This window comes from Raphanus sativus, chromosome 3 (assembly GCF_000801105.2).
Source record: "Raphanus sativus cultivar WK10039 chromosome 3, ASM80110v3, whole genome shotgun sequence".
NCBI lineage: Eukaryota > Viridiplantae > Streptophyta > Magnoliopsida > Brassicales > Brassicaceae > Raphanus > Raphanus sativus.
Genome location: NC_079513.1, coordinates 11,371,043 through 11,437,836, shown reverse-complemented (window position 1 = coordinate 11,437,836; position 66,794 = coordinate 11,371,043). Strand labels below are relative to the sequence as shown.

Below are 66,794 nucleotides of genomic sequence, written 5' to 3'. Positions count from 1 at the left end.
AGAGAGAGAGAGAGAGAGAGAGAGAGAGAGAGAGAGAGAGAGAGAGAGAGAGAGAGAGAGAGAGAGAGAGAGAGAGAGAGAGAGAGAGAGAGAGAGAGAGAGAGAGAGAAGAGAGAGAGAGAGAGAGAGAGAGAGAGAGAGCTATTAGACATTTCATTAACTCAACTAATTTTATCGAATTTACCCCTCAAGTACACGTGTTTGGTAGGACTTCGACACATAATATATGATAACTGAGTGAAACACCTGCAAAATCTCTTTTGTAAATGTCTTATTTTTCTTTAAAGTTTGGAAATGTCTTGTTTGGAGTTGATGGATGAGATTGGGAAGAGTTCAAGGGTTTTTGGTGGTATCTTCCGACTGTTCACTCGCAACATGGAATTGGTGATGATGGATATGATGGTCGTGGACCCATATCTATCGTCATCATCCAGTCTCGACCGTACGATGAGTTTTGATCCGTGGTTGGTTTTTGCATCAGCATATCTTCAGGTCCACTTTTGTTGTAATAATATTCATTCACCACTTTGCTTTGAGCTTTTACTCCGATTCCCTATATTTTCCAGAATGGCAATCTAAAAATTAGCTTATAGCATAAAGTTAAAAACTAGGGCAAACGAAAGAACGTGTGTTATTAAATATACTAACAAGTTAACATTCCTCATTTCGACTTTCTATCTAAACGGTTTAATAGCAAAAAAATGTATGATATCATATTCTAAAGCTTTGAGTCAGTTTACAGTTAGCCGGTAATAAAAATTGTATATATATACGTTAGTTACAAACCAGAGTTGAGGCTAAGATTGTTTTTTTTTTGTGACAAAACTATATAAAAGCAACTAATTTGAAGCACCTCAGCATAAATAGTTAGCACCTATCAAATTTCCATGTCAGCTTAAGTTCCATGTCATATTTGTAATGCTTGAGGCTAAGATTGTTTGTTGTTTGTATCCATATTTGGATAAATGTTTATGACCAAAACCAGCCTTAATTATATGGATGTTGTTTGTATCCATATAATTAAGGCCGGTTTTGGTCATAAACATTTATCTAATATAACTTTATAAGAAAAATGTTTAACCTCAAAAAGTATACGATTGATATATATATTACATACCTGATGAGAAAGACAAACGGGAGAAGGCTGAGAGCAGCAAGCGAACGACATATGATCATACGGACGAGGGTGATTATGGTAGTAAGGATTGTTATGATCGATGATGTTATTAAGTGGTTGAGACATCATCGGTGGTTTGAGTTTGATTTGTTGGAGTTGTTGTTGGTGAAGTTGCTTATGGTTCTGAAACCAGTAAAACACGTTTTTGCCCTCAATACGTCCATAGAAGGCTAAGTGAGCTGTGATCTGTTGTATCTGCACCGCATTAGGAGTCCTTATACCGGTCCGGTACATTTCTTCCAGGATCATCAATTGCTCCGTTGTCGGACACCATCTTGTTGAAGCAACCGGACTCATGCTCCGTTTAACCAAATTTTGATATGTTTTTGAGTGTATTATGATATCTTCAAATATTGATGGTTTGTGCTTGGATGAGGTTATTTATACCCGAAAAGACTATATGGTTGGAGAGAAAATTAGAATTTTTTTTTTTTGTGAGTGCATTGGAAAGAGACGCAAGAGAGAAGAGTGCATTGGAAAGAGACTCAAGAGAGAAGAGTTAGACAGAAAATAAGCATAAAGAATGAACATTATTTTACTATATTGTTTTTATGTTATGGTGCACTTTTGTTTTTACTTAATTTTATTTTGTCGGGAGTTTTCACTTTCATATACAGTAGTATATTAATGATGTCAAAAAGAATGCGACAGAAGAAAACTAATACCGGCAAGATTTTACCTTATAATTGAATGGCACATAATTGCGAACTATCTATATAGAAGTCTTTTGTAAATTAAACATAGAAGAAACGTTAAATACAGAGAATTAGCAGACTCATTTACAAGATCAAAGTAATAAATGGAATCTCCTATAAAATTAGACATCTTTGGAAGTCAGGAGACAATGCGTTTATTGTCCCTGGTCCAAAGAGAATCTGAATTTCAGTCTATAACTTTTTAAATTCAAAAAGATAAAAAATAATACTATATATATAATTTAGAAGGAGGACTTGAAGCTTGATTTACATCTAGGTCAATAAAGTGAAGTATTCTTCTTCTTACCTATGTAAAACCCCTGTTCGGAATTGCGCTAGGCTCTGTACGTGCGGCCATATGCCGCCAGTGCCGAATCAATTATGCGGGAATTATATGGGGATTACTCGGAGCCTAGTTTTAGGGTGTTTATGTTAGTTATTGTATATATATTGCATATTATATATGAGTACATGAAATGTTTAGTTGGTGCAGTGGCTTAGACGCTTGATTTGCAGTGGCTTAGACGCTTGATTTGCGTCGTAGGTAACCCCCAGCAGTGGAAAATTAATGTTTTTCGGCATTAATCTTAATGAAGGGTAATATATACATTTTATGGTCATCATCTTCCCTAGAATACATACGATCTGCAACTTCAATGGCGGCCAAATTTTTTTTTCTCAAATTTTCATCTTTTTCTTTCGTTTTTCTTGGTACTCACACTCCATACTGATAGATCTACTAAATAAACTCGATTTCTGGAACTTTAATGAACAAAAAGTCAGCTTTTTCAAAATTTCCGATTTTTAAGCCGATTATATCAAAATCGTTGCAGCTTCCATTCGCCGAGCGCTTATCTGCCGCCGATACGGCCGCCGAGACCGAGTTTTAAAACAGGGTGTAAAACCATTAGATAAAAACTCAAGCATTAATTTTCTTATAAATCTACATTCATTCCAAAATTAAACGTTAAATAATCATTTTGTAAAACAATATTTTCGCTCTCTATCACAATTATGCATTTTTTTGTCAACTCACAATTATGCATCTAACTTGAATATCGTACGACATTCTTCATTCAATACTAATTATTTTGGAACTTAGAGAGAGAGAGAGAGAGAGAGAGAGAGAGAGAGAGAGAGAGAGAGAGAGAGAGAGAGAGAGAGAGAGAGAGAGAGAGAGAGAGAGAGAGAGAGAGAGAGAGGAGAGAGAGAGCACTGGAGCAATAATATAAGAAGATCAATAAAGGTGCATGGGTTGTCGAGGTAGATCGTTCAATATATATATATATATATATATATATATACTCCAATACTCTCGAACAATTAATTAAGACATTGACTTAACATTACAAATATATTAATTCATTTTCTTATTTTTGTACCTAAACATTAGCACTGTGCAAAAATTATACTCTCATGATATAAATAGTTTTAGTATAAAAGTTTTGTTTCATAAGTAGTTTTATCATTTAAAAAAAAACTTTTGTAGTTATTGAATATTGTGTGATCAACTAAATTATGTAATTTTTATAATTAGTTAAATATATATTATATGCTGCTTTTTAAATATAAGTAATAATTTTCTTAATATTAATATTTTTTTATAACTGTGGAATCCGACGATCGAGGTCAACCGACTAATATTAAGCTTTTAACTGAAACTATCTACAATTTGAATCAAAAGGGAACAGTTCTGATGAAGAAATTAAAAAACATATACTCCTTTTGTTCCAAAATACATGAAGTTTTAGGATTGTGCACAATTATTAAAAAACTTATTTTTTTTTATCTTCAAAATATCATTAAAGTATAAATTTAAAATTATTGAATCAATTACAAAACAAACTACAAAATATCATTGATTACACCGTTTTTGATAAAGTTAAAAATACATTAATATAGGAAAACATCAACTATTTTAAAACATCAAAAACTCTCTAAAACACCGTCTATTTAGAAAAGGAAGGAGTAGTTTATAATATTTCCCACACTAGAAAACAATACTCCTACCATAAAATGATCCACAGAATGAGATCAGTCATATCATACATATATATATATATGCATGTATATGTAGAGAGAAGATGGAAGGAGAAACTTAAATGATTATGTCATAATCACTTCTCTCAACAGAATGACGTTGACACATCACATTAAAAGAAAAAGTGGGTAAATTTTCTTCAATCCTTCAAAGAAAAAATTTCTTCAATCCTTACATGGACAGACGAGCAAGTAAATTTGCACAACCATGTGAAATGAAACATACACGTTCATTGTAGCCAGTTGCAAAAAAAGAAAAAATCATAACGAAACAAATTGTAAATTAGAAGCATGAGTCGAACTATTTAGTTTAAAACTTTAAATCAACACATTACATTATTGAAGTGTTGACATGTGTTAGTTCTGCAGTTTTTGTAAACTAGAAAAATGAAGGTGTTTCAAATATTAATTCACGCATAAAAAAATTAAAACTTTTATGAAACTCCAGAAGCTGAGCATTTTGACTTTATAACGTCTGCATGAGAAAACATCGCATGCATTAGCATTCGCACCTATTAGTTTTCTATAGGCTCTAAAGCCTTGTCGAGCTTTCTCTCTGCCCACTTCAACATTCTTGATCCTGGATATTCAGTTTCTTTTGGGACTAAACTATATTTATGGACCCATCTAGATATAATAATTTCTAAATTATACCTTATTACCTTTTCTATAAGAGCAAGTTGCTCAAATTTTTTTTCAATAAGAACTTTGGATGTTTTATGATTTAATTCATATAATTAAATTCCATTTATTGGAAAGCTGTGCTAACAAAAGCACAATATTTAGGGTTTATTCTAAAAAGTCATCAAGTTTTGAAAAAGAAAAAAAATCTATATCCTAAAATTAGTTTGAATTAACTGAAGTAACTCATAACGAATTAACTTTTAAACACACAACTGTCATGATCAGGCTGGTCATGATCAGAACACACCAAATTAACATATACATAATCTTAAACAAGGGGTTCAATAAAATTTTTAAAATATTGGAATAATAATGTATCAGTCATCATTGATTAAGGATTACGAGAACAAACAACGCAAAATCACAAATTTTTGATCTGATCATGCCTACTTATTTTAAGACGTCCACGTACGGGATACCAACATCAATACAATTAAGTTAACAATTATTAGATGCTATGTACACTATACTTTCGATATTTTTCTCTTTTCTCTTTGTAAAATATAAAGGAAATGTTCAGAAGAAAAGAGAAAACCACATTGTGATGGACTGGTAGTTTTTTGTTTTTTTTTTAAAAGGCATTCTTAAATTTAAAAAGCATAAGACCAAAGAAGTTTCTACTGGTAGTTTGTTTTCTACTAGATAAAAAATCGTTATATTGGTCCATCAGGAATCAATTTTTTCTAATGCGAAATTGCTAGCTTTATGTGTAGACAGATGCCATGGGTCTTTTAGAGCAATCGGGATTGTCTGTCGTTGGCGGACCGATCCACAAACCATGAACCGGATAAGTTGGGTTTTGACCTAGACATCTTTCCTGTTTAATCAAAAAGAAAAAGAGAAAACAAACTAATTAAGAGACAAGACTATAAATGCATGTATGCAGACAAATTGCAATTTGCCTCTGCATTTCTTTTTAACACAGTCTTCTTTTCAGTTATTATTTTCAGAAATAAAAATTAGAATTCGTATCCACAGACATAAATGCGTAGTGTTCTGTCAACATTCTTATTAAATCCTAAACTGTTGGTAAATACCAAATAGCTATTTTGCTGTTTTTTCATTTCCTTCTTTTGTCCCCATTTCTGTCTTTTCAAACTAAAATTCAATGAGAACACTAATGCATTGCACAATGCAAGTCTAAAAGTATAAACTAATTAAGATGTGTAAACCTTACAACAGCGACAAACCAATAGATGAAGTAACTGCAAAAATGGACCATATGATTTCTGTAGTCTCAAAAAGAATGTCAAAGTACAGTTTTGCTACCTCAATGGAAACTAGCGCCTACTGATTTGAATCATGTTTCTCGGCATTTTTTTCGGCAAGAAGGAATTTAGCCTCAATTTGCCTATAATCTCAATCTTCTTCTCCAACCTTCGGTAATCTATACTATTAAAGTACAAACACATTTGGACTTTTACTCTGTTTATTCCTATTAAAGAGGCTTTCTTTTGCATTCATTAATGACATTTTGGACATTTTGCATTGATTTCTTTTTTAATTGTTTTTGGTTTGTCATTAACCACCGGTTTCCTAATTCAATTTTGGTATGTGATTATTCCGTGTTTGATACTGCATCATTTTAATATTTTTCCAGCCGGACATGTTTGAAATTGCATCATTTTTTCTCAAACTATTTAATGGTTTGGTTTTAAACCGCTTTTTCCTAAATATAATCCCAACTATCTAACAAAAATTATTTATAAAAAATAAAAATTGTTTATTGGTTCAACCGGTAACTGGATTTCGATTTTAATAGTTTTTATTGGATTTTTAAATTTTGTTTTTTTTTCAAACCCGAACTGAATTTATCTTTGATCAACCGGTAATCCGTTCAACCGCAGGTCTCAATCGAATTTCAAAACACCGATCAAAACTGTAAAACTGTTATATTGATTTATATTTTAAATATCTAATTCAAAATTAAAAACCTAAAAATACATGTATAATATAGTTTTACCGAACATAAATCTGGATATAAAATACATATATGAGATGGATTATATAAATACATATACAAGACGGATTATATAAATGTGATTATATAAAATTTTCACCAAACATAAACCCGCGCTTTCATCTAGTACTTGTTAAAGTGTGATCCATCCCTTCCCAAATACTCGAACTTGAGAATATAATCAACTTGAGTTGTTGCCACTAGGAACATTTCCAATCCACCCCTATTTTTTCTATAATTGAGAAAATCTAAAAAAATGTAAAGTTTTGCTCCAATGTGTTCATGTATAATAGAAGAATGCTATATTGTGTATGAATAGATAAATTTTATTTTTCATTTTTAAATAGAGGCAAATAGAGCATTCATATAATTTAAAATAAAATATAAACAATTTCTATTATAAAAGAACACAGTGGAACAAAATCTGCACCTCTATAATAGAAAAGCTCTAAAATAAAAATGGATTAAAGATGGCCTTAGCCTTCTCAACAGTTATGCACTAAATTGTTGATTGACATAAAATTTTCAAAATCAATACCTGCTATAAAACTGATATATAGTAATTTACTGCTGGTCTGCCGATATTAGGTTAATTTGAAGTTTTTTTTTTGAACTTGGGTTAATTTGAAGTTAATAAAATAAAAACATTAATAACAACATAGTTTCATAGATATATCAAAAAATAAATAGGTAATTTGAATAGTTCATTAGGTTTTTTTTTTGAAAAGATAGTTCATTAGTTCTCTCAAGTGTTGGATTCGAGAATACTTCTAAATAGTTTTTTTCTTACAAGACTTTATCATCATTGTCTAAAGTCTAAACTCTAGATTAATTATCTTTTGCCGTTGGTAGAAAAATGAGAAGATTCAAAATAAAAAAAATTTCATCATATAAATATATCGAAGTTTAAACGAAAATTAAGCCATGACATATTTTCAGTGTATGCCATATTGCCATGATACGACAGTTGCCACGCTTTAATACACGATTCTGATCTTTTCCAGTTGTGGAATGCAAGGAAATAATTTGAGTTGAATGTCACAGGCAGCTTTTTCCAACGAACTATGCAGTACGAGCCGAGGTAACAAGACAAATTATAAGAAAATGATGTCGTTTAGATGTATGTTTCTAACTTTCTATATATAACAGGAAACAAAGTTTAATTATTTGATCGCATAAATAATAGGAAATGGGCATGTAAATTTAGAAGAATAGATATATATATATATATATATATAGTCATTACATAATTCATAATTGCCCCCACAAATAATACTATTTTCTAGCATATACAAACTTTAATGACACCCATATCAAAATAATATTTTAATAATATCATGAATGCAATATCGATTAGAATTTCTCATATTTCATGTAAAGAATGTTTAGCTAATGTTTTATCATTGTTTGAATGAACTTGAACGTTTTCTTGTTCGACCTATACCATCAATAATTTATGGGCTAATTGGTGTAATAGCTAAATTTGAAAGAAAAATTAAGAATATGGCACTGATGTAGACATAATTAGATCTCCTATCATTTTTCCATTTTTCTTCTGGTTATCTCCTTTTTATAAGACGGTTGACGGTAAGAGTTGTTGATAGTGACTGTAATGCTATTATATAAATAGAATAGAACATGATATAAATGATATAGTTCATATTAATGAAAGCATGAAATGATTTAAATATATTATACTATGTATATCCACAATTAACAAATAGCATAAACATAATTTTTATGAACAGATAATTTAACAATGTAGTACATAATTACTAATCCCTAAAAAAAATATAAACCGTAAATCTAAACACCAACATAACAAAAAGAATAGTAACAAACAAATAGCATAGTACATATTGTTCAAATTTTGATATTTGCAAGGAAAAATGTAATGATTACCCCAATGTAAACCCAAAACTTCTATACACTAAACTCAAAACACTAATCACTAAATCCGAAAAAAATATAAACCCTAATCCAAATATCATAAATGCACATAGTACATAACATGAAACATTATCAATATAGAATAGTAACAAACGAAATAGTATAGTACATATTATTCAAATTTTGAGATGTTTATGATTACATATTATTCAAATTCAACCCAAACATTTCATAAACTAAACCCAAAATACTAATCATTAAATCCTAAAAAGTAATATAAACCCTAACCCATATATCAAAATAAGAAAATAGTACATAATAATAGAGTATTATTAAAATAGAATAGTAACAAACTAAATAAAATAGTAACACACGAAATAACATATATTGTTTCAACTAACATACATCAATGGTAGTGGTAATTAATGGTGGTAAGTAAAGTGAAGAAAATTTTTGTGCACGTATTAACCGGGAAGGAGGGACAATATTGTATATATTATAGAAATAGTGGAGGATGTTTTTGTTTTAGCTAGATACTTAATTATGTCTTATTCCATGCCTATTCAGACCAATTTTCCATAATTTATCCAGAAAAGAGAAAGTAAAAAAGACTACCAGTCGCCGTTGGAAAATATTATGTACTAAGAAGGGATGGTGTGTCTTTTCCTGATCTCAGGGGTTCGCTGCTTCTGGTCCAGGTGATCATTCACTCGGGAGGGTGTCTCTTGTCGGTTCATCAAGCCTGGGTGTTTCTTCTCCTTAGCGTGATGTGTGCTGGTGGGTTTCTTTACCACGGCGGCAAGTTTGTGTGCTTGAGCACACAGGCAGTTTGGTACTCGAGCAGAGTGGCCGGCTCGCATAGGTCCTGTCAGCAGTTTAAAAGACGGTCGTTTATGCCGCTTCAGTGGTCGCTTGCATTGCCTCCTCACCTTCGGACTTCCTTTTCGTGGTTCTTGCTCCGTATAGGATTGTGCCCTGGTTCTAGTTCCCGTCTTTGCTGAGGAAAGTGATGGCTCTTCGCTCAGTTTGTCGGTTCTTGGCGATTACGGGCGTGTGGTGGTTCTTGAGTCTTTGACCGCCACATCTTAACGCTTGGTCTTCGCTCACATCCCAACATCACATAGGTTTGCTTGAGTTTCTTGTAGTGATGTGCGTGGCAATTATGTGCAGGTTGGGCTCTCGACAGGGAGTATGGAGGATGCAGCCTGTTTTTCTCGGAATGGCATCGTGTACAGTTCGTCTCCTGGTCTAATAAATGCTAGGTTTTGGTTGTGGGTGTGTTAAACTCTCCGTTTGTGTGGGTGGGTGCTATGAAGCCTTCAGCAAACTATTTTCAGGTGGGCTATTCTCGGGTTGGACCATGTGGGTTGGGGTTATTCTCGGATAACCAGGGAATCCAAAATTATTGGATTCCGGCTTTCGGTTGAACTTGACTCCTTCTTTTGCGGCAAGAAGTTGATGCTGATTTGGCCAAGCCTTGGCGATAATAGTTTTGGTTGTTGTCGGTCGGCCCTGTTATAGCTAAATTTGAATTTGAATTTAGGAATTTATTTTCGATTCTCTACTTCTTGTTAACTTCTGTAATTTTGTCAAAAACGAAAAAAAATTGGTAATACATTTTACCAAAAAATGTACTAAGAACTTGTAACTTGTAAAACAAGCCTTGAAACTTTGGAATCTCATATTAAAAGATGTTTAGAAAATTCGTTTGGATTTTTGTATTAGTTCGAAAAAAACAAAAGAGAAATAAACAAACAAATAAAAGGGATGATTTGACGAGTGACTGATCAAAAATATGGCAGATTGTCTGTACCTTTCAACTTGCCAATCTTGTGGAGTCAATGCAATAAATTATCCCATTCCTATCTCAAATCTCCATATCCAATACACTCTTCTTTGCGCATTTTTCGCGATTCTCAAATAGTATTGGCTAGTCTTCAAAGTTCATTCAAGTAGGAATGGTCGATGTGTTTGCTGTTTAGTGCCTCTAGGACATTTCAGATTGGATTGTTGTGTGAATTTGGAGTTTACATGTTAGGACTGTTCTTTTCGTATCACCAATCAAAATCTTTATTAGTGATAAGGAAAATTTTCTAGAAATACCTGAACTAATTTCCATTTACTATAATAATCCCTTATTATTAAAAAGGAAGCAATTTGAGAGAATAACCTTAAATGAGTTAACTATTTACGGTGTTGCCATTATGAAGACGTGTCATACTCTCCTTCGTCCTCAGTCACTTTTTATATCAACCCTTATAAGACTAGATTTGTTACGATTATTGCCATTGGTATGTATATATTATTTTGCATTGTCTATATTTTATATCATCTAAGGGAAGTTGAAGTGACTTAATTTAACCAACTGACACATGGTTAACTTTTATATTGTTCTGAGATTTCTGAAATTTCTTATTCTTCTCGAAGTTAACTTACCATCGCACATAACTAATTGTATATTAAAAAAAATGCATGTATTTGAAAATAAACTTTTTAGAGCCAGTACTTTTCTGTTAGAGCAAATAATAGCATGTGGGCTGTATCCACGTCAAGAATGGAGTTATAAATCTGTGTATTCCATCTGTTTCCTATATTTCCTCTTTCTGATTGATTTGTTTTAGATGAATTTCCAATACACACCAATATAGTGTTTCCTATAATTACTCGCATTTTACTATAAGACAATATAATAAGTTGTCATATATGGATCAATTACAATCAATTACGTGCACTTAAATAAGGCTACTATATATATTACTCAATTTCAGCAAAATTTTATGTCTTTTTCTGCTGGAAGTTAATTGTTAAACCTTTACTATAAGTTTTTTTTGGCTAAAGACCTTTATTATAAGTCTATCAATAATTCTATAGACAAAACAATAATTCTATAAACAAAATCCTCTTTTTTTCATATATTCACAACTAATTTTGTATAAACATGATGATAAAAGTTAACATCTCATGTTTTATTAACTAATGGACACGCCAATGGGCCGTCCAATATCCTCACCCCAAACTAATAATGAAACTATGTCTTCTTATCTTTAAGTAAAAAATATATTCCAAAATTTAGATAGATTTTTTTATATTTACGAACACAAACCCATACTATATTCTTATTTTATTCAAATATGTCGACCCTCAACATTTCAATATAAGACATAGTGTTGATTATTTGAATTCTCTAATGCATATTTTGGTGTTCTCTTTTTTACAATTTGTATCATATTTTAAGGCTGCATACTATATATAATAATTACGTGTGAATTTTAATAATTGTATATTAAAATTTCTCCATTTTTACGTTTATGTTTTATTATATATATATATATATATTTAAATATTATCTACATAAAACTATTTATTATTTCTTTCACGCCGCGCAAGGCGCGGGTCATATCCTAGTATATAAACTATTTTGACATCCTCTTTAATACACAACCTACTTTTTGATACCCAATTAGTACATAAATCTAATCTATTAAACAGAGTCCTGTTTTTATCTATTTATAATGTTGTCACTTAAATTTTGGACCTATTCATATACTAGATATATATATTAATAATATCTCTTTGAAGTTTCCTTAATCTACTTTTAATATTTCAAATTTTCCACTCCTATTTTTATGGCTAACAACATTAATTAGTTTCATCCTAATTACTATACATTCGTTAAAAAAACTTTCACTATTTATATTCATTTGAAACTATCAACATTTTATTGTATTTAATTATTTTTTATTTATTCTTGCATTTAAACTTTTCAAAGCCTAATATAGATGTTGTAGTTAGTTGTGGTGCGTCAGAAATATACAACAACATTTCTTCCCTTTTGACTATTAATATGAATTTATGATTGGTAAATTATATTTATATATGATTTTTAGAAATATACAACAACATTTCTTCCATTTTGACTATTAATATGAATTTATGATTGGTAAATTATATTTATACAGCTATATGATTTTTATAATATAAATAACTTTAGTCTTTTCATAGCTATAGTGCTATATAAATATATGAGTGCCATAATAAATGATTTTACTTAAACAAATTTTACCTCAGATGTGGACTAACAAATTAGATCATCATTTATAAAAACTTTAGCTATACTATAATATTTGTATATATATATTTACTGTATAGCTAAATTTATTTTAAAATGTATCGTATACAAAAACAATTAGTAACTAAGTAAAATATATAAGATAAATTATCGAATAAGAAATCTAAACAATAAAACTATAAAGTTACACAACATAAAATATTAAAATGTAAATAATATATTTAAAACGTTTAGGACAATATCAAAATTGTACATTTATAAAAGAAAAATATCCGCACGGACGTGCGGGTTCAAATTCTAGTTACTTTTTAAATTACAAGTTTTATACTGTCAAAATAACAACGTTAAACCGTTAAACGGATTCGTTAGCCATCATTAGTTTTAACTTGAAAAGGTTTCCAAAAATATATGATCTAGTTGTCATTTTCTATAAAAATACATAATCTATTTTGGCCACCCTTTAATACACAATCTACTTTCCAATACCCAATTAATATTTGAACATTTTTTTACAGCAATATTTGAACATTTTAAGATTGAAAGTCTTATACCACAAAAATAAATAAACTAATAGAAAGCGATGAAAATAAAAGTGCATTACATTGCACACACAAAAAAAATAGTGTACATTGAAACAAACAAAATGAGCTGAAAATAAAATGAGCATTGGATTTCCATTCAAATGGCTTCCTCTTTAACCATTTACTAGTTTTTGACCCGCGCGCCCGCGCGGGTGTATATATATTAATTAATATATGTTAAACATAATTTTTACATTTTCACATTTTTGACATTATCTTTATATGTATTTTATTTTGTTTGTTCAGTGTGTTATTATAAAATATTATCTTGTAAAGGTTATAATTTTTTAAGTATGAAATATTATTGTGTTATTTTATTCAAATATATTAAAACTTCATTAGTTAAAGTATACTTTAAACTTATAATTATATGATTTTAAAATAATAGATCCTAATGAACATGTACCAAAACTTTAGAAAATAGAGATTTGTATATTTTTAGGAAGCCCAACATTTAAAATTGGGCCAGTTTGTTAATGTTTTGACAATTATCAATTTTTTTTAGCCCACACAATTTATTTTTCCGGGAAAACAACAAACATATAGGCTAAAAAACGTTTACATCGAGGTAAACAACCTTTTTTTTATGTCGGTCTCTCTCTTTTCTCTCTCGATCTCTCCATCTTGTCTCTCGATCTCTCTGTCGATGATTTTAACAGGAGAACACAAATCGTTTCAAGAATCAAAATTTATGAAATCATTCACTTATCGATCAACCGGGTTAATCTATGTAGTTTTTCTCAGGTAATAGACCTTTTCTTTTTTAAATCAGATGAAACGATTTTATTTTATTTCTAACCAATCTCCAGTTTAATCTCTTCTTCTTATCTCGACAGATCAGTTATCTCCCTGAGTAGATCGACTTCAGGTTTCGTCTTAGGCATTAGAAAAGTCTAAAACACACGAATTTGAAAGAAGGGTTCAACCTAGATGAAGACAGCAAAATCAACATGGGTGCATGGTGGGTCTTTGATTGTGTCGGAGAAAGATCTTGTTTTCGAAAAGGTTGAGCTTCTGGTTCAGGTAAAGACCTCAACTTTGTTTGGTCTCTGTTCTGGAAATTGTATCTTATACTCCTACTTTATGTTATTTTTAAGGTTGAAACTTGATGTTAGCTTGGTCACTTCCGTGCGGCAATCACCACCACGGCCTTCACCACCGCCATCTCCCATCCGTCAGCCATCTCCACCATGTCTCCGTCAGACTCATCTCCTCCTCGTCATCACCTTTCCTCTCCACCTCGTATCCTCCTGCCGTAATATCTTTCTCTCTGCAAATCGCAAGTTAATCTTCAAGTGCTTCTTCGATTTCAGAGGTTTGAGATTTTTGATTTCGAACCATATCTTTGAGCATTGACTTTTATTCTATATTAGTTGTTCATCATATAATAATGTGTTACTGAAAACTGTAGTTGTCAGCTGTTGTACAGCGAAGAATTCTCAAAGATGTTGAAAGGAGAAGACGAACGGAGAACAAAAAAATGTGACATCTCCATATTCAGTATATACATATAAAGGTACCTTTATTTTATATTCTGTGTTCTGCTTTTATTTATAAAAATGGTGTAAGGGATTCATACATAGAGCTTTCTATCGGATAGGTTATGCATAATAACTCGGACAGAGTCATGTTGAAGAAAGGTGTCGGTGCATGGTCGATCAGAACATCAAGTTTCATAAATGATGCATGGTTGGTCTTACTACTTGCTATGGAAGATGTCGGTGGATATGCAGATGGAGCTAGAAAGATCTTCTTTTGGAAAAGGTTGAGCTTCTGGGTCAGGTAAAGACCGAAACTTTTTTCAATTTCCTTCTGGAAATTGTGTATTAGACGACAATTATCATATTTTATGTTATTTTTAAGGTTCAAACTTGATGTTAGCTTCTGAGGTTTGACATTGTTGATTTGGAACCATATCTTTGAGAATTGACTCTTTATTCTATCTTAGTTGTGTTATAGTCTTTGTTCTGATTTTATTTTTAAAATGGTGTAAGGGATTCATTCGAAGAGCTTTCTATAGGATATGTATAGCTTCGACAACTCGGACAGAGCCATGGTGAAGGAGTCAGAAGGACCGGGAGAAAGTCATAAATAGAACATCTCTGAGAGAGTCATGGTGAAGGAGACAGAGAGATGAGATATAACAAAGGGAAGGCACACTAATCAGTTAGTTAACATAAGTAGGAAAATTAGATATTCATTTAGCAGAATGAACATATGCTGATATTGTCGGTTTATTGTTTTTGTGGAATGATATTAGAGATGGAGAGAAGCAGGTACCAGTTATGAAGAAGCAAGAGAAGACTTCAATGCTTAGAGGACAACACAGTTATAATACGGTTAGTAATTACTGATCTAATGTAGCTATATGCGTAACTTGAAAAGAATTATACAGTAGAGAATAAGTTTTTAGACTAAGGTACCCTGGTTTTAGATTAGGGAAAATTGATTTAAGATGATAGTTATTTTTTTTTACTTTAGATCATCTGAAAAAAATGGCTAAGCGTTTTCAATTTTATATAACTGTGGCTTTAATTCGATGTTGTTTTGAATGACCACATAGAATCCACACACAATTCATGCGTATGTGTAAATGAAAATCCATCTCCCTCTTATTGAAATGAAATACTTGGTCTATAAAAAAGCACATTGTTTTTATACAAAAAAAATAAGTTTGGGAACCAGCAAGCATTCATCCAACATAGATAACCAACGTACGGCTGAAACCTGCATAGATCAAAAATCAAAAATCATTATAAGTATTATTCTGTAGTTCCTTACAATAGAAAATGCCGAAAAGTTTTTTTTTTTGAAAATGAACACGTCAAAACATAAACTGAAAAGACATAAAAACTTAGAAATAGACCTACTGTATTACCTCATCTGTTAAAGATTGTCGAAAACTTGTTTGAAAACTACATTCATAGTCTTCTTCTGTGGTTTGCCATCTTCGTCTAAAATCAGAATTTTTAATCCCTTTTTGGAAGTCACTCTAGATATAGCCACATACAACTGGCCATGTGAAAAAACAGGTCTTGGTAGATAAAGACCTACTTGAGATAGGGATTGGCCTTGACTTTTGTTGATTGTTATTGCAAAAGCAACAGCAAGAGGCAATTGTCTTCTCCTCATTTTGAAAGGCAATCTGGTGTCTGATGGGGTTATGAGCAATCTAGGAATATCAACTGTCTCCCCAACCCTCTCTCCTGTTAATATTTTAGCTTGAACCATAAAATCCATTAGCTGAGTGATCTGCAGTCTCGTCCCATTCATCAAGCCATCGTTAGGCGCTATATTTCTCAGAACCATAACAGGACAACCAACCTTTAGTCTAAGACTATGGTTTGGTAAACCAGAAACCTTAATTGTGTTTAGAAAATCAGCACTAAGAGCTTCATTGTTGGCAGAACTTGTATCAGACGGATCAATGCTATCGGCACTGCTATAGATTTTTTCCTGACCTGAAATTTTATAAAAATAATTAGAAGAATCAGAGTTAAAAATATGTTTTAGGCGAAATGAGAAGATGAATGTGTAGAAATTTACCCTGTAGTTTGTCCAACATATATTCATTAACTCTGTTAACGTCTTCATTAGTTGGACAGAGGATAGCTCGTTCTTGAAAAAACTTTGGCTCTTTCTTTTCATGCAATGAAGTTGCTGTGCCATAAATCTCTTCGCAAATTGCTTCTATAGGATCATTACAGTCTTTAATCAAAAATTCATCTGGAATTTCTATCTCTGCCTCACCATCATTAGGCTCTGATAGTTTACCCTCACCAACTTTTAATATCCATTCTGAAAATTCTTGAAGATCCTTGGCCTCTGCTACTGACAAACCTGCTGATAGCAATCTCATATTCTTGGTGAGCTTGAGTAATCTGCAGCGCTTCCACAGATATGATGAGTTAAGTGAGGCCATAGCTACTTCAGCTCTACCAGCACCATTTATAACAGGCAAAACCTGTCTAAAATCACCACCAAAAACAACAACCTTCCCACCGAATGGCTGTGTGTCGTGTTTGCCAACAATATCAGATAAACTTCTATCCAAAGCCTCAAAACAATATTTGCTCATCATAGGTGCTTCATCCCAGATGATAAGTGAAGATGCTTTCACTAAATTAGCTTGGTCACTTCCATGCGTCAAAGTACATGTAGAAGTTTCGTCCGGATTTAGAGGAATACTGAATCTGGAATGAGCCGTCCGACCACCTGGCAACAGCAGTGATGCGATGCCGCTGGAAGCCACGTTTAGAACAATATCTCCTCTTGATCTGATAGCTGCAGAAAGCAATTTCCAAAGGAAAGTTTTTCCTGTTCCACCAAAACCACTGACAAAAAACATTCCACCATCTCCTTTATTAACAGTAGAAAGAATCTCCTCATATATCTTTCTTTGCTCGCAAGTCATCTTCGGTAGATCATTTTGCAGAGTCTCTAACAAAGCAGAACGATCATAGTTGCGTTCATCTAACACCAAGACGTTTGAATCGTGGCTACTTGTCTTTGGCAGTTTAGGCATAGTAACAAATCTTGCTAGAGAAGTTCCATTTCGTTTCAAGCTTTTTTCGATCTCCAGTAAAGCATACTTCTTTTTGTCGTCATCACTCAGCAACAGACCTATAATGAGCATGAAAAAGCGAAGAAAGCCAAAAAAATATAAGTCTGGAAACGCTTTTCATGTATCTAAATTGAAGAATCTCTGCGAAAAATAAAAGCATACCTGGTCTATTAAAATTCCTTCTCATAGAGTGCTCAATATCTTCAGACAAAAACATCCAAGTGTTTTCCCAAACTGACTCCGGCTTAGATAAAGTGTTACTCATAAGCATCATCACAAACACTTTACGCAGCTCACTTGCTGTGCTATCAAAACTTCTTCTTACTATGTCATCAATGTACTCCTGATCATCATCTAATAACCCACGAGCCCCGCATGCTTCTTTGTAGCTCGGATAGAGAACATCTTCGTATGTTTTAATGTCCTCATAACTGGTTGGTCCTCTGACAATATTCAACAATACACGCAAGTAATACGCATCTTCCTGGGTCCTTGGAGCATAGTTAATCCTCCCCAAAGCAAAACCACGTTTCCTCCTGTTGAACTTCTTTGCCTTTTTGTCGTAAGTATAGAAGTTCGGGATCTGAGCATAGGTCAATGTTCTTGCAAAGGAGTCAATCTTGTTCAACTCAAACCAAGCTAGGAACATTGTATTTTCAATGAGTTTCCGGGTGACAACCTTTTTCAATTTGTCTTTCCCTCTGAATGTAATAACTTGCTTTCCAGGGAGATGGAAACTAAGCTTCTCAACAGCAGTTGCTCGATAGTGAATAGGGAATGCAAGGACTCTCCATGTTCCTTCACATGTCGAAACATATCTGAAAAAAAAAAAATAAACATCAAAATCTAAGTCTTATACCAAACGAACTACACCTGTTCATTAATTTTTTTTTTCATCAATTTGGGACAAATTAATGAAGTGTTAAATAATTTATGAACACATTGCTAATATTACCTGCAATCGAAGAATTCCTTGAGTTCATTCCTTTTCTTGTCAAGCTTCTCCTTAGTAAGCTCAACATCTCCTAACTCACTTGCAACCAAGTTGTCTGGGGGTTCAACCGCAACTGTGACACGGTCTTGTCCTTTGTTAATGTATTTGAATAAATACTTTATAGACCCAACTTGGTTGCACCACTCTACGTTGATATGAGCTCTGTAAAGAAGAGATAATTCCCGGTTATAAGGAATAACATGACGATTATCACATCTCACTCCACTCTTCATAACAAAGTTCTCTGACTGCTCACGCCTTCTGTACACAGGAAATCCTTCTTTATTGATAGTGGTCTTCTCAGCAAATGATTTAGGATAAGATTTTGAGCAGCGTCCATTCTCCATACATGGAGAATTTGTATTAGCTCTTCCACATGGACCATGAATCATCATATCCTTAATGACTTCATACAGCTCTGGTTCTTCCTTCTTGTTAGGAATCTCCGCAGAGATGATGTTGTCAATATCGTCTGTTGTAAGCTTCTTTGCCTTCTTCATGAATAAGAGAATGTGAGCATGTGGCAAACCACGTTTCTGGAACTCAATTGTGTACATAGCTGTTCCAAAAAAAAAGATTAGTCATAATTTTATCAAATTAAATCGTGAAAACCATTTAAATATACAGCTCAGACAGGTTTCACTTACATGAGTGAGTCTCTCCCAAAATTTTTTTCTTGGTCAGAGTATCCATCAACGAATCTAGCTTCATCTTGAAAATTCTACAGATAATGTCTGATCTGTCTTCAGCCTTTAGCTTCCTCGCCTTAACATATCTCGTGATCTCTGGCCATTTTGGATTACATGTGAAAGTGATGAAATAATCAGGGAATCCAAAATGCTTACATATTGCCATAGCATCCAAGTAACAATTCTTCATGTATCTAGGACTCCCAACAAATGAAGCTGGTAATGTAAACTCAGATCCTTGCTCACTCATATCCACTTTGCTTGCGTTCTCAGACTCCTTAATGGAGTCATAACTATCTGATCGCAAAGAAGGCTGGTTTAACTTCAAATATCGCAGCCGATTAGACTCAATAGTTGTGAAGGCATCCACCACAAACTGCTGAAATAGCCTTCTAGAATGTAGGAGAGCGTGAGACTCGTTGTTGCGCTCATGGAGACGAAAAGCAAACCATTGCCTCATACTGATATTAGGCTTCTTATGTTTTTTTGTCTTTGCTGTTGCTCCTTTCTTAATACCAAGTCTGAATCCATCTTCACCATATGTAAACAAAAGCGGATACTGAAGTGCAAGATATGAAGCATGAATCTCGTTAATTCTCAACAGTTTCCCAGAATTATGTTGTAGAACAATATCCCTTTTGTCCATATCAAGACAAAAATCACCAGGAATCAGCGCAGCAACCTCTGAAGCTGAGGGTGTGTCATATGTCCTTCCATCCTTTAACCTCTCACTAACAATCCTCATATGGAAAGAATTTTCAGGATCTGTGTTGAAGCGGTCCCTTGCTGATCTAAACTTTTTAACATATGGATTGACTTCATTCAACATCTTCATCAAAGTCTCAATAATATCTTTTCTGAGATGATCCTTTTTCTTCACCTGAATTTTATGTTTTCCAGAGCTACCAAACCATTTAAAAAGACAAAATGTTAGTAATTAAAAAATTAAAAGGTCATATATTTTAACTGATTCGAAAAATTATATACCTTATACACTTTGCCCTGTTTTCAACTTCATTCTCTGTGTCAACTATATATAGCTGTCCAAACTTTGGTTCACTTCCATCAGGTGGTGTTATACCAGCACCCAATAAATGGTAATTTTCTCCTTGAAGCTGAAACATATCAGGGCCCCTTCCTTTTTTCAGAGACCTCTCTACTCTTCCACCTAGAGAAGTGAAGGAAAAAACCATATTGTATGGCCTTATATGTTTCTGAAAATGTCTGCTCCTTGGGTCATCTCCTTGCAAGAGATTTTTTAGAACTGTTGGTGGTTCCTTCAGCAAAGGCAATTTCACTTGTCCTTGCATACAACATAGTGAAAATATAGGATTCTTTGCGTTTCTACGCTTGTTTAGCCGCTCTCCATACCACATGATAGCACCACAATGAGAACACGTATAGTCCGGATCACCTTCATCTAAGTAGCCTACAAATAAAATAATTTGTTATCAAAATAGAAATATGTACATAAGACAGTATACTGCTATAAAATCGTGTTCTTTAAAGATGAAAAGACAGACGTTCATTACCGTTTTCAACTAAAATATTTTGTTTAGCTGCTTTTCGTGGCTTTACAACACCATCCGTGTGCTCTGAATTAGGTGCTATTCTCTCTCTCTCGTTTGGTTCAACCTCTGGCTCAAAATCCATATGATCATCTAAATCCGAGTCATCAGTTTCTGTATCAGTGTTCTCTAGAGAAGAACAGTCAAAGACTTGTTCGCTATCGGCATCAATGATCCCTGGGTAACAAAAATCAAATTTATCAATGACAAATAATAGATAAAACAACAACACAAAGTAGTAGCAATTAAAAGTTTAGCTACCTCCAAACAAATCAGTTCCAACTATATCATCTTCTTCTTCTATGGATTCATCGAATGCATTGAATGTAGATGATGATGAACTGCCATTTCTTGTTCTCAGATGTGCTATATTAGTAATGTCTTTCAATACATTACTTATACTTGTTTTTTTCTGGCCTCCCTTAGTTTTCACAGATTTGAAACTACTCTTATGTAGATCCTCTGGTATAAAATTAAAGAAAGTAGTGATTAGTATAAACTGTAGAACCGGTTTTACAAAAGTGAAAGTAATAAAATTAACTAAAACTTACTTGATAATGAGGTTAAGCAACTGCTAAAGACTGGGGTGTCAATAACTTGGTCTTTCATTTTATCGAGACCTTGCAAACATTAGAAATTTGAAAACATGTTATATAAGTTGTCGGATTTTCATATTTCACAGTTTTAATAAATTGATGGTATAAAATGAATCACTTACCAAGTATACATCTTCTTTTATTTAGAGGTGTTTGTGGTGAAAGCTTGCTTATTTGTTGATATGGTGGAATAGTGTAGGTAGGAACAGGCCGATTCTCAATTGTTTCGAAGAGTCTATAGTAGATTGAACTTAATGGAATCGCCTGGACAGATTTCGAATTAGAAAAACTCTGAATCTCTTGAAGATTAGGCATATCACTGACTGCTGATTTTCTTCTTTTTTTTTCGTGTAAAATCCGAGTTGCAACTCATCTATCTTGCGAGTCATGTCTCCTACTTGAACTCGGTATAATTTTTCGTTGCAGGACAAAAAAGATTAGAGTGGTGTGGGAAGAATCAACTTGGTTATGGTGAGATATGAAGTCATATTGAAAAGGTAATCTCCTAATTTTCGGGATGTATTTTTAGAGTGAATATATATGGTTAGCTTAAATTTAGGAAAATAGTTAAAATCAGGATGTTAAATTAGGACATTTTTTTCTTATGTGATTTGATTGAGTAATATATCATTCTATTAAGGCAACATTTTGGTAATTTCATTAATACATCATTTAATAGTTTAGATACCTCCTTTGGTCATAAAATTTTTAATCGATGGATAATTTTAGTTAACAACTTTTGTTAATATGAAAATTACATTATATGAACAGGTCTGATGAGAAAAAACGATGGAACATATTCGGCTCTTTCTTTAGCCTGGTTCACTCTACTTCTCATGTAAGTTTGTACTCTTTTATCTCTACTTTCTCGCACAGGTCAATAAGCTAGTTTTACTTTAGAACTATTTGAGTTGATTGGTTAGACTAAGTAGGTTAGATTATTTATAAATTTTACAGTTTTTATTTCTAACAAAAATTAATATTTTTGTTATGAGAAACAATATTGAAAACCAGCATATTATTAAATAACTGAAAATTTGGAAACACTCTAACAAAAACAATGAAAAGAAAATCCAGCATTGCAAAACATAAAAAGTAACGAAAATGCAAAAATAAAAAGAAAACATCTTCAAAGCAACATAACAGATCATTTCATCTAGTAAACTCTTCTGATCATTCTGTCTTTGCCTTTTCCTGCTTGATCTGTTTAGAACAAAGTTTTTTGGAGGTAGATGATTGTTCTTGTAGATCTGCATCATCTTCTTTGCGCTTTGAATAGGGAGTTTTAGGGTCTTCAGTTGAAATCGAGTCCAACATCATCACCTAAAATGAGCATAAAACCGGTTAGTAGAATCCAAACAATAAGTGATAAAAGAAAAACAAATATAACAAACTTACAGCACCAGATGACATAGTAGATGAAGATGTTCCCACATCAGTAATTGCCTCCGAATTAGTCTCAATACTTAGTAATTTATCACTACCAGATACCTCTAAAACCAAGAAGGTGCACGATCCACTTGTGACATTATCAGAATTTATAGACACACCAAAACAGAAAGATTTTCCCAGCAAAGCAATGATAGGTTCTGGTAGTATCTCTGGATCTTCTATCTATTAAAGATTTGAAACAATATGTGAGTTCTTGTAAAACTAAATCTTAAAATTGTTGTGAATTTTTTTATTTTTTATAAACTTACCTCTGCATAAGAACCATCCCATAGTTCTTCAGCTTTACTTCCAATGATAGAAGTTGCAACAGAGCCTAGTAACATTACATTACATGTCTCTGAATCATCTTTCACTACCATATGAAGTTTGAACCTAAGTAAAATCACAAAAGGAGTTATTTCATTTGTAGTCGCATAAAAAACAATGTATATAACATAAATATGATTCAAAAACTTACATGGGTGCAACATGAGTCACATTAGCATTGCAAATCTCACAGCGAAACATTGGTTTGTCTTTCACTGTCAACACTTCATAATCAATCTTTGGCAGCTTATTGACACGTTTTTTATGGCGATTACACCCAATATAATACCAAGCATAATCAGTGTCTATTGATTCGATTGAGCAAATGATCTTGCAAATCCCCACCTGCACGTACATTTTTTTAAAGATCATTATACGATTAGGAATAACAAAAACGAACCAAGTGAAATTAATGTATCAACATAAAAACCTGATTCGAGGCAAGGACCTCTGAAATCGGTTTGATCTCAGCATCATTCCAGTCATATTGAATGCGTTTACCTACCTTCTTTCCAGTCGAATTCTCAACAGGAGCAAGTTGTAAATGATCATTTGACAGCCTAAGAAGTTTGAAAGCACAAAGAATCATTGAATCAAACGAACATCCCCAAAATATAAATTTCTGATATAATATTAAAGCAAAAACCTCTCTGTTAACTCCAACACTTCAGGTTCATTTGGATTGAGGTGCAGAACACTTGCACTAAAGGCGTTTGTGATTTGTACCTCTCCTAATACAGAAATATACACATCATTCCAGTAAAATTTTATATGGAGTCATAGGTTTGATATAATAATGAAGAGCCAACTGAAATACCTCTGAAGAAGTTAATTTTCGCAAACCTTAACAAACAAACAACAGGGGTTTCGTTGTATTTGTCAATGAAAGCTTCAATTTGCTCAGCATAAGGCCCCCAAAGACAACATAGCAGATCATTTCCTCTGTTAAAAGATAATTAATTTAATGATAAGCAGTTTATCAGATAATATTAAAATAAAGATTTTAGAGTTCTTACTGTGAGTCCATTAATCGAAATTCCACCCTTTTTATGTCTTCTCCTTGAGCTTTGACAGTAACTACATTACCAAGCTCATGAATTCTACCTATAACATCTGTAACAAAAAAAATATTCTGTTATATTCAATTTTCGATATTATTTACACAGAGCAAAATAATATGTAAATAAAAATTTAATATCAACAGATATATGATACCTATAAGGTAGGGTATTTCTTTTTGGGTTTTGGATCCAATCTTTTCATAATCCTCAAGAGAAAGGAATATCCGATCATCACTTAAACTCGAACCTCTGACCACAGTATCATCTAATATACTCATCTTGTATGGATGGCGTGTTGCTCGAAACTGGCCACCAGCTGGATTCATTTGACAATTTTCAATCACTCCCCATTTTCCCACTGGGATCTCACGTTGAACACGATACATGTGTGTCCTTTTGCAAGTGGCTTGAACTTTGTTTCCCTAAAAAACAAAAAACAGTGTTAATATTAGCATAAAACGTTGAATAATTAGCTTGCTATAACTAAATGCTTAAGAAGGGGTATCTTACCCATTGATCGGCTAAAACCATCTCAAATGTGTCCCCATAACTTGTGTTCTGCCTCCAAGAATGTAAGCACTTCACTTGAACTCTCCAGTTGGTCTTGAATGGACGAAGTTTGGTGAGAGGCGCAAAGGTAGTAATTTCGGTCATTTTTAGAGTTTCTGTGTCGAATGATACGATTTTAGGTTGATAGAGTATAGGTATATATAGATCTTCAGGAAACGGGAGAGATACTATTAAATGATTTTCATTAAATCGCAGATTTAGTTTTAAATTTTGGAATATACTCTCTCATTCTATTCCTAAAATGATTAGTTAGTTACTTAGTTAGCGCAAAATTATGGATTATGGATTTTAGAATTTATTAGTCGATTGAAACTTGATTTGCAAGATTGACATTTAAAGGGAATATTCTAGTAAATGATTGATATGGTAATTTATTTTTGATTCGAGTTTGAAGGATATCGAGAATTAAATGTGTAGAGAAATAGGCAGTTTGTTATACTTGATTGCCAAGAATATAGGAAGATCATTAATGTATATATTATTGTGATATCGGTTTAAGGCATGATTTTGTGATAATTGATTACCAAGAATATAGGAATATTTTGGTTAGAGTTCGACATCGGTTTAAGGCATGATTTTGTGATAATTGATTACCAAATCGAAGGAATATCGTGGTTTTACTAAGACGTCGGTTTAAGCCAAACCTTGCGGTTTAATGTCACCATGTATTTTGGTTTTATTTTCATCCAACCAAATTGTCGATTTTGTCTACTTCTTGGTTTTTTTAATCTGAGCTCTCTTTTATGTTTCAGGTCGTGCTCCATGAAGGATCAAAGGACCTTTCTGTTTCATTGCCCTTGACAGTGAATCAAGACTTACAGGTACATAAATTAAAACATGAATTTATGGCATGAAGGATCAAAGGACCTCTCTGTTTCGTTGTCATATTATCTAATGTAGTTCAAACTCCTAAAGGATAATGTACTAACTAAGGTTTCATGGTTTATGGCATGTGTATGTAGTTGTTTTAAAACAGATTATGAAGGAAGAAAAGGATAACCCACGTCCCGGTTTGAAGGCCACGTCCCGTTTTGAAGCCCACGTCCCGGTTTGAAGCTCAGCATAGAAATTGGTTTAAATTAAGTACAAAACACAGAGTTTTAAGACCAGTGGCATTTCATAGTAATATTTGTGCAACTCTATGGGGTAAGTACAAAATGTACTTCCCCTTTAATAGTTTAGATTAAACCAAGTTAGATAACAAACACAAACTGAAATTTAGGAGTTTGTTTTCCTGAATCAAAATTACAAAAAAACTTTAAAATGTATCTAAAATGACGAAATATCAAGCGAATTATCTAATTTTGAAGTTTCTGATCTATTTCGCCTGAAGTCTCTTAAAACATAAGAGATATCATCACTTAGTTAGAGATATCTAACACATCATATACGTTCGAATCAGCTTGCTTATCAAGCACATCACCTACTCATTTTGTAAATTGTGTTTTTCCACTCAAGTTATAGCTCACATGTTTAATAAAATCAATTAAGTCTTATCAATTTTGTATAGTGTTGATGTCGTTAATTTTAAGGCGTAAAACTTTAGAAAATTCTCTAAAAATACGTAAAATAATTTTCATTTACTATAACAATACATAAACTATTTGACTCCTCGTTTAATACATAAACTTTTAAAAATCAAAACTCTTACACTACAAAACCAAAAACGTTTTAACGAATCCGTTAAACTTGTTGACATCATCAGTTTAGCAGTGTAAAACTATTGAAAATCAGAAGTTTGTGTATTAATTGGATATATCAACAAAATGGTCTATGTATTATAACAAATGAAAATTAGTTTATGTATTACTATTTATAGGGAATTTCCCTTAGTGATACATATCATACAAATTTTTTTATTTGATACTACAAGGAGGTGATTAAAAAACTTTCTGGACATAAATATACATCATATCTAATTTAGATCGGAACGGTGAGGCACTAGCACAAGCCATTATCATAACTAGAGTCTTTGTCCGCGCTACGCGCGGAAAATGCGTATAATATATTTGCTTTTAGGTGAAAATCTTCGAAAACTAATAGAAAATGTAATTGTTAAGTTTAATAATTATTTGATCTGATGTTGTATCTGAAACTGATGAGTTTGAAGTATATTTGTTTGTGAAATATAATATGGAGGGCTATCTCAAGATATTTATATACCCTGTTCAAAAAATACTAACGATATATTTAAGAATATAATGAAATATTTTTTAAAATTAATAGTTCTATTTATATATTTAACGTTTCTTTAAAAATTATAAACAATGAATTAGTTAGTACTATATCTATTTGAAAAAATCTTTATTTTTATTTTATTTTAACACGTGAACAATGCTCAATCGCTCCTCTACGTGCGGATAATTTGTTTGAATTTTTGGAGAATGAATATCATGAATTTGTAGATTAAAATTAAAAGTAAGGAATCAGTTCTATGTTTTTTTAGATACACAAATCACTGTTTTCTAAGTAATATATAATCTTTTGGGATTAGCTATGTAAGGAATAAGTCCTATGCTTTTTTAGATACACAAATCACTGTTTTACCGATAATATATAATCTTTTGGGATTAGCTATGAACTATTTTTTTTTGTCACGAAGCTATGAACTACTTAAAAACTGATATATTACTATTTGTGAAATGATTTTTCATATTCGGATTTTCACGTTAAACTTTTAACGTGGTTAATATTACACTTAATAAAAAAAGTATATAAATTATTATATAATTAAAAATGAATATCATACCAGTAATATTATTTTTATTTGTTATATTAGATAATTGATTATAATTGGTAAAATAGATTTTCAAAACATATTTTAGAAAAGTAAGATAATTCTTATATATATATATTGTATTATTATTTGAAAATACTATTTTCTATTATAAATTTGTTTAGAATTAAGATATAAAACATTTTTAATTAAATACAGTCAAACGAAAATATTTGTATAATATATGTTGTAAGATATTTAAATATGTAAGTGTTTTTAAAATTTCAACACAATAATAGAATATATATATATATAGTTAGATAAAAACTTTATCTTTTTTGTCAACTAAATATTTTTGTCATATATAAATAATTTGATGTTTAATTTAATTTTTTAAGAATATAAATAATAAATATTTTTAAAATAGGTATTTGTAAGAAAAACAATTATGTCTAGATATCAATAAATACAAAGAAATAGCAGCTCAGTATATTTATAAAATCATTTGCTAGATGTCTTTAAATTATTTGTAAGAGTCTATATATATATTTAATAAAGGTTTAAAAATCATTTTAAGAGTTTTAAAAATTTATAAAGAAATTTAAAATGTATGTGGAACATGTTTATAATTATATAAATGTACATTTTTAATAATTTATAAATCATATAAAATTTGTAGATAAATAAACTCATCTGCTTGCAAATTGAAAAGATAAGTTGTACTCCTATGCATGAGTGCAATCTATAAAATGAGTGGTTAATGCTCTATTACTCAAGTTTAGCACGTTTTCCTCTGTGCTTCGTCACAATTACGTGTGCTGGCGTTTTCTTCAACATCTAGATCTCCAGTCTCTGGAGTATGCCCTAATCACTTGCAGGAAATAGAGGCACTTCAGAACTGGTGGCAAGTGGGATTCCAACTGGGGATGTCAAAGGTTGCAGGACTGAAGGAGAGACAACCTTCGTAACTGTTATACCTGAAACCTTCGTAACTGTTATAGCCCGAGTCCTTCCTTCTAAGTTGTATTCACATGTACCTAGCTCGTCTCTGGTAGAATCTTGACGTTTTCTTGAATACAAAGCTATGAAAGATACAGAGAAAACAATTAAAAGGCGATATATACATATGAATGGGAGTGAGAGTGTAGAAACCTAAGACAAATAAAGGAAACAAAGTGAAAAATTGGAACCTGTATTCATCACTGGATCCGTATGCAAAGATGATATCAAGATACTCTTCCAAAACGGCAGAAGAACATGAATACATCAGATTGAGGGCTGCTTCATCATTAGGCTTCTCAAACTCATGAACCTGAGAAAATCTATAGTGGTTTAAGAAGGTAAGAAAAAGTGAAATTGAACATTCTCGACAAATAAAAATAAATAAAATCCTTATTCAAAGTTCAAGTTCCATGAACAATGTGAAGACACTGTCTTTAGACATTTTAAACCACTATAGATTTATTCAAAGTTCAAGTTCTACAAATGCAAGTACTTTTTCCAGTCATGCGTAAAGACACTGTCTTTAGACAATTTATTAGAAAAAACTAATGAAGCTACAAAAATGGAAGTAATTTTTTTTTGCAATCATGTTCAAAATCCATCAAAGACACTGTCTTTAGACATGAGTTCCCTCAGGAACAGAACCCAAAACCAATACTAATGTAAAAGCGGCAAGCCTTATCAGCATTGACATTCTATAGAATAAAAGGTGAGAACTTTACCTAGAAAAATCCGGACAACGATCAAGTTAGGAAACATAACTTCATCTTCAAGTTCGAACGACTTGACATACTCGTACTTGCTATTCGCCATACTTATCCACGTTTTAATCAGAAGAAAAGACTAAACCAAAGTAAACCATCTTAGTATGAGCTTTAAGAGGTTATTCAACAGTCCTTTAGAAAGTTTCAAATACAACGGAGAAAGCAAGTTCACTAACTAATCTAGTTAGCCCAGACATAAAGCAATCGTCTTTCACTTTATACTATGAAACCCACAAGCCAACAACACAAGATTAGTTAGTGAACTTAGAATATATGGATTTGCTTAAAATATTACCATGGTGCAGCCGCAGTTGCCAGTAACTCCTGCTCTGCATTCTGAACCTTTAGGTCGAGAACCACTGCTTGAGACTGTATCCAGGCTATTTCATTGTCCTCTGTCACTTTCTTTTTTCCCTACAGTCGTTTCAGGGTTAAACTCAGACTCAGTCAATAGCTTTAGCCACACACACAGAACAAAACAAAAGAAAAAAAAACAGTAATTAAAACAAATTCATTTATATCTTTTGAAACCAACAAAGATGAAAACTTAAACCAAAGATCAATATTAAAAAGGGAGAAGACTAACATTCACTTTCCCTCCGACATAGGGCTTTTGATTCGTCAATTTTCTGAATTTATTAGCCTCTCTCGTAGCTAGAATAAGTAACGTTCCGTAATGATTCTGCTGCTGCGTGCAAGCACAACCTGATTCCCAGAAACCAAAACCATCAGGTTCATGAAAGAAAGAAGACATGGTGTATTAATTAAGTTACCTTGCTTAGTGGTGAATCTTCTGCTTTAATAATCTCCAGAGCAGTATCTACAGAAGGGTGATAGTCTCCTTCATTAGGAACATGGTTCTTGCTAACAACAGAAACTCCTAGTGATTCTCTCCTTAATCTCACTATTACAGAAGAAACCTGAAGCATAGTCTCCTCAAGTGATTCAATGGCGTTTTGCAGCGTCCATGAGAGCTCATCCTCCCAAGCAACAGTTGCAGCCAGCTTTGAGTTTCACCCAAACTCAACAAACTCCACCTATGAATGAACCAATCAAACGCAGTCATAATAGTTACAAAACTTTCTTGAAAACGAAACGAAAACTCTCAGACCTGTGGCACTTTAGAGTAAAAGGCGCCAAACTGTTCCCACTCAACACCAACTTCTCCGTTGGGATCAAACCGAAGTCCACCATAGGCACGAATCAGAGGAGAGTTCAAAGACTTAAACCTTTTCAAGAAAACAGATCAAAGTGACTTAGAAAAAAAACATAAAAAACAAACTTTCATATAATTTTTGGTTCTAGAAAAAAAGAAAAAAAAACTGTGAATATTAAAGCAGACCCAAGTCCAGCAACACTGACAGGATTACGATCAGATGATGATCCATTCACACTCTCGCTAGCCAAGTCCTTGAGAAGCTCTGGACGGCCAGTGTCGCTGCGAGGGGAGAAGAAACTGCGAGGAAGAACATCATCCTGAGCATGAAGCCAGTCTAGAGGGAGAAAGCCAAAAGTACCCATTAATGGGATTAAAGAGGGATTAAAAAGAAGAGGAGTGGGGAAGGAATTGATTGCTCCTGGAACAGATTCGTAAACGGAGGAAAGAAGAAGATGAAGAAGAAACCAATCGACAGACTTTGCAAATTAGGATTTGTTTCTTCGCGGAAAAGGGAAAGTGACATAAGCAGTGAGATGGGTTCACGGGCTTGTACGGGCTATGTTTGACAAAGTCCAGACATGAATTATGATTGAAGCCCAGCAGAGTTAAATGACGGATCTGATGTGGACGAAAACTCTTTTCCTATTGGCCGATTTAATCTGCTGACGTGGACAGCTTCTCCATGGCTTATATTAGTCTTTTAGTATTGTATTGATTATGTAGTTGATGATTAAGTTTATTAAGAAAATAGATATGTTACTTCAAACGTTTTAAAATTTAAGTTTTATAGGATTACGTATATCGGTGTAAAACCTCCGAACAATCCAAAAAACGTTTTGAGTGTAAAATGTTCTATAGCAGTACAACTTACCGTCTTGTAACTGATTTCAAACAGAGTCAACCGGAAACGGTTTTCTTTAGTGGTCTTTATGAACATCTTTTATACATTCATCTTTTTCAAAAAGAAAAACTATGTTCTACCTAATCGAAGATACGATAGTACATAGTATAATTTGATAGAGCTTATCGACATTTATATGCATATACGATATCTATTCTTTTTATTGAATATGATGACATCAGGATCTGTCAAAAGCAAAACGTAAAGGATTTATTATTTTCAGTTGGAAAATTTAAGAGTTTTTCTCTGTTTGTCTAATTGGTGAAATATTTAGGGTAAACAATACCATTATTAATAACACTATCATCTCCGTAGGAAATTAGTGTCCTCTCCTTAGCTACTGTTTAGGCCTGAGCAAAAAAATCAGAACCAAAGGACCAAATCAGGACCAAATCGAAAAACCCGAACCAAAACAGAATGAAAACTCTCAAATATCCAAATAGTTCCTATTTTTTATGTCCGAGATAACCGAATCAAATCGAAACCGAACTGAGAACCGAACAGGTACCCAAATATATAAAAATATTAATTATATATACATATAACATAACTAAATATATATTCATAACTTAAAAACTTAGTAAAAGAATCAGAATATTCGAATTTAAAAATACCAGAATTACCCGAAATAATAAAAGTAAACATGATTAATTTATACAATAATAGGGGAGTTTCTCTCTCCTTAGACTCCCACGTTGGCATAATTGTGAGATCCACCTATAATCTTTTTTCTCTCTCTCTAGTTCGAGCTTCTTGTCTCGCGGAGAGACTGCTCCGCTGTCGTCTATCTTCAGCAAATGAGTTTATAAGGTTGCTGCTGGGGTTGGTGTCATGGACATCCGAAGCCGTGGTTTCAGTATTAGATCCTCTCAGGTCAACGATGACTGGAAGTTAAGACACATTACCTGCAATTAGTAGACTATATAGGACGTCTACACTTCGTTTTTTTGTCAACTTTTTAACATTTTAGTCAAATACAAAGTAACCTATTCAAGGTAGTTAAAGTTTGAGTCAAATGCAATACTAACCTTTTGTAAACTTCCTAAGCAGTCTACATTCTGTAGACTGTTGATGAAGTCTACTTTTAAAAGTTAAAAGTTCGGTCAAATGCAAAACTAACTTCTTTTTCGTAGATTTCTTAGTAAGTCTATTTACTTTTTTGTTTTTGTTTTCAAAAGTAAAGATGTAGACTTCTAGGAAAGTCTTCTTTACAAAAAAATATTTTGGTCAATTGCAAAACTAACATGTGCGTTGATTTGTAGCCGCATCGTAAATCTACAGTTAGGCGTAGACATACAAAACAATCTACTATCGCAGCACAAATCTGAAAAATTACCAAAACCATGTAAATAGTTACTTTTTCTGGTGTTAAGCTTGTTTCCACCATTTCCACCGTCCAAGTTCCAAATGTGAGAAAAAGAAGCAACTTTGAGAAATCACAACAGAATACACTCGAAAACATGAAATTGTGCTTATGAAAATGACAATTATAGAAGTTTTTTAGATGAAAATGGAGAGGAAATGAAGATTTGTTTGTTTAATAACACAAAAGTGGTTGAAAATTGAATTCTAGAGGTTTTAAGAGGTAAAAAATGGTTATTAATAGTGGTTGAAAAATTGATAATAATTGCATAGTTGTAAATAAAAAGAAATGTTTAGGGTGTAATAGGGATTTTAATATTTTCGAAATAATTAAAAAATAAATTAATAATGGCTCTTTTGTAAATAATTCAAAAATATAAGGAGGAGTTAGAACTTTCAAAAGTGAATAGTAATGACAAAAAGTTGATTTTGGGGTTGAATCGAATTTATAATTTGTTTTTGGAAGTGTCCCTAAATTATTTGTTAGATCGTCAGATATTTCATCGCTATTTTTTATATTCTGTTCTTTGTACATCCATATAGTTTTATGGAACTGACATTTTAATTGTTGCTCTCAATCAAATACATTACATAAAGATGAGAAAGAAATAAGTGTTCAACTAAAAAAAAAGTGTTCGACTAGTCCCGTCACATTATTCGTAATAAAAGAAACCTGAAACTTGTTGGGCTTTAATAGATTGCTCTCAAGAATAAGCCCAGAAATACCAAATGAGCCTTGCAAGAAAGATACTATTATTTGGATGGCGAGTTTATGTGAGAGGCAGAGCATCAAAGGAGTGAAGAACTTGTTCCAACAACACTCTCGTGCTTGAATCCAGTGGATTCTCTGGACTGTCTGAATGAACAACGTTCAGTATATAAAGCTTCTCAGAGCTCACAAACGCAGCTGAGAAAACCCGTTTGATCCCTCCTCTCGTGCTGTCAATTTTATACTCAAATTCATACACTTGTCCTTGTCCTTGTCCTAATCTCTTTCCTACTGATACAATTTCTGCTTCCTTTGTGCTTTCCTGATTCCAAAAATTAATCAAATTACAAAAAGAAAAAAAAACTTGTAATGAAAATCTTTTCTTTTCTTTTGGTCTTTTTATTTCTTCATTACCTTTCGCTTCTCTGCGTTGATGAGATTATCAGCTACAAATTGAGGAGTACCAAAGTCTTCAAGACTCTTTATTCGGACAGGACTAACCACAACTCCAATATTGTTGCTTCGTTTCTCTGGTTCTTCAAACAGAACATTGGCTCCTGCTTTCTCCACCTTTGATTATGCACATATTAATGTAATGAGTGTGTTATCATGTTACCAGCAATCTAGCCTTTTTTTTTTTTTTTTTTTGAGAAAAGGGCTTTCACAATCTAGCATTTTGTGATAACGTAATTCGGATTAACCTTAGTCCAAGAAGAGGGTACAAGAAGCGTGAAGCCATCTTTCAAATCAGTGTATCTTTGAAGATCTCCCGACTCTTCCATGGATTTAGCCTTATCCAACAAGAACCCACCATTGAGCAAGAGCGTGAGAATCGAGAGATTCAAGTGTCTCTTGCTGAAACTAACGCCAAAAGTGGACGAAGGATTTTGAGTAAAACAGAGGAAGGTTTGGATCTTGTGATGATAAGAGGAGGAAGAAGATGACAGTGGAGAAAGCTTGGGAGGAGAAGATAAATGGGTAGCAGCTAAGAAGCTTGACGACCACATTTTTGCTTTCCTTCTCCTTATCACATTTTTGCCGTTATTCCCAATTTTTTTTAGAGGACAACCTAAAAAGATTAAATTCTATATTATAAAAGATTCCTTTTGTTCCAGTCTATAAAAAATTGAAAGAGAAATTAGACGGCATAACCAACAAAACTAATAAAATTGAAGAAATGACCAAAAATATTGGTCATGATATTTGTATGATTTATACAATACAAAGACGACAGATATGCGTTTTAGGTGTTTAAAGTATAGTTCGAACTTTACCACCAAAATACAAGTGGAAAACTCTCTTAGGCCCGCTATTCGATAATGGTCCTTACCCATCAGCCTTCTAGCACACGGTTTCTGTTTACCACCAACTTTTTTCCTTTTTGAGTATAATACCACCACCCGTTTTAACACTTTTTTCGAATCTTTTCAAAACTTTACCCTTTCGGTAAGTTACCAGCGGATAATACCGCCCTCTCTCGGCGGAGAAATTCGCCGGAAGTCCCCGACGCCGTCACTGAGTCGACAAAACTCCTCTGTGACGGGTCTCCCTACTTCCTTGACGTTCCCTTTTTAGACCTAATCTACGCAACGATGGCAACGTATTCCTCTAAAGAATCACGCTTCTCTGCCAAAGAACCACAACGTCAACGCCACCGTATCAAAACTCCAGATCTTGATACCTCTGCTCTCATCAAAGATAACACACTGACCCTCATAGGACGTGTAGTGAACTCAACGGAACAGCGAATCGAGCTTCTTCTCTCAACTCTTCCACGCGACTGGTCACTAAAAAGCAAAGTTTTCGGCTCTGACCTGGGAATGGACTGCTTCCAGTTCAGATTTGAGCTTGAGGAAGATCTCAAAAGGGTACTTGCAAACAAACCCTACCAGTTCTGCAAATGGATGGTTGTCCTTCAACAGTGGGAGCCCATAATCTCACCCACTTTCCCTTCTCAGATCCCGTTTTGGATACGCCTCCATGGACTCCCTCTCCATTACTGTCACGAAAAAGCCCTCTACAACATAGGGTTTTACCTAGGCTCGCTGGATGACTATTCTATAACCAAGACTGCAGTAAAAACTCGGGTGGTCCTGGATGTCTTCAAATCCATAGAGAAGGAGGTTCTGTTTGACTTCTCGTCTGGGGAAGAATTGGTGCTTCAACTGGAGTATGAAAAACTGGGACGACACTGCTCACTGTGTAACAGCCAACTACACGGACAAACCGATGCTCATCTGTTAACAAGAGGAGTGGAGCTGCGACAACAACTAAATCCTTACCTAAGGCAAGACTGGAAGAGGAAAAGACACATCCCGTAGCAAAAGACAAGACTACTCCACACTTCAGCCAACGACTAAGCTGCCATGGAAGGCCCTTTGGAGATAGGCTCCCACTGTTGAACAGAGGCGCACCTTTGCGCAACAAAATTACCCCTTCTGATGGGAGAGCTTCTCGAGACAGAACCTCAGAGAGATATGAAAACAGACAGTACACATCTAGCTCTCCAACAAGGTCGCCGGCCCCGCGTCACCATGAAGAAAGACATCAGGCAGTACGCTCTCCACCTGGTAGAACACGCCCACCTCAGATGCAGTGGAGAGAGAAGCCCAAAAACCCTACTAGCCTACCTGCTATACAGCAGATACCGTCGCCACCGCCAAGGCTGTGCGATGAATCTCCTGTAGGTAGATTCCCACTAGAAAGAAATCTTGCTATCTCAGACTTCCCACAGTTTCCCGCGCTACCTCCGATACCTTCAAGAAAGGAGGTTCTCAATGAACTCCACGAGGTTACTCTGCAATACACTAATTGCGCTGACCCCACTGAAAGTGCAGCTCACAGACAACGTGTTACCCCAAGCGACTTGGAAGGTCTGGAAGAAAGGACAGTGAACTCTATTATTGCTTCTGCTACGGCTGCACGCAATGCAGTACTACTCGGTAGTTCCTCAAGAGGAGATGATCTGCACTTGGAAAATATGATTTTGCCCCCTACTACTGCACAAAATCTCCCGCCAACTGGTACAAAAGTCATGAAGAAGAGAGGAAGACCAGCCAAGAAGATTGCAGCAAGCCCCAAGGTCTCTGCAGGAGCTGGCTCGAGCAGGATTCTGCTGCTACAGTCTCAAGCTTCTCCAGTGGGAGGACGAAACCAGGGTCCCTCACCCAGAATCCATCGAGCAGCTATCCCCCGAGGAGTACCTGCTGCCCCAACTAGAAATCAAATACCAGCGCGCCCTAGTGCAGAACCGGCTGCTGATTCAAGAGTCCAGTCGCCTATTCCCCCCCGCGGTTCGCCTCCCAATGATCAGCCTTCGGGTTTTCGGATGGAGGAAGACCACCTTCCTTAGGCATCTTGAGCTGGAACTGTTGTGGTCTTGAGAATCCGAGAACAGTCCAGAGGCTCTTAGATCTCAACAAGAAATTTCCCCCCGACTTCATCTTCCTCCAAGAAACTAAAAATGCAGACTCAGTGGTGCTAAATAAATTGGAGGAGCTGCAGTTCACATCGCACTTTCTGGTTCCTCCAGTCTCTCCGGGGTCAGGAGGACTGGCCCTCTTCTAGAAGCCTGATATTCAAGTTCACATCCTCTCCTCCAACCCCAACTTCATAGACACAAGCATCTCCTACAAGAAAGAAAGCTTTTTTAGTATGTTTGTCTATGGCGCTCCTGAGGTCTCCAATAGACAAAAATTTTGGGATCAACTTACAGACCTTGCTATTCTGAGAGACACCCCGTGGTTTTTTACGGGGGACTTCAACGAAATAATAGATAACTCTGAAAAATCAGGAGGCAAGGAAAGATCAGAGAGCTCTTTCAGCAACTTCAGGACGTTCCTCGCAGCAAGCGACTTGTCCGATCTGAGGCACTCAGGGAACTTTCTCTCTTGGAGAGGCACGAGACACAAACATGTGGTGCACTGCAGACTTGATCGTGCTCTAGCTAATAACAGCTGGTCAGATAGATTCCCCTTGGGTGCTGCCAGTATCTTCTCTTTGAGGAGTCGGATCACAGACCGATCTTCACTTCCTTCACTCCCATAAGCAAGAAGCACCGTCGTAGTTTCAGATACGATAGGAGGCTAGGCCACAATGACGAGGTTCGACTGATAGTGGAACAGGCCTGGATGGTCTCGGAAGATTGCTCAGTGTCAACAAGAATTTCAAACTACAGAAGAGCGATTTCCAAATGGAGTAAGGCTCACTATTTAAACAGCAAAAAGGAGATTGTTAAATTACAACAAACCTTGGATGCAGCCATGTCTGATCCTTCTGCTGATGACACGATGATCTCTTCTATCAACCAAAACCTCCTACTTGCCTACAAGGCCGAGGAGGAGTTTTGGAAGCAGCGTAGCAGACATTTTTGGATGGCTCTCGGGGACCTCAACACTTGGATACTTCCACGCCTCGACGAAGAGCCGACGTGCACGCAACTGTCTATCTGTGATTGAAGATGATAATGGTGTTCAACACTTTGAAGAAGAAAGTATTGCAGCTACGATCTCACATTACTTTCAAAATATCTTTACCTCTACTAACCCGCAAGTCTCGAAAGTGGTTAATAGAGCTCTCAAACCCTGCATCTCACAGGCTGTGAATGAAAAGCTCACTTCGGATGATGAGATTAGGGAAACGATGTTTGCAATACATCCGGATAAAGCCCCCGGGCCTGATGGCTTCTCGGCTAGCTTCTTTCAGTCAAATTGGGAATCGGTTGGTCCGGCTATATGTTGTGAAATAAAATCCTTCTTTGCCTCTGGTTCCCTACCAAACAAGATCAAAACCCACACACATCAGACTGATACCTAAGATAAGCACACCTACTAAAGTCTCTGATTATAGACCTACTGCGTTGTGTAACGTTTACTACAAAGCTATATCTAAGCTATTGGCTATTCGACTAAAACCGGACACGAGATAATTTCAGAGTTTCAGTCAGCCTTTGTTCCAGATAGAGCTATCTCTGACAATGTCTTAATCACTCACGAGGTCTTACATTACCTGAAGACATCTGACGCAGAGAAACACTGCTCCATGGCCGTGAAAACCGATATTAGCAAGGCGTATGATCGCTTGGAGTGGCCGTTTATTAGGCAGGTTTTCGAGACACTAGGCTTCGCTGACATCTGGACTGACTGGATCCTTCAGTGCATATCAACGGTATCGTACTCGTTCCTTATTGACAATGAAGTGATGGGGAAGTCATTCTTCAGAGAGGGATCCGACAAGAGGACCCCTTGTCGCTCTACATCTTCATCCTCTGTGCTGAGGTTCTCTCTTGTCTCTGCAAACAATCACAAAATGATGGCTCAATGATAGGTGTTAAAGTCGCTACACACAGCCCTAGAATAAACCACCTACTATTCGCGGATGATACAATGATATTCACGGGGACAAACCATCAAAGTTGTACTACACTTATGCAAATCCTAAGTGACTATGAGATGGCGTCTGGACAAAAGATAAACCCAGATAAATCCTCTATCTCTTTCTCTAGCAAGACACTTCAAGTAGAGCGAGCACGGGTTAAAGCTCACTTAGGAATCAGCAAGGAGGGAGGAGTTGGGAAATATTTGGGCTTACCTGAGCACTTTGGGCGCAAGAAAAGAGATCTCTTCGCCTCTATCATCACACGTATGAAACAGACTGCCCAAGGTTGGTCTTCACGCTTCCTCTCAATTGCGGGGAAGATGGTCATGCTGCAGCCAGTCATATCGGCCATCCCATCCTTTGCTATGTCCTGCTTCAGACTACATGCGGATTTATGCAACCAAATCCAATCAGTACTTACATGATTTTGGTGGGATGATAGCAAAGGAAATAGGAAAATATGTTGGCTCTCTTGGGATAAGCTTACTAAACCTAAAAGTTTAGGAGGGCTTGGTTTCAGGGACGTTCAACTTTTTAATCAAGCGTTACTGGGGAAAATTGCTTGGAGGATCTTCACTAAACCAGAAAGTCTCTTAGCTCGTGTCCTAATCGGCAAATATTGTACTAACGAGTCCTTCCTGTCCCTATAAGCTAGCACAAGTTCATCTCATGGATGGAAAGGGATAATATGGGGCAGAGACCTACTGATCAGTCATTTAGGAAAAGCTATAGGGGATGGCAATACTACGGGAGTTTTCAAGGACTCCTGGATCAGTCCCAAAGAAAATCTACGCTCCTTTGGACCTACCTCTATTGATGAACAAGACCTATTAGTGGCAGACCTCCTATCCAGATAAACAAAAGAGTGGAATGTACAAAAGATCAACAACATTCTCCCAGAACTGACTCACCTCATTCTGCAGATCAAACCAAGCGTCCTAGAAGCTGCTGACACATACATTTGGCCTCTGCAAAACTCGGGGAAGTACACCACAAAGTCTGGCTACTACTCCAGAGTGCGAACAACATCAGCTGGGATCCTACCACTCCCCCAGGAACCCCCCTTGGATTGGAAGAAGCTAATTTGGACGCCACGACTATCCCCTAAGCTTAAGCTCTTCTTATGGAAGATCCTCAATGGAGCTCTCCCTACCGGAGACAACCTACCTGCAAAAAAGAGGCATGTTAAGGAATACAATGTGTACACGCTCTGGAGACAGAGAAACGACACTACACCTATTTTTTCACTGTCGCTTTGCACAAGAAGTGTGGCTACAAGTCCCCTGGGAATCGACTTTCGACTCTTCCCTTAGCACATCTTTTGTTGATGAACTCACTTCGGCTAGCCGACGCAGACTCCTACTACCTACAGGGATCACGATTAACATCTTTCCCTGGATCATTTGGTTCCTATGGATAAGCCGAAACCAACTAACTTTTGAGCGCAGGAAATCCACTCCCAGCGAAACGGTATCGAAGGCCCTCCGAGCCGCCCTGGAATGGGAACACGCACAACCACCGGTAGCTGCCACGATCCATCGAAACCACCGCCTATCACAACCCATTGATCTCTCGCCTAGCACTATGATTTGTAACACCGATGGAGCATGGAGGGTGGAGAGTCGACAAGCAGGTACAGGCTGGATCTTCACGAGTCCTACAGGAGCGATCACGCGTGGTGGAAAGTCCCATCTTAACGTCTCCTCAGCCCTAATGGCGGAAGCCCTTGCGGTTAGAGATGCCCTCATGCATGCCTCCGCTCTTGGATTCACCTCAATCTGGCTTCGATCAGATGCTCAAGCGCTCACCAAAGCGATCAATTCGAACCAAGGACCGACAGAACTCCACGGCGTCCTGTCGGATATTGCTTCAATCTCCTCGTCTTCCTTTGATTTCTGCTCTTTTTCTTTTGTCTCTCGTGAAATGAACGGGCCTGCGGACCTTATTGCAAAAGCCCATCTTGTATTAGCAAACTCTTCGGCAGTCCATTAGGGCCTTCTAATATAATCCTTGTTGACCAAAAAAAAGGTGTTTAAAGTATTGTTTCGTTCTTATTGCCTTTTCTTTCTTTTTTATTTGTTTCACTTTTGTGTCTAATATGTTTAGTTTTTCAAAAATAAATATACAATGTTGTAATAAAAATGAAAACTCTATATTATAAACATAATAAAATATTTATATCCATATTTTTGTGCTGAAGGACTATTTAGGTTAAATACTAATCTATACTATTATTTGCAAACTGTTTTTTTGCTTCTAAGTTTCTATGTTGAATTTCAAGCAGTTAAAGTCATTTTTTTATTTTTTTAAATGGCTAAAGTCTTTATTACCTTAATGAATAATTAGATTTATTAATATATATTTGACCATAAATTTTTAAAAAGGAAATAGAGAATGGCAAACATACATATGTCTGGTACGACGAGTGGTCTGATCTGGGTCAGCTATATGATGATGTTTTGGGAGATCGAGGAGTTATAGATTCGCAGGCAAGCCACAGTGGAGAAATCATTGAATCAACCACTGCAACGAAGAAGGCACCGTCTTGCTCGTCTTACTGAGGTAGAAGATGTGATTGAAGATTTCAGGTTGAAACAGAAGCCTGATGTGGAAAGGATAGTGTTTTGTGGAAAAGGAGTTCTGGTCTTAAAAAGAGGTTCCCTACAAAGGAGACTTGGCAGTTGATAAAGCTTGATAATCTTAGTTCTGGGTGGGCAAAAAGAGTGTGGTTTCAAAACGCAACTCCTAAGTTTTTCTTCATCAAATGGTTTGCGGCTTTAGACAGACTTGCGACTATGGCCTGAATGGTGAAATGGAATAGATGTGCAGATGTGAAGTGTCAACTATGTAGCTGTACTTCCGAATCCAGAGACCACATATTCCTTAGATGCACATACTCATCTCACGTCTGGGAACAAAATGCAAGTTGTATCATGTGCAGTAACTTCCAAATGGATGGGATACTATCATGGACTTCTTATCTAACTCAGGGATGGATTTTAAGCACATTTTTGCTGCTTTTATGCTCTGCAAACAACGGTCTATGCGCTATGGAGAGAACGAAACTTAAGAAGGCATGGAGGAACTCGCAACTCAACGCATGTTCTAATCAAACTCATCGACAAGAATATGTCTGAAACAGGCTGAGCAATCTCACGGCAAAGGGAGAGAGTAAATATGAGAACATCCTTCAGTATTAGTTCAGTAGTAGATAGTTTATATTGTCTTATCCAAAAGATTATTTTACATAATAATTTTTTTTTAAATTAAAAGATAGATGAATCCCTATATATGTATATACTATATATAATTTTATGTATACATGAGTGTTTTACTTTATAATATGCTCAAAATTTGAAACTATTAGTGCTGCATGTGTCGATCGGCACGCAGACATATCTGTCGATTGATAACTAGTCAATAGTATCGATCAACACTCAATCCCTGTTCGCACGCGAGAGCTGGAACACAAGACTTAGACATCTGATTTGTAATTGCATGCGAGATCTAGATTACTTGCTTATTGAATTCGAGTTCTAGAATTATTTCTATAAATCCCTTAGCATCCTTGATTGTTGTTTTGAATCTCTTGATTGATAGATCGCTAAGTATAGCTATTTATTCTTATTGCTTACAACTTCAACCAATTGAACAATTGCCTTGTTCACATTGCTTTCATATTATATACTGCTTTATAAATTATTTGCCTAGCTTAATCTTAATAGCTAGAATCTATTGTGTGCCCACGGTCCTTGTGATTCGATCCTGAAATACTACAGTGAACCTCTTATTTGAGAGAGTAGCTTGAAGGTTAATTTGAGCATATCATAACCCACCACTCAATGTTGGCATAATTAAACTGTTAATTTTACTATCGTAGTTACACCAATTGTACCAGTTAGATTATTATTGTCGTAGTCTATACACCAAACATGAATGCTTATACATCCTTTTAAACTCATGGTGGTTTTTGTATCGTCTTTTGAAGTATATCTTCTAATCTTTTTTTTCTGCATCTTTTTCCAACTCGCCAATTGCCTTCTTTGGCTTTGAGAGCAAAAAGATGAAGATGATTTTTTTTCATAAATAGTAATACTACCAGAACTGGTTAAACAAATAATTATCCAAATAAAAATTGTATAAAAAGAGCTTTTAACATATTTTGACAAATCCATACAGGGGAAGATGAGACCAATCTTTTCATTGGTTCTACTTCAACATATTCTATAACATCATTAGCACGGTGAAGAAAAGACCATAATGTAACCATATTAATTGTAAAGTTGTAGTAGTTATACACATTCTAGTTGTCCTAATTATACTGGTTAAACTCGTTGTAGTCGGAAATTTTGTATATTAAAAGTGAGATCCGATTTTATATGAAAGAAAATAGATTGACAAATCGATTAGGATACGAACGAAAATTTGTACAGTTTGAAGATTTTCTTTATTTTTATTTAATTATGGGATTGAGAAATTTTATTAAAATGTGGAATTTAAAATATGGGTTCTTAGGGTTTTAAATCGGGATGAAATAATTGAAAATTGAATAAAATGGAAATGATTGAAGAATGACAATTAGTTTAATTTTGATTTGAGAAATGGTAATGAAAAATGGAGATGGAGAGCATAAGAATTATGTTTAAGAAGAAGGAGAATTTTGGGATTTAGGGATCCGGATTGGGTTTGGTCGGGTTAGTGAATTTGGATAGCTAGTGGTTAGGTTTGTAAATAAATAGAAGTTTATTGGTTTTGGGGACCTTTTGCCAAATTTCTATTTAAAATTATTCAAAATAAGAATCAATATATCAAAGGGACCATTTCAGAATTTTCGGCCTCTTTGTTGTCCATTCTAGCATTTGTTCCCAACAAATCATTATCTTATCTAAAAAAATGCCAACTGAAATTCTTTTTCTCTCACCAAAACAATGATTGTCTCATAGATTCAACTGAGGCACCATTGTTCTGGTAGAGTTAAAATTTGAAGCTGAAAAAATCCTGACATCAGTGTCTTTTCACTTACCACATTGCTTCATCCGCATTTGGAATGTTTTCTGACTAATGTCATAAGACATCCAAATCGTCTATTATTAGATTACCATGTAAACTGCTTAGACCAAAACCCAAACTCAAAGTAATCAAGTACCTACAACTTTATTCTTAGCTGGAACCGAATCCAGAAAAAAATACCTCACTTCAGCTAAGCTTCACTTCAAGGAGAATAGTGCCGATAATTCTTTTGCCGAGAACGTTTCAAACATTGATGTTAAGAGTTCCTTGAAGATGTAGTTTTATATTAAATGATGTTATCAAGTAGATGAAGGGAATAAAACTGGACTTTATTATGATCAGAAATAAGTTTACTAAAGATAGAAAGAAACTTGTGATTGCTTACGAAGTTGGGTCATGCCATCTGAAACCTCATGATTTGAAACTTGTGAGTTGTTTCCATTTTCATATTCAGAAAATTGGCATTTCAGGTCAAAGTCAGCTTCGTTTTAAACATAAAAATATTATGAGCTATATATAAAATCAATTTGTGTTATAATTCTTCCCGGCGTAGCAAAGTTTTTTTATTAGTTATATTATTATGTGTGAACAATAACTGAGGAATCAACTATATACTTGGAGAATTAAATATCCGTTTTCCACATTTTAACTCATTAAAAAGATGTTTTGTTATTCTTAAATTACAGTGTTCGGATTATCTATATTATTAAAACTGAAATACGTTTGGTAACTGATTGGAAACATGGATAGAAATATAATAAAATATAATGTTATTTAGAAACATGGATAACTCTATAGTAAGAAAAAAGTAATGGACTTAATTACATTATTAAGAAAAATTGGAAGTCCATTATATTATGTGAAACTATCTATCTGGGTCAGTGATATCACCCAAATTACTCTTTGCGCAGCTTTATTCTCTCAAATAAAAGGCTCAGTTGTAGTACTTAGGGATCAAATTCACACGGAGCGTGAACACACAATAAACTCAATCAATCGCGATTAAGCTAGGCAAATAAGTATTAAAGCAGTAAATATAGTAAAGCAAAGTGAACAAGGCAGTTGTTCAGTAGATTGATTGATTAGTTGATGTAAAGATGGTTGCTAGACTTAGGATTTCATTTAGGTAATCAGAACTCAATCTATATATGCAAAGGATTGATCTTAAGAGTCAAATTCATATAAGCAAGCAAACCAGCTCTCGTATGCGCTTATCAGTGCCTCGAATCATCTGATTCTAGGTCTCGCATGCGAACTTATGAATGAGCGTCGATCGATACCAATGGTTAAGTATTGATCAATACTCCTTCCATACAGGCGTTAAGAACCAATTCGATTTGTTCACTAAGTTAACTAAACCAGCTATTGCATGTATCTAACAACCCAGCTCAGCAGAATTATATTCAGGTAACAGACCATGCTCTCGCGTGCGCCAAACTATCCTACAATCAGGTTTCTAGTTGATTAATCTAGAAACAAGCAGTAAGAACAATCCTGCGAAAGATACAATTATCACCCTAGAAATTCTATATCTTAGAAAAACATCAAAACCCTAAAAAACCTATTCAGACATGAAATTTATCTTAGAAATCATAGATGTGAATTAGATATGAAATTGCAATAGAATAAATAATAAAACCAAAGGAGTTCCAAGAGGACTTTTATGTCGGTATTGAAATATACTTGGCCCACATTATGAAATCATCATCGATCGACACCAAGGGTGCACCGTCGATTGACGTTCCTTCATCTCCTCGACAGCTTCCTCTCGCGAGGCAGACTGGCCACTCTTCTGTAAAACGGGAATAACGTCTGCTATAGAATGATGACTGACCTCAAATCGGTGGGATTCGAAAGCTAACTCAAAGATATATCTTGTGTCAAAAGATGGGCTTAATCTAATGGTGGAAAGGTCTCAGTCAAAAGCTAAACATCTGACTCGTCTGTGCAGTTCTGCACCTTAAAAGCTCCATAATCACGATATTTCTCTAAAATGTACCTGGACCTGAAAACACTCTAAAACATACTCCAAGACAATATAATAGACTATAAAAAATCATATACCATGGTCTAAAAGAGGTAATAATACATGGTATATCAACTCCTCCAGACTTACCATTTTCCTTGTCTTCAAGCAAAACAAAAGTAGTCCTAGTGAAAGAGATTTGAAAACAGCAGAGACTCACATAATTGAAGTCTTCAAGCAAAACAAAAGTAGTCCTAGTGAAAGAGATTTGAAAACAGCAGAGACTCACATAATTGAAAATCACTACTCTCACTTCTGAAAATATGATAGGTGGAAGTGAATCATTATTTACCTTAGAATGTTTCAATGTACCACTCACTAGCTTATTCACCATACCTCATTTCTGCATAAAATTAAATGTGTTTGCTACATCTTGGGAGTATCGATCAAGGGACATGGACTTTTACTCAAACATGTTTCTGAACACACATGTAGTCTTCTCTGATCCCTTTCTTCCCTCTTTCTCTCTTCTCCTATTATCTCAATTCTAATGAATAGTGATGCTGATGCATCCATCTTATTCATCTTATTGATTTTCAACAAACTTTCTCTCCTTTTTGACAAAGTGTAGGCGAATAATGGGGTCACGAGTAATTTGCCTATCCCTCGTTTCCAATGATGTGTGATCATTTCCTTATAGTTAGAATAATGGGGTCATAGGTAATTTACCTACCCCCTATGCATATTTAGGAAATCATCTCAATCTTTTATACTTATGGATGCCGAAGAGAGAGAGAGAAGGTAACCAAAAACACACAGACTTTTACCTTCCAGAATTGTGATACCACTCAAATTACCCTAAAGATTGCTTTTACTCTCTCAAGTAAGAGGTTCAACTGTAGTACTTAGGGATCGAATCACGAGGAGTTAGGGAACCAATTAAATCTAATTATTAATCAATCCTAGGTGAAGTTGGTTTTTATGATGGAAATGTAAAATGACAATCCTAAATGAGTAAGGTAGTTTCTCTACTAACAATATGATGATTGGTCATAAGATAAGGAAGAGTGCTAGACATAGGGCTTTTATTCAGGTATTGAAGATTATAATGTCTATAAATGCCTAACAAGTTGTTTGCATTATATTATAGAACTCAGCCGCTTAACAATCAGTGATGTCTCACTGATTAAATAACTAGATCTCTGATCTCAACTGTCGTCTGTTTACCAGAAAAAGAGTCGATCGATAATCCTTTAGAGATATCGAGCGATACACCTTTCACAGCGCCGATCGATTGTCCAGTCGGAATATCGATCGACGGCTTCTAGATATGCCTAGGCGCGAGCCGATAATGAACACTAGGTCTCAAGGAGGGCTCTCGCTCTTCTCAACAGGAGACAAGCTATTTCAAATAGATAATTCAAGATATAAACATCCTAGTGATTTATATTCTAGTTAGCTAATCTAGAACAAGCATAGGGTACATTCTATTTGATAAATATCACAACTTAGCAAGTATAGTTTGGGGCTAATCCCACTAACCTATTTAAACCCTAGATCTAACAAGTAGACTACTCAGACATAACTAAACAATTCATAACACAAGATATGTAAAGAAATTGCATTAGATAGAAAATAGAAAACAAATGGAGTTTAATCACAAATCTCTCAATGATATCTCTCCAATCTCTCTCAGAACTTAGAACAAAAGTAAAACTCTATCTATCTCTCTAACACTCTCTACTTGCTTGCTTTCGTTTGCCGTCAAAAACACTTAGGCAGGGTATTTAAGCATTTCTATTAGGTTAAAGCTCGTCAGGGTTAATCTCGTAATTTGGTGAAGCCTTGGTGAAGTAGTCGGCTAAACCATTTCGTCTTCGCTATCGATCGACAACACTTGATGTGTATCGATCACTATAATCTTTCAAGTACGCGGATCTTCACAGCTACATCGATTGACAACTCTAGGTGAGTATCGATCGATTCTTTTCTGAATGTTGACTTCGGACTTGGTCTTGAATAGTCAACTCGGGTGTATTATCTCTTGTGCTCCAAAATGCTCCAAAAGCATCACTTTATCATGAAACACTCCTGAACCTGAAAACATACCTAATAGGCTAGAAAATATATTAGTTATATAATAAAAATATCATTATACCATAGTAGAAAATGGGTGAAATCCATGGTATATCAACTCCCTCAGACTTACTCTTTTGTTTGTCCTCAAGCAAAAACTCAGTAGTCTATGGAAAAGGTTTGAAAATAGTAGAGACTCAAAGATTCAAAACACTGAAGTCATCACTCTATGTATTCGCAAATCATGTCTAAACATCCTAATCACAGAAGTTCATTATGCATTATCCTAGCTTAGCAACCAAATTCATCTAGTTCACAACTTAGCAAATCTTATCTGACATTCCCCTTTACTAACCTCATTTCTATTCTTAACATAAAATAAAAATGCATGCTTTACCTTGGGAGTATCGATTAAAGGACACATGGATTCAACTCAAACAAGTATCTGAACACACAAGTAGTCTTCTCTGATCCCTTTCTCCCCTCATCTCTCTTCTCTGAATCTCTTATTAGTTTCAATTTCAATAGGTTTCGATGCCAACAAAGGTCATCTAGTCTATCTCATTGACATTGCAATTATAACTCATACATTTTTGGCAAAGTGTAGCGAATAATGGGGTCACAGGTAATTTACCTATCCCTCGTTTCCACAATGTGTGATCATCCTTGAGATTTAGAATAATGGGATCGCAGGAGAAACTCCTACCCCTCTGCTTCTCAAGAAGTCATATCAATCTTTTATAACTTAAACTTCGATCTTTGAGATGCCGAAGAGAGAGAAGAAAGGGAACTAGAAACACAGACTTTTTACCTTCCAGACTTGTAGGAGGATTCCGATCCAGTGTATACCAAGCCCCATGACAAGCAAATAAAGTCAGTATTAGTGTTGGAGGTCAGCTTTGGTTCCTTCAAACAATCTAGGCAAGTGTGTGTAGGTGACATGTTGATCCACTTTAGCATCTTTAGTACTATCTGTAATCAGTAAATCTAGAATGGTGCTAAAGAGTGGTTAGATAATCATGTATAAATCAATATCAATGTCCCAATTTTAGTACTTATGTGAAAAATAATTTGAAAATACTTTTAAATAAAAATCAAAATAAAAATACATATCAGTAAACCTCCCCCACACTTAAATTACACTGTCCTAGTGTAACACAGCCGGAGTGAAGTGAAGAAATAAATCATAAGTACTCAATTTAACAAGTACGAACGACTAAACCTGACCGCGATGGCATCGATCGATACGTATAGAGATACGTCGATCGTTAGTGATGGTCGTGTCGTGTCGAGCGATGCAAATTGGTTGTGTCGGTCGATGGGATCATCATTCTACTTGGGTCTAAAAATCTGCAAAAACCAATGCGAAAATAAAAGTAAAAATGTAGAAGACTTTAAAATAAAATCTAATAGTGGGTTGCCTCCCACTCAGCGCTTTGTTATAGTCATTTAGCTTGATTTTGGTGGTTTGAGCTAGTTGGTGCAGAAACTGCTACTTGTTGGACAACAAGCATCAATTTCGTGTCTTCTCCTATCGAACCATGTGGCAAACAAGCTTCTTGTGGCATCATCACTTCTGAGATGTTTCTCATCCATCTTGAGGGTGGCATCTGTGATGTTCCTCAGACCTCTTTCAAGTAGTTCAATGCTGCCTTCATTCCTGTAGATGGTGTTGTAGGCGTATTCTGATAGCTCCTTCAGTTCCTGCTGCAAGGCGTCGATCTTGTCATGAATCAGCTGATCTCGGTCGGTCAAAGACTCGGTGTCGATCGATGCTACAATGTGTGCGTCGGTCGTTTCGCTGGGAGTTATGTCGATCGATCCAGTGGTAACTGTGTCGATCGATGCTGAATGATACCAAGATCATTTTCTTGTTCCACGGTTATGGCTTGTGATTTGCCAAGTCTGACATGGTCGTAGTGGATATCTGGATCTATCAAAGTTAGGCACATCCTGTTGGTGCTCAAGTCACGTACAACTCCCACTGTAGCAAGAAATGCTCTTCCAAGTAGAAGGGAAGAGTTCCAATTTAACTTGATATCCAGGACATGAAAATCCACAGGGACAATGGCATTACCAATCTGCACTTCCAGGTCTCTGATCAAGCCTACAGAATTTTCCTGAGTGTAATCCACAAATGTGAAGATCTCTGGTGAAGGCTCTACTTTCAGACCCAGCTGGTCTGCCATAACCTTTGGTAAGATGCTGACTGAAGAACTAGTGTCACATAGTGCATGAGAAAACTCAATTCCCTTTACTATACAGGGTATTGCAAACTTCTCAGGATCACTCTTCTTCTTCAATGTGATCCTTCACCTCATGTCTTCTTTGACTGTGTCAAACATTCTCCTAATGTCATTCTCAGTCTCCCTTGTCTCTCTAAAGAACATCCATAATCTGCTTGTGAAGTAAACCTCCTCAAAGGGTTTTTCTAGTGGGATTCTGATAACTCTCTTAGTGAAACCATCCATCTCCTTCTCATTAGCTTCCCTCTTAAGGTTATTAGAAGTTTTCTCCTTCGTATTCCTTAACTGTCTTCCTTCAGTTCCCTCTAATACTGGTGTAATGTCTGAATGGTTACTAGTAGTCTCTACAGGGTCAGCTGGTGGTTTAGGAGTTTTCTCCTTCTTATTCCTTAACCCACTTCCTTCAGTTCCCTCTGATACTGGTGTAGTGTCTGAAGGGTTACTAGTAGTCTCTGCAGGGTCAGCTGGTGGTTTAGGTGGTGGTCGGAGTGCATTGATTCGGTTGATGTCAATTGCTGGTAATTGCACTCAGTATGTGAGAGGTGCGTGTCGATCGATAGGTGGAGAAACGGGTCGATCGATGCAAGTCACATCACTATGTCGATCGATGAGTGGCTCGTCTCGTCGTTCAATATTTTTGTAGGTGAGGGTGGGTGGGTGGGTGTGGATACGAAGCCTTGAGTTAAGCATGTGTCAAAATCCTTACTGCGTTGCAATCCGCAGTCGTTTCTGGAAATGACATCGATTGTGTTGATCGATTTGAAAAATCTGGTGTCGATCGACACCATTGCGATCCACCAAAACTTAGTAAACTTTCCACTTCGAAGTCTCCTTCTTGAAGCTTTTCATGCTTCACCACTTGCCAGAAATCATCATCTATGATGGCATTTACGTGGTGTTTCATGATTCCTTCTCCTACTTCCTTAGAAGCTCCAGTTCTCTTGATAGAGTCTTCAGTCTGAACAATTTGTGTCTCAAGTTTCCTAACTTGAGTACAAATGGTATCTATCCTTGTGTTCAGATTGTTGAAGACAGAGTCAATCTTTCTATTGAAATCCACTGTAAGCTTCTGCTGTCCTTCAAGAACTCTGTCAATCATGGCATCAAATTTACTCTCCTGGGTGGGTGGTGGTGGGTACTGGTAAGATGAATTTCCATAGTTCCTGATGTTGTTGAAGGGTTTCTGATACTGTGAACTCTGGTTGTAGTTACTCTTCTAACCACTGTCAAAAAAGTTCCTGTTGCCATTCTGGTTTCCAGACCTCTGAAATCCAGTACCTCCAATGTAGTTCACATCCTCTTCTGTATCAACATCTCTAGCCTTTCCTTCCTCAACTGAGCAGACTTGCTTCCTCAGAAGCTCATGAACAGCTTCTAACTTAGCTCTGACTTCACTCATCTGTTCCTCCCCAATGGCCGCAACAGACTTCTTCTTATCAGAGTCAGTGTTCTTGGTGCTGCTGCTGTTGGCTAGGTTCTCAATAAGTCTCACAGCCCCTATTGGATTCCTAGTGTTGAAGTTCCCCTCACTAGTTGTATCAAGAGCCATCTGATACCTTAAGGCGATACCTCTGTATAAAGTGCTTAGTAGCTGCACTTCATTGAATCCATGGTGTGGACAGTCTCGCCAGAAGAACTTAAATCTGATCCACGCGTCCTTAAAAGTCTCACCAGGCTTCTGCGCGAAAGTGGCGATTTTTCTCCTTAAGTCTTCAACATGTGCCTCATCAAAGAAATTACGCAGGAAGGCATTTTTGATGTCTGCCCAGGATGTCAGTGATCATGTAGGTAGCTGCTTAAGGCAGTGTGAAGCTTCTCCAATTAGTGAGTATTTGAAGAGCTTGCAAAGTAGGTAGTCCTCAGGGACTCCATCCATACGAATAACAGCAATAAGATCCTCAAAACCTCTCCAGATGGTCCATAGGATGCTCGTGTGATAGCCCAGCGTAGGGTATCTGTGACACGAGTGAGTAGTACTGAGGCTTGAGCTCGAAGTTCGGCTTCTGAATCTCTGGAAGTCGAATAGCTGATCTGTTGGTGTAGTACTCATCAGGACGATTGTAGTCTACCAACGATCGTGTCTGAGCTTCTTCTGTAGCCTCAGCTTCTGGCTCAGGGATTACGTTTCCATGTGCATCTAGCTTCTGACCTGTTGCATTACGCATATGATCATCCTGGTCATACAGGTTTCCATTCTCGCCCTGCGTGAGAATAACAATCGCAGCCATGCCTCGTGGATTAGTATCGATCGATGTACGGTGTGTTGTGTCGAGCGATGTAGAGCAACGAAGTGTATCGGTCGACGGTGGTGTATGAGTATCGGTCGACGGTTGAACGTGAATATCAGTCGACGGTGCGGCGGTTCTGTCGATCGATGCGGAGCGTAGGTCTTTGCGGATTGAACGTTCTAAGTGTGCAGGATCTTCTGAGAACAGTAGTTGATTTTCCTTATTGCTTTTGGTACTGCTGGGCATGTACCTGAAAAGATAAGAAAAATTTTAATTAGAAAAGTGAAAAGAAAAAGAAAACCTAAAATTGATAAAATTAAATCTAATGGCGATCAAAACTCCCCGGTAACGGCGCCAAATTTGTACCACTCAAATTACCCTAAAGAGTGCTTTTACTCTCTCAGCTGTAGTACTTAAGGATCGAATCACGAGGAGTTAGGAAACTAATTAAATCTAATTATTAATCAATCTTAGGTGAAGTTGGTATTTATGATGGAAATGTAAAATGACAATCCTAAATGAGCAAGGTAGTTGCTCTACTAACAATATGATGGTTGTTTATAAGATAAGGAAGAGTGGTAGACATATGGCTTTTATTCAGGTATTGGGGATTATAATGTCTACTGATGTCTAACAAGTTGTTTGCATGATATTATAGAACTCAGCCGTTTAACAATCAGTGATGTCTCACTGGTTAAATAACTAGATCTCTGATCTCAACTGTTGTCTGTTGACCAGAAAAAGAGTCGATCGATAATCCTTTAAAGATATCGAGCGATACACCTTTCGCAGCGCCGATCGATTGACAACACTTGATGTATACCGAAGGATTTCCAATCCTAGCAGGAAAAGGAGGGAAACGGATACGTTTTATTCGCTTTCTCCCAAGGCTGGCAACGATTATAATCTTCAAGTACGCGGATCTTCACAGCTACATCGATCGACAATTCTAGGTGAATATCGATCGATTCTTCTCTGAATGTTGACTTCCGACTTGGTCTTGAATGGTCAACTCGGGTGTATTATCTCTTGTGCTCCAAAATGCTCCAAAAGCATCACTTTATCATGAAATACTCCTGAACCTGAAAACACACCTAATAGGCTAGAAAACATATTAGTTATATAATAAAAATATCATTATACCATGGTAGAAAATGAGTGAAATCCATGGTATCAATTTGCAGAAGGAATCTGAACCAATGTATACCAATCCTTAAAACAAGCGAGTAGAATTGATTAGGGTTGAAGGTCATCTTTTGTTTCTCCAGACATTCTCAGCAGGTGTGGATGTTAGTATTACGTGACACACTGCGGTGTTTCCATCTAATACATCCTGCAATCAATAAATTTAGATGGTGCTAGAAAGAGATTAGAGTAGCAAACAAATTGTATTTGATCATAATCCCCTATTTGACTCAATTAAAATTTTTTTTATAAAACATTTTATAAGACTCACAATAAACTAGATATTAGTAAATCTCCCCCAGACTTAAATAACATTGTCTCCAGTGTTTATCTAGCCCTAAGAATGTCTAGAAGAAATATAGGGAAAACAAGGTAAATATTGCTCGGATATGGTTATTGTGAGTAATATTTACAATATAGAAGAATGTTTTATAAAGCTTTTTTTATAAAACATTCTCAACAGGTGTGGATGTTAGTATTACGTGACACACTGCGGTGTTTTCATCTAATACATCCTGCAATCAATAAATCTAGATGGTGCTAGAGAGATTATAGTAGCAAACAAATTGTATTTGATCATAATCCCCTACTTGACTCAATTAAAACTTTTTTATAAAACATTTTATAAGACTCACAATAAACTAGATATCAGTAAACTTATTTAGCCTTAAGAATGTCTAGAAGAAATATAGGGAAAACAAGGTAAATATTGCTCGGATATGGTTGGCAGTAGTCTTGAGTTGGTTTTTTTTTTTTTAATTCTGGTTTAAGTTTTATTAATTACAAATTGACCCCATTTATTAGTGATAAAATCAATTAAATCTGATTGTGTAGTTTTCACCATTTTAGTTTATACTTTGTATATGTGGCATGTATTAACATAAAGATAAAGATGGTGATGTTATTGACATATTCAAATACTTGTGATGTTTACCATCATATTACACAATACTTGGTGTAGCAGAGAAACTTTTTTCCAATATTTTATTGGATGGTCCTCAAATCCCACCTTTTTCACGTTAATGATTTCTCCAATATCGTCCCACTTTAATGTCTTGGCAGCACAGCATCATTGCAAAGATAACTTAGTATAGAAAACTTAAGATATCTTAAGAATATTTTTATGTTAGTAGCTTTACTTGTTGGCATATGTATATATATATATACTAGAGTGGACCCGCCCTACGGGCGGGATGCATATTAACAAAAAATTAGGTAATCAAAATTAATATTTAATATTAGTTAAATTTTGTATATTATTGTATCTGAAATGTAAATAAACTATTTATTTCAAAAGTTAGTTCTGATTTTAAAAATAAATACTATTTGTTATTTTTAAATATGATCTTTTCTTTTAAAAAAGTTCAAGATGATTTTTTTGTTAAGTAATCTATGTTGAATAATTCAAAACAAACCGTGAGTTTTTTTTTTAATTTTTATTAGTAGAAAAGAAACAAACTTGTAAATAGATTCACATAGATTTTGTTTCATATTTAATTTTATAAAATTTAGTGAATTATATTATTTTTACTAAATTTAGTTTTTATGGTAGATTATTGTTATAATTTTATTAAAATGTATGATTAGTTATAAATTTATTTATGACATATTTATATATTTAATATTACATTTGAACCCAGATAAAAAACTAATTTACATATTTGCTAGAATGTTTATATTTGATAATCATGTTATTTAAATAACTGATTATAATTTCAAAATACATGCTATTGATTAAATTTTTACAATATAAAATTTAAATTTTAAATTTCTTAAAAATCAATAGACTATGGTTTTAGTAGGTTTACTGTTTACCAAATAATATTCAATCACCTAAACCATACCAAATTTTAATTTCAACCCAATCTAACCCAAAAACCTAATTATAACCTGATTTCTTGGTTTTTTATCTGATCCTTCTTCAGTTCATGATAAAGTCATTTTAACATCTTTGTGTTCAACAAAGCAGGACTTGATAACTAAAGATCTTACAACTCACTTGGTTTATTTACTCACCATTTGACCCACCTTTTAAAAAAGTTTCAAAAAGGAAAAAAAACAAAGCACGACGTGATGTTCTTTGTCACAATGCTCTATTGCTCTTCCTTCAGATGCTCCCACTATCAGTCCTTCAGATGCTTCTGTCACAGTAATCCTAATACTAAATAGAAAAAGAAAAAAAAAACACCAAAATCAAAATATGAATCTTCGATTGATAAATCAAAACCAAAGTTAACTATTTTCTCAGTGAACCCCCAATCGAAGAATAAAACAGCAAAAAGTAGAAGAGTTATCAATCCAGTCGTCATATTATGATTCCCTACCCAATTGGCAATAAAGAAATCATCTCAACGAAGAAGCCCGTTCTCCAACCTCTGTTCTTCGATTCAACCTCAACGAAGAAACAGATTACAGAACAGCGCAAGTGATCGAACCCATCAAGCTATCTCCAGAGATAAAGTCAGCCGTCTTAGAAGATTCCAGACCATGCTTCCGAAACGCATCGTAAGCGAGCTTTCAACAATGGATCTGATCTCTCATCCGTTCTATCTTAATCTCTCTGCCTGCAAAACATCAAAACAAAACCTTAATAATCATTCAAATCGGAATATACAACTTTTCAAGAAATAGATGGAAGGTCATGCGTGAATTGGGAAACAATAACTTTTCAATAATTAGATTGAAGGGCATGAGTTGCTCGCAGAACCTCAAACTATATAACAGCGGAGATAGCCATTGTTATCACTGGATCTTTTTAAGAAACTTGTTATTGAAACAATTGAACAGATGAATTTTCAGAGGATACAACGAACAATTTTATAGTTTAAGATTCAGAGAAGGGGGGATGTATTCATTGATGAAACCTGATAGGAGTGGGAGCTATTATTAATGACTCCGTTAGAGACGACGATTGAATTCAGCTAGAGTTTTACACACCGTCTTGCTGCAGATCTAAATGATGCATTGAATGTGAATTAGTGACAGGTGTCGCGACCACAAAAGGTGAATTAGTGACATGGCATCCTAGGTGGACACCCCAGGAAGGATAGAAACTGTACTTTATATATAAAGATATATATATATATATATATATATATGAAGTATTAATGGCTAAAATAAGTCTATTACATTAGTACAAACTTCTATATCTAAAATGTTCACCTTTTAATCGAAGCTTTTTTCTTATCAAAAATCGAAGCTTTTTTCTTATCAAAAATCGAAACTTATTTCTAGGCATATTTCCTAGAAAAATCTTGGAGTAGACAGGACACAAAGTAATTTTGAATGATTTGGCTTTTGCTATCACAGGTTTTTGGATAAAGCGGCCATTAAGACACGTTCGGGAGAGTTACCTTGTACGGTGACAAAAGTGGAAGTGGCAAAGCGTGTGCTAGGGCTTACCTTAATATGGCTTGTCACTTTAATCCCAAGCACCTTATGGGCACAAGTGAACGCTCTCTTCGTCAAACAAGGGACCACCCTGGACCGAGAACTCGGATCCCACTTCCAAATCCTTGCGGCTTCACTGGGAAGTTTTGTTACACTCTCAATGCTTCTTTCAGTGCCAATGTATGACCAATACTTTGTTCCCTTCGTGCGCAAGAAAACCGGAAATCCTAGGGAGATCACTATACTCCAAAGGCTATGGATAGGGTTTGTGATCCAAATTGTTGCAATCGCAGTTGCTTCAGCTGTAGAGGTTAAGAGGATGCAGGTAATAAATGAATTTCACATAGCTATTTCGAAACAAGTTGTGCCTATGAGCATTTTTTGGTTGCTCCCTCAGTGCTCTCTTCTAGGTGTTGGGGATGTGTTCAACGCTATTGGTTTGCTTGAGTTTTTCAAGGATCAGTCACCTGAAGAGATGCAGAGCCTTGGAACGACGTTTTTTACGAGTGGGATCGGTTTTGGGAACTTCTTGAATAGCTTCTTGGTGACAATGGCTGATATGTAAGTAGCAACAAGAACAGAGAAATAACAGAGTTTCTCAAATATTCATTCTCATTGCTCAAAGGAAAGGGTTTTACAAGAGTTGGTATTTATACACAAAGAGACTATGAAGCCCTAATGGAATATGCTGTAGCATATGCTGCTCAGCTGTAAAGCAATCTCACAGGTCGCTGTCCGATAGGAGACAAAACCTATTCTCCATCTTAATGCCAGAGACCGTACTCTGTTTTGGTGTAAGAGAAGCTTTCTCTTCATGTTTTGCAGACTTAACCGTTGGAGCTGTTGACTGGGCTTTCATCTTTAAATCAGTACCGAGGCCCATCTCTCTTATTGGGCCTGTTGTGTTTACATCCCCTCGCAAACTCGAGGTGGGAGCTTTGACCACACCGAGTTTGAACCGAAGATCATGAAAGTTGTTGATCGGGAGAGACTTAGTAAAGATGTCAGCTATCTGCTGTGTTGACGGAATGGGTTTGACGACGAGCAGACCTTTAGCGACTCTCTCCCTAGCGTAGTGATAATGAGTTTCGAAATGTTTGGTCCGTTTGTGCAGAACAGGGTTGGCAGTAAGATGTACTGCAGAGAGGTTGTCACAGTAAGCTTCTGCAGGACCTGTTTGTGGAGCACCAAACTCGCGAAGCATAGCATCAATCCAGTGGAGTTCTGCAGCTGTATCAGAGAGAGCTCGGTACTCTGCTCCGGTGGAAGAACGAGCGACTGAGACTTGACATTTTGCAGACCAGGAAATGATGTTGCAGCCAAGGAACATACAAAACCCGCCTGTTGAGCGTCGTGTGTCTCTGCAACCACCCCAGTCACTGTCGCAATAAGCTCGTATTGCATAGTCTGTATCACTGGTGAGATGTAAACCCATGGAGACTGTTCCTTTCAAGTAACGCAGCACTCTTTTTAAGAGATTGAAGTCAGACAGAGTTGGCATATGCATCTTCTGGCACACAAAATTAACAGCATATTGCATGTCAGGTCTTGTAAGAGTAAGATACTGAAGTTTACCGGCTAAGCTCCGGAAGCAAGTAGGATCCGAAAAGAGCGTGTCTTGATGAGGTACTCTGTCTGTCTGAAGTGGTAGAGGAGTCGGCATTGGTTGACATTCAAGCATACCTGCAGCTTCTAGCAGATCAGTGGAATATTTCTCTTGATTCAGGAATAGACCAGTGTCTGTGAAGTTTGCTTGAATGCCCAAGAAGTAACTCAAACGACCCATATCTTTTATTCTGAACTTTCCACTGAGAGAATGCAGAAAGCTTGAGAGAAGATCCTTGTTACTCCATGTCAAGAACATATCATCCACATATAAGAGAAGGAGGATAATGTTATCACCCTTTATGTAGATGAAGAGAGACGGATCTCTGGTGCTGCAGAGAAACCCATATTCAATCAGATAGGAACTGAACTTGTCAAACCACGCCCGTGGCGCTTGTTTAAGGCCATAGATGGCTTTATGAAGTTTCCATACATATTCAGGATGAAATTCATCTTCGAAACCTGGAGGCTGTTGCATATACACAGACTCGTTTAACGTGCCATGCAAGAAAGCGTTTTTCACATCAAGCTATTTGATTGGCCACTTCTCTGTAACAGCGAGATGGAGCACCATGCGTACGGTTGTTGTCCTGACAACTGGACTGTAAGTCTCCAAGAAGTCTACTCCTTCTTCTTGTTCGTTGCCTTTGGCGACCAGTCTTGAGCGATAGCACTTAAACGTTCCATCAGAGTTCAGCTTAACTTGATGAACCCAACCAGATCCCAGAGGTTTGACATCTTGTGGCAGAGGAACCAGACTGAATGTTTCTGTTTCTTCACAAGTGTCAATCTCTTCTTTCGTAGCTTCATTCCAGCCAGGGTGACTTAGTGATGCCTTTAATGTTCTTGGCACTGTTGGAAGATCTTTAACAGTGTGCATTATGTATCTTGGATTCGGCTTCATAATGTCTGATCTTCCTCTTGTGACCATAGAGTGAACTGGTTCAGTGTTGACAACAGGCGGAGTAGCTGCTTGAGTTATCACTGGAGGTTGTTGCTCCAGATGATTCTCATCATCAGTATCAGTTTCAGATTGCTGAGATGAAGAAGAGCTACCAGAACTTGATGGAGCGGCAGGAGGCTGAGTCTGTTGTTGTCTTGGAGCTGGCATTTGTTCTTCTTCAGTAACAGTAGGAGACTGAAAAGGTTCCTCTGTAACAGAAGAAGTCGTTGTTTGCCAGGCTTTAGACAGAGTTGTGACAGCTGCAGGAACAAAGTCTTTGAATATGTCTGAGTAAGGAAACTGATTCTCATCAAACAGAACATGTCGACTCAAGTAGACCCGACCAGTGAGAGGATAAAGACATCTATATCCTTTATGTTGCTCAGAGTATCCCAAGAATACACACATCAGAGACTTAGAATCAAATTTGTTCTCAGCGTATGGTCTCAAATATGGAAAGCAAGCACAACCGAAGACTCGTAGAGATGTGTAGATAGGAGTTGTACCATGGAGCTTTGCGTAAGGGCTGATCTTGTCAGTGTTTGCAGTAGTCGGAAGAAGATTGATTAGAAAGTTTGCAGTAAGGAAGGCATCTACCCACAGACTAGCAGACATTTGAGCTTGATATAACATGGACAACCCCAGCTCTGTTAAGTGCCGATGCTTCCTTTCAGCGAGGCCGTTCTGCTCAGGTGTGTGAGGACAAGATATGTAATGTTTGATACCACAGTTAGTGAGGTGTGAGATGAAGTGATTGTTGAGGAATTCACCTCCACCATCACTCTGAAAAATACATACTTTTGTTTAAAAGCATTCTCGACTTGTTGCTGAAAAGCTTTAAACTTGGAAAAGACCTCAGACTTTAACTTAATAGGATAGATCCAAGAAAATCTTGAGTATTTATCGATGAATACAACATAATATCTGAACCCCTGAACCAAAACAACAGGTGCAGGTCCCCACACATCACAATGTATCCTCTCAAGAGGTCTACTAGCTTGAAAAACAGAATCAGAAAATGAAAGTTTACAGGACTTTCCTAAACGACAGGCTTCACACATTGACTGAGAACTCTTATTGATGGTGATCGCCTTTATTGAAGATAGATACTGCATAACTTGAGGATTAGCGTGCCCCAGTCTTCTGTGCCAAATCTGATCAGAAGCTGCTTGTTGTCTTGCTGAGTAGAAGGCAAGAAACTGAGGGTTGTCTAACCTGTAAAGACCATTAGTTTTTCTTCCCTGACTGAGAAGATGCTGTGTTGCCTTGTCCTTAATAAACACATGTTTAGAATCAAAAGTGAATTCACAAGGGTAATCATCTGTAAGCTTAGAGACAGACAATAGTGATTTAGTGATATCCGGACAAACCAAAACATCTTTTAGGTGAAGATTACCTGAGATGCCATGAAGAGGAATGGAACCAATGTGGGTTATGGGCAGGAAGTCACCATTACCAACAATAACAGAGTCAGAGCCTTCATAGGGAACTGCTGAGAGTTGATGCTGAGGGTCGTTAGTAACATGGTGAGTTGCAGCCGTATCAGCAAACCAGTTTGGTCCATTGGGATCAGAAGGTTCAGAAAGCTTCATTGTGGCGAGAGAGTGTTTCATTTATTCCACTTGAAAGGACTGATCGAACCTTCGGTAGCACTTGTAGGCAGGGTGGCCATATTTGCCACAGATTTGGCAAGTGGACGTTGATCATTGTTTGAGGAAGATCCACGACCCACTTGTTGTCCAAACTGTTGATGAAATCCTTTGCCCTGAGTTGTGTAGTATCCTCTGCCTCTGTAGCTACCGCGTTGTCCTCTTCCTCGTCCTGAATATCCTCCTCTGTCTGTGTAGAAAGCTTGATGCTGACTGACTTCAGTTTGAGACTCATACTTCTTAAGCTTGTACCCTTGACAGTAGTTTGGATACGCCTCTGAATATCAAGCCTTCTTGTTGCAGAGATGCGGTTATACTTCTTGGCGAGAGCAAACCAGATCTCTTGAGAGGACTGAAGACCGTAGATGCTTTTAAGAGCGTCTTCAGACAGAGATCCTATCAGCCAAGCCTTGATGAGTTGATCTGTGTGAGCCCATTTGAGGTAAGCTGGGTTGTTGGTCACTGTAATTTGATCTTCTTGTTGAACGGTGAGGGTGGGTGGGGGACAAGAAGTTGCGCCAGTAACGAAGCCAAGTAGTAGCTGGCTGTTGAGAAACTGCTCAAACTGCAGTTTCCATGAGAGGTAGTTGGAGTCGCTAAGCTTGAGTGTGACCACCTGAGTGATGGACAGAAGCGCCGGAGTGAATACATCAGAAGGTGTCTGAGTTGTCATGGTCGACCGTGGGCTCTGATACCATGTAAGTAGCAACAAGAACAGAGAAATAACAGAGTTTCTCAAATAGTCACTCTCATTGTTCAAAGGAAAGGGTTTTACAAGAGTTGGTATTTATACACAAAGAGACTATGAAGCCCTAATGGAATATGCTGTAGCATATGCTGCTCAGCTGTAAAGCAATCTGACAGGTCGCTGTCCGATAGGAGACAAAAACTATTCTCCATCTTAATGCCAGAGACCGTACTCTATTTTGGTGTAAGAGAAGCTTTGTCTTCACGTTTTGCAGACTTAACCGTTGGAGCTGTTGACTGGGCTTTCATCTTTAAATCAGTACCGAGGCCCATCTCTCTTATTGGGCCTGTTGTGTTTACATGATAAGATCACGAGTAAACGGGGAGCGAAGAGTTGGATTGGAGATAATTTGAATGATTCAAGGCTAGATTACTATTATGGGTTTCTAATGGTGATTTCGGTTGTCAACATGGATTTGTTTTTGTGGACAGCTAGCAAGTATGTTTACAAAAGTGATGAGATCAAAGAGTTTAGTGGAGGATCTGTTGAAATGGTGGCCAAAGCCTTAGACACATCTCCTCTTACTATCCAACTATGACAATGTGATAAGTGTATATATGGTTTTCAAGAAGATTTGTAAGTTGTGGTATTCTGATAATTAATATGAATAAAACTTTAGTGCTTATTCTAATTAATCAATTAAAACTTGGAAGCATGAAACAGTTACTCAAGTTCTATATATGGCTTTGTTCTACTTGTTGAACACAAATCGATTCCCATTGATTATTTACACTGAATAATGCACATGATCCTGGTTTGGAAAAAACTTGCTTAATTACTTAAAAGTTAAAACCAACGAGCATCTGCTTTAAGATTCAACCAACAAGAAAAAAAAGCTATTAAACAAGCTACCTTTGAAACTCTTATCCACTAAATATGGTTAGACTTAATTAAGTTCCCATATCATTATTAAAAGAAACATTTACGCTTTAGGATACATTTATCTTATTTATTACACTCTAGGACACATTCTTCTACACACACACTTTCTTTAACCATTCCCATCATTCTTAACTAAATCAGTTCCTTTTTAGTTCAATTATAAAATGTTAGTTATAATAAAGAGAAGAGAAGTGGCGGGCTTTAACCACAGCCATTGATCTGTTTTCAATTTCGGTGGCCAAGATCTATTTTCACAGATCTGGGTTAGATAGATATTTATCTGAAATTTTATCCACAAGATCAACTAAGCTAAAATATCATCTTATCATTTTCGTGCCTTTCAATTTTTTTCTTCTTCCACAAATGTTTTTTCTTTCTGTTTAGTAAAGAATTTTGTTGCAACAAATAATTTCAATTTAGGCGATAGCGATGTACGAAGACAGCCACAATGAAGACTACATCGACGAAGGAGACGGCGACAATGAAAACGGCAACACAAACAACATCTCTCTACATCAAAGTAATTTTCTTTTCATAATTATTTCTATTAGATAGTTGTAATTTCTGGCCTAAAAAAATTTAGCGAAAATAATCTCTTTGTTGTTATTAATAAAAAATGCTTTTTTTTTGTTTTTTGTTCATGATTATCTCTGCTATAGATTTTTTTGTGGAGGAGACAGAGATGGATGATTCAGTTTCTCAGTCATTGATGCTTACTATATGACCAAGACCATCCACAACGATTTGAAGTCTGAGAATATGTTAATATTTGATGATGATATGTTTAAGGTAGCAGATTTTAGCCATATGATTGTAAAGTTTTAATTTTTTAATCAAGTTTATTTCTCTTTTATAATAGTAGATGATACTACTGATGTTTGTAACCTTTTTCAATTTACTTTTTATGTATAGTTTAAATCTTCTAATCAAATTTGTTATTTATCTTTATTTGTCTAAGTATGTATACACTAACATTGAGTTGAATGTGTTATTTTATGTGTACACTCAAATATTGATGTGTTGTTCATTTCTCATCTACACCTACATTTCTCATAGATGTGTACACATTGTTCATTTCTCATCTACAACTACATTTCTCATAGATGTGTACACATGTACAACTCTAATAGTGTACACAACCAAGTCGGATAACTTTTCTCTTGGGTACAAAAAAACACAATTTCAAAGTGCATAAATCATTGTACATGTTTATACCTTGATACATGTATAACACAAAACATCATTTAAGCTCATTTACATTTTCTTAAGAAATACCTACATCTCAAAACATGTACACAAGTACAACTACATTTACCATTATACACATGTACACCACATATTGAAGTGTACAACTTAGAACCTATCTCAGTGGTACTCCACCAAACACATGCCACAATTCTAACTTCTTCTTAGTTACCAACTAACTCGTAAGCATCCTCCTTGTCCTCCTTGCACTCCATCACAGGCTGCACAGTCAGCACACAGTTTGAATAGTACCAAGTGGAATAGTGCGTTGCCTTAGGACAAGGAATAATCAAGTGTCATTGTATGAAAGCAACCGTGACATTGGACCAACCCATTACATCATATCTTATAAGGACTCTATCTTTAAAGCCTGATAAGCTTTTCAACCACAAAAGATCTAGTCAATGGTCTTCAAATTACAATGTAGTTTAGGCGTTTGAATTTTTTTAGTCTGACTATTGAGTCCGACCTTTGTCTAGCAGTTAGGGATAAGAATTTAATTTACCAGTTTGAGAATATCTCCAACAACAGAAATTCAGAATGTGTTCGACCACAAAGGACAAGGAGCTTAGTATATTTTACTTTCTCTTCACAAATAGTAGAGAAAATTTTAGTTGTACCAAAGGTTGATACCATTTTTCAAATTTACCATTAATGAATGATTATTTTCATAAATATCATATATTTGTGATAAAACATTAAATTAATTTTTAAAATATTTATAGAACATTTATAAACTCAACTTCAACTCTTTAATACTAGACCCTAAACAATAATCACTAAAGCTTAAACCCAAATGTTAGTATTTTTTTTATTGGTAGTACTTTTGAAAAGTGATAATTAACTTGCGGTATTTCTAACAATTTCTCCAAATAGTATCGTCTTGAATTTTCACACAAATTAAAAATTTCAAGAATATCCAAATAAAAATTTGACTTTTAGTTTTACAAAAAATTAAAAGGTCTATTGAGGAAAATTTTCTTTATTTATATTTGTTTAACAAATTTTATATAGGTTTTGATATTAGTCATTTCTTATAGAAAATAAAATATTCTTTTGATAAAGTAACTGATGTTTTAGGAGGACCCGTTTTCTATTACTAATTAAATATGTCAATAATATTTTTTTAGGAAAAATTTTACACTATTACGTGAGGATTAAATTTGCTTACTTGTTATCTTCTCCATAATTTTAAGATAATTCATTAATTTAATTAATATTATTATTTAAAATTTAATTTACATATATCTATGATATTTAAAATAATTAATAAAAATTAATCTATTCAACCGAGATATACACTACTATTTCTATATATATATATATATATATATATATATACATATCATGATATTTATGATATTTAACTAGTAATAGATATTAACAGTTGATATTAACTATATTTATTGAAAATATCATAATTATGTTTATTTTATATTTAGTTTATGATTTTAATGACTGATATTATAGTTAGTTTCTCTGATTCTTATTGGAAATATGATCCAAATAACTATTACAATTTTAAAGTTAATACTAAAGGTAAAATATGATTGAAAATATGTCATAAAACATAAATTATATATTTATGTTAAATACTTTATATATATTTAATATTAAAAAATCATCTTCCTAAATTAAAATAAATTAATTTATATTTGTACATGACTAATATATGCTTATAATGAATTTATCCATAAAATCACATATATATGTCTTCAAAATAATATATTTATAACCAAAATAGTAAATACTATGTAAAATAAACAAATAAATTAACTTAAAATATTAAAAGATATATAGAAGCATAAGAAACTAGGATTAAAAGTTTGACAAATAATAAATATAATATAAATATAACCCCTATAATCTAAGAGAATACAGAGATAATATTTTTAATTCATTATTTTGTGTTTTTGGCTCACTGTTTTTTAAATTTAAATTATAGAGAATATATAATATTTATTGGCTATTGTTATTTTGTTGATGTTTTATGGGTTGTGATTGTTTAAGGTAAATCTTTTCAGTCCACAAATACAATATATATATATATATATATAAAGTTTAAATTCTTAATTTGATTATTACTATAAAAAAATATTTAGATCCAAAATCTACATCCCATAAGTAAAACTATGAAACAAAAAAGTAAATATAATACATTGATTATCAATATGAGTATTGAAGTTTTAGAATTTATAATATTAATTTAAAATTATATCTAATTTAATCATTTATTTTTATAAAAGTAACCATTTGAATTAAAAATTGTTATATGTATATTAATCCGCTGGCATCCATTAGTTACTTTGTCTAGTTTCTTAAATTAGTTTGGGCAACACATCACAAAAAAAAACGTCGTCATATCTGTTGCCGTAGGAGCATGAGGTACTTATGTATAAAAAAAAATCCACGATTTTTAATCAAATGGAAACTTTGTATACTTGACTTATAGATCAATTGATAAGTCATGTTTTTAAAAGAAGATATATTTTACTTACCTTTATTACTCACAATCGTGTTCCAATATTAATAGGGATATTAATAAACTAAACATAAAAGGTAATAGCATTGCATTGTAATTATTTAAAAAACAAATACTTCAAAAAAGAGTCTTATATTTTAATTGTATGAACTAGATGTTTTTTTTTAATTTAATTTTCATATTTGTGTTTTTTTGTGACTATATTTGTATTTTCTTTATAATAATATTTTGTGTAAATGTAATAAAAATATATT

General features: G+C 35.1%; 6 protein-coding genes, 1 long non-coding RNA gene and 1 other non-coding gene across 22 annotated transcripts; 2 read left to right on the top strand and 6 right to left on the bottom strand.

The window, feature by feature from the left end:
* Positions 1–192: 192 nt before the first annotated feature.
* Positions 193–1,527, bottom strand: LOC108837685 (WUSCHEL-related homeobox 3-like). Its single transcript, XM_018610710.2, has 2 exons — positions 1,118–1,527; positions 193–553 (listed from the first exon to the last, which is right to left on the bottom strand). Exons 1-2 carry the CDS (start codon positions 1,472–1,474, stop codon positions 365–367), a joined length of 546 nt encoding a protein of 181 aa, XP_018466212.2. The 5' UTR covers positions 1,475–1,527; the 3' UTR covers positions 193–364.
* A 14,455-nt stretch (positions 1,528–15,982) lies between these two features.
* Positions 15,983–20,212, bottom strand: LOC108845144 (uncharacterized). The gene is made up of 7 exons (XM_057005916.1): positions 19,302–20,212; positions 18,616–19,213; positions 18,337–18,478; positions 17,823–18,288; positions 16,937–17,737; positions 16,643–16,894; positions 15,983–16,557 (listed from the first exon to the last, which is right to left on the bottom strand). Exons 1-7 carry the CDS (start codon positions 20,176–20,178, stop codon positions 15,983–15,985), a joined length of 3,711 nt encoding a protein of 1,236 aa, XP_056861896.1. The 5' UTR covers positions 20,179–20,212.
* Positions 20,213–22,549: 2,337 nt separating this feature from the next.
* On the bottom strand, positions 22,550–25,116 carry LOC108845142 (uncharacterized). The gene is made up of 10 exons (XM_018618404.2): positions 24,837–25,116; positions 24,481–24,748; positions 24,282–24,378; positions 24,083–24,207; positions 23,912–23,996; positions 23,696–23,825; positions 23,417–23,610; positions 23,208–23,331; positions 22,906–23,121; positions 22,550–22,830 (listed from the first exon to the last, which is right to left on the bottom strand). The coding sequence occupies exons 1-10, from the start codon at positions 24,978–24,980 to the stop codon at positions 22,681–22,683; spliced, it is 1,533 nt and encodes a 510-aa protein (XP_018473906.1). The 5' UTR covers positions 24,981–25,116; the 3' UTR covers positions 22,550–22,680.
* Positions 25,117–28,179: 3,063 nt separating this feature from the next.
* On the bottom strand, positions 28,180–31,072 carry LOC130510210 (isochorismate synthase 2, chloroplastic-like). Of its 12 annotated transcripts, none has more exons than XR_008943893.1 (8): positions 30,490–31,048; positions 30,299–30,415; positions 30,152–30,198; positions 29,965–30,083; positions 29,674–29,792; positions 29,337–29,457; positions 28,803–28,934; positions 28,180–28,694 (listed from the first exon to the last, which is right to left on the bottom strand). XR_008943893.1 is itself a non-coding variant. In XM_057006632.1 (4 exons), the coding sequence occupies exons 1-3, from the start codon at positions 30,897–30,899 to the stop codon at positions 30,392–30,394; spliced, it is 321 nt and encodes a 106-aa protein (XP_056862612.1). In that variant the 5' UTR covers positions 30,900–31,072; the 3' UTR covers positions 29,963–30,083; positions 30,152–30,391. The 12 variants fall into 12 exon arrangements, 1 of the variants encoding a protein (XP_056862612.1); XR_008943886.1 differs by having other exon boundaries at positions 30,152–30,415; positions 30,490–30,607; positions 30,741–31,048; XR_008943888.1 differs by having other exon boundaries at positions 30,152–30,607; positions 30,721–31,049.
* Positions 31,073–33,340: 2,268 nt separating this feature from the next.
* Positions 33,341–34,602, bottom strand: LOC108844687 (psbP domain-containing protein 2, chloroplastic). The gene is made up of 3 exons (XM_018617975.2): positions 34,211–34,602; positions 33,924–34,079; positions 33,341–33,831 (listed from the first exon to the last, which is right to left on the bottom strand). The coding sequence occupies exons 1-3, from the start codon at positions 34,514–34,516 to the stop codon at positions 33,571–33,573; spliced, it is 723 nt and encodes a 240-aa protein (XP_018473477.1). The 5' UTR covers positions 34,517–34,602; the 3' UTR covers positions 33,341–33,570.
* Positions 34,603–40,082: 5,480 nt separating this feature from the next.
* LOC130509975 (uncharacterized) lies at positions 40,083–40,877 on the top strand. Its single transcript, XM_057006313.1, has one exon. It carries the CDS (start codon positions 40,083–40,085, stop codon positions 40,875–40,877), a length of 795 nt encoding a protein of 264 aa, XP_056862293.1.
* Positions 40,878–51,787: 10,910 nt separating this feature from the next.
* Positions 51,788–51,895, top strand: LOC130510258 (small nucleolar RNA R71). The gene has a single exon (XR_008943935.1). It is a non-coding gene; the product is annotated as a small nucleolar RNA R71 (small nucleolar RNA).
* Positions 51,896–55,582: 3,687 nt separating this feature from the next.
* On the bottom strand, positions 55,583–56,605 carry LOC130509168 (uncharacterized). Of its 4 annotated transcripts, none has more exons than XR_008943321.1 (3): positions 56,461–56,605; positions 55,921–56,160; positions 55,583–55,757 (listed from the first exon to the last, which is right to left on the bottom strand). It is a non-coding gene; the product is annotated as an uncharacterized LOC130509168 (long non-coding RNA). The 4 variants fall into 4 exon arrangements; XR_008943323.1 differs by lacking the exon at positions 56,461–56,605 and adding an exon at positions 56,304–56,454; XR_008943322.1 differs by lacking the exon at positions 56,461–56,605 and adding an exon at positions 56,262–56,453.
* Between the last annotated feature and the right edge of the window lie 10,189 nt (positions 56,606–66,794).

Excerpts from the sequence above, each read along its gene's own strand:
- LOC108845142 (XM_018618404.2), bottom strand. The coding sequence starts at position 24,980 with ATGACCGAAATTACTACCTTTGCGCCTCTCACCAAACTTCGTCCATTC. Across the intron at positions 23,122-23,207 it reads GGGATGGTTCTTATGCAGAG|ATAGAAGATCCAGAGATACT; the intron begins GTAAGTTTATAA and ends AATCTTTAATAG. Across the intron at positions 22,831-22,905 it reads CTACTATGTCATCTGGTGCT|GTGATGATGTTGGACTCGAT; the intron begins GTAAGTTTGTTA and ends TGCTCATTTTAG.
- LOC108845144 (XM_057005916.1), bottom strand. The coding sequence starts at position 20,178 with ATGAAGATGTTGAATGAAGTCAATCCATATGTTAAAAAGTTTAGATCA. Across the intron at positions 19,214-19,301 it reads TTTGGGAGAGACTCACTCAT|CTATGTACACAATTGAGTTC; the intron begins GTAAGTGAAACC and ends TTTTTGGAACAG. Across the intron at positions 18,289-18,336 it reads AAGACAAATTGAAAAAGGTT|TTGAACAAGATTGACTCCTT; the intron begins GTCACCCGGAAA and ends GCTTGGTTTGAG.
- LOC130510210 (XM_057006632.1), bottom strand. The coding sequence starts at position 30,899 with ATGGGTACTTTTGGCTTTCTCCCTCTAGACTGGCTTCATGCTCAGGAT. Across the intron at positions 30,608-30,720 it reads GTCAGTGTTGCTGGACTTGG|GTTTAAGTCTTTGAACTCTC; the intron begins GTCTGCTTTAAT and ends TTTCTTGAAAAG. Across the intron at positions 30,416-30,489 it reads TTTACTCTAAAGTGCCACAG|GTGGAGTTTGTTGAGTTTGG; the intron begins GTCTGAGAGTTT and ends GTTCATTCATAG.
- LOC108837685 (XM_018610710.2), bottom strand. The coding sequence starts at position 1,474 with ATGAGTCCGGTTGCTTCAACAAGATGGTGTCCGACAACGGAGCAATTG. Across the intron at positions 554-1,117 it reads CCGTTTGTCTTTCTCATCAG|GGAATCGGAGTAAAAGCTCA; the intron begins GTATGTAATATA and ends TGGAAAATATAG.
- LOC108844687 (XM_018617975.2), bottom strand. The coding sequence starts at position 34,516 with ATGTGGTCGTCAAGCTTCTTAGCTGCTACCCATTTATCTTCTCCTCCC. Across the intron at positions 34,080-34,210 it reads TACCCTCTTCTTGGACTAAG|GTGGAGAAAGCAGGAGCCAA; the intron begins GTTAATCCGAAT and ends GCATAATCAAAG. Across the intron at positions 33,832-33,923 it reads TCAACGCAGAGAAGCGAAAG|GAAAGCACAAAGGAAGCAGA; the intron begins GTAATGAAGAAA and ends TTTTGGAATCAG.
- LOC130509975 (XM_057006313.1), top strand. The coding sequence starts at position 40,083 with ATGTGTACACGCTCTGGAGACAGAGAAACGACACTACACCTATTTTTT.